Source organism: Pinus tabuliformis, chromosome 5_1 (genome assembly GCF_031772625.1).
Source record: "Pinus tabuliformis cultivar Carrire ecotype Pingquan chromosome 5_1, CPIR1, whole genome shotgun sequence".
NCBI lineage: Eukaryota > Viridiplantae > Streptophyta > Pinopsida > Pinales > Pinaceae > Pinus > Pinus tabuliformis.
Genome location: NC_142305.1, coordinates 187,025,497 through 187,097,585, shown reverse-complemented (window position 1 = coordinate 187,097,585; position 72,089 = coordinate 187,025,497). Strand labels below are relative to the sequence as shown.

The 72,089-nt window shown below is 37.7% G+C and overlaps 3 protein-coding genes across 9 annotated transcripts; all 3 read left to right on the top strand.

Annotated features, from left to right (window-relative positions):
• Window positions 1–24,640: 24,640 nt before the first annotated feature.
• Window positions 24,641–53,187, top strand: LOC149164034 (serine carboxypeptidase 24-like). The gene is made up of 10 exons (XM_089429345.1): window positions 24,641–24,878; window positions 26,475–26,582; window positions 26,729–26,824; window positions 27,115–27,207; window positions 27,400–27,485; window positions 27,745–27,993; window positions 52,318–52,448; window positions 52,547–52,642; window positions 52,817–52,922; window positions 53,026–53,187. Exons 1-10 carry the CDS (start codon window positions 24,641–24,643, stop codon window positions 53,185–53,187), a joined length of 1,365 nt encoding a protein of 454 aa, XP_089285471.1.
• Window positions 53,188–63,089: 9,902 nt separating this feature from the next.
• LOC149164033 (putative cytokinin riboside 5'-monophosphate phosphoribohydrolase LOGL1) lies at window positions 63,090–64,646 on the top strand. Of its 3 annotated transcripts, none has more exons than XR_016260657.1 (4): window positions 63,090–63,186; window positions 63,356–63,426; window positions 63,588–63,939; window positions 64,556–64,582. XR_016260657.1 is itself a non-coding variant. In XM_089431936.1 (4 exons), the coding sequence occupies exons 1-4, from the start codon at window positions 63,129–63,131 to the stop codon at window positions 64,615–64,617; spliced, it is 312 nt and encodes a 103-aa protein (XP_089288062.1). In that variant the 5' UTR covers window positions 63,090–63,128; the 3' UTR covers window positions 64,618–64,646. The 3 variants fall into 3 exon arrangements, 2 of the variants coding, with proteins under 2 accessions (XP_089288062.1, XP_089288063.1); XM_089431936.1 differs by having other exon boundaries at window positions 63,819–63,939; window positions 64,556–64,646; XM_089431937.1 differs by lacking the exon at window positions 64,556–64,582 and having other exon boundaries at window positions 63,588–63,961.
• Window positions 64,647–64,900: 254 nt separating this feature from the next.
• On the top strand, window positions 64,901–70,849 carry LOC149164032 (rac-like GTP-binding protein RAC2). 5 transcript variants are annotated; one of them, XR_016260656.1, is made up of 5 exons: window positions 64,901–65,034; window positions 67,030–67,114; window positions 67,549–68,322; window positions 68,739–68,804; window positions 69,583–69,924. XR_016260656.1 is itself a non-coding variant. In XM_089431935.1 (4 exons), exons 2-4 carry the CDS (start codon window positions 68,212–68,214, stop codon window positions 70,438–70,440), a joined length of 222 nt encoding a protein of 73 aa, XP_089288061.1. In that variant the 5' UTR covers window positions 66,658–67,114; window positions 67,549–68,211; the 3' UTR covers window positions 70,441–70,849. The 5 variants fall into 5 exon arrangements, 3 of the variants coding, with proteins under 3 accessions (XP_089288061.1, XP_089288059.1, XP_089288060.1); XR_016260655.1 differs by lacking the exon at window positions 64,901–65,034 and having other exon boundaries at window positions 66,658–67,114; window positions 67,549–67,735; window positions 67,929–68,322; window positions 69,583–69,941; XM_089431935.1 differs by lacking the exons at window positions 64,901–65,034; window positions 69,583–69,924 and adding an exon at window positions 70,396–70,849 and having other exon boundaries at window positions 66,658–67,114.
• Window positions 70,850–72,089: the final 1,240 nt, after the last annotated feature.

Sequence of the window (72,089 nt, the reverse complement as noted above, 5' to 3'; positions counted from 1 at the left end):
AGTAAACATGAAGGAGTATGTAAGTTCCAGAATTGCAGAAATATTGTTTTCCTATTAGGTAGTAGAAGCCCCGTGCAATGGTCATGGGGCACGAAGCTTGCAATTTGGGTAAAGCAAGGGTAAATATTCTGCGAGGATCACGGAGCGCGAATGGTAAGATGTCAAAGTCAAAGGGTAGTCCGCCCAAAAATAATGTAAAGAAATGAAAGATGAGTCAGCACGCCCATGGATTGCAGTCCATGGAAAGGTATAAATAGAGCAACGCTTTATGGGTAGAGTAGCTAAGTTTTGTTGTATGTTGTTGGATCTGGCATGTAATGCGTTTCTAAGAGAAGCAGTTTGAAAGCGTCTATAAGTTCGAGACGGGGATTTGGGTAGTGGATAGAGGCTTTGCAGCTGTGTGCACAGAGGCCTGGAAGAGTCTGCAGCTGTGTGTGCGGACCCCTGCAGCTGAGTGTGTAGGGCGGATCTGGTGGTATGGGTGAGAAGTGGAAATAAAAGTTCATGCTAAGAATTATTCGTGATCTCTAAATTATCAGGAATCTGCCATTTTGTATGGTCAATATGATTGTTTGATTTATGTGCACTGCTCATTGAATACTTGTGAATATGGGTTTAAATATTAATATGCGAATTGAATAAATGTGATAAATGTTTACTTAAAGACCATGTTAGAGTAGATCTGGGTTGCAATACTTCTGGATTAGATTTGTAGATTGTGCATTAATAGACAGTAAAAGGTATTTCGGATTTGCGCGAATACAACACAACGTGAGGCTACTGAAAGGGGCGTGAAGCCTCCAAACCACATATAGACATCCCAAGAGTGAGAAAACCTGGTTCCACCACCCTCCCCTTCTACCTCGGGTGAGACCTCAGCCCGCCCTTCACAGGCTGTTGCCTAAAGGGCCGGTAGCTATGGGATTTGCTTGGCTAAATAATTCTTCCGAACCTGGGTCAATCCCATATAAGCCAACAAATGGTTCCATTGCCGGGATAGGGATCTAGCTAAGGGGTGTCTGATGTTGGAACACTAGAACCCGACAAAGAAAGAGATTGAAGAGTGGTGGGATTTGAAGCTCCACGAATTCGTAGTTCAAGAGAACAAAAACCTGTTCATTTCAGAGGAAGATTGGCTAGACCAGTATATATTCATAGACATTCATGAAATATTCTTTGCGACATTTCCAGTAGAGTTGTGCAAGTGGATCGCGAGGCTAGCTGACAACGTGGGAAGGTGTAGATTCGACCAACTTATTGAGTGGATCCCAGAACTGGTGCATAGGCTAGAAGCCATCGAGGATAAAATTGCACGCACAGTAGATCACTCGCTGGATCAGGTAATAGGAGGATTTATCGCTGAGTTTGCGATAGATACTACTGTGAGATATAGCGAAGTGAAAAGGCGGTTTCTTTAAGGACCTCAGGGTAGGTATATCAAAATATTGAATACTTGGGTTCAGATGTTGTTGTGTGAAAAACAGATTATGCACGTTTATTGATGTCTAGAGTAACATGAAGCGGAAGATGCTACTGTGAAACGTGAGGAATAGAGAACAATCCTTTAGCTTCTATTTCCCAGGAAAGTGAGGAGGAGCTCGCGAGGTTCTCACCAGGGAGTGCAGTCTGGTTGATTAGGGAACGCTTCCCACTGATACCACCTCCACCCATGCCACCACCCGCGTCACCTACATCGAATCCATCCACCCCAACACCGACCCCACCCCCAACCCCACCACCACCAAAAGTTGGGATGGTGAGCACAGTCTAGGTGCCAACATTTAAGGGGATAGGAAATGAGGAGTCGAGCCAGTTCTGGTTTGTGATAAAGTCCGTATGGGATGCTCAGGGCATCACAGATGATAACATCAAGAAGTCTACCTTAGTTAGCGCACTGCAGGACCGCACACTAACTTGGTACATGAAATATTCAAGTGATCATCCCAATTAAGGACTGGCAGTCATTCAAGAGGCACTAAACAAGGAATTTGGGAGACCAAAGTTGGAATCACAGTCAGTTATTGGGTTCAAGGAAATTGTAATGTTGCCTGGTGAAACCCTATGGGATTTAGACCAGAGGTTGAAAAGCACCATCCGCGAGGCCAACATGACTCCGACAGATGAACAACCTCGCGCTTGGTTTATCACATCATTAATGCCATATCTGAGATCAGATCTGTCACAACAAAAGATCTCAACCCAAGTCGAAGCACTAGAGGCAGCGATGTGATAGCACGAAACCCTAATATAGGACCCAGGGTTGGGAGTATAGCAAATCCAAGTGCAAATACAAAACTTATGTCTCAAGATGCGAAGCTTAAAACAAGGACATGATCCTAGGACCAAGATACGGGAAGAAGTGTGGTGTATCAAATGCAAGGGACCCAGCCACGATAAGGACCACTGTCCAATCTTTGCGAACCCTGTGATAGGAGGGGGCCCATAACATTGCAACCAGAGGTATAGGTTGGGCCAATCATACCACCCGCACTCTAGTGCGCAATCTGTGAAGTAGGAGGAAAGCATGACACAGACAATTGTCACCTATTTCCAAGCTTACGACAACCCCCTCCTCAACACTTATTTTGTAACTTCTGCAAAATGGTGGGCCATGAGGAAAGAAATTGCCGCAGTTATCGAATGTTGATGGATTGAACACCTACGTATAGAATACAAACAAAGGCTTGCGCGTAGGATCCCACTGCACCATTCGTACAGGGAGGGTACCAAGGGTGCGAATGGGGCCATGGAGGCATGGGACCTAGACGGGGACGAGGGCAATTAATTTTCTACAATTGTGGAGGGTTGGGGCATTATTCGCGGGATTGCACGAACCCAACCAAATCTTGTTGTCCTTACTGCTACCAATTTGACCATGAAGCAATCTATTGCCCCACATTGATCGCTCAGATGCATGAAAAGGGGGTTCTCCCGACCCACTCAGAACGTCGAGATGATGAAGGTTGAACCCCGTGCACAGGAACTGAACATAAATATGATGCTTCAGAGTGGCACAACCATTGGAGAAGATAAGGGGAACCCGCCAAAGATGGATGCATGGGTCCGTAATGTCACCCTAAAATAGCCAGACTTTGATTTAGAATGTTTGAAGGAAACTTTTATGGAAGCCAAGAAGAGCTTAGTGGAAGCTTCAACATCAGGGAGTAAGGATTAATTCGGATCAGAGAAGGATACATCTGTACTAACTACCTTCTTCGAAACTTGCATGAACTTACTAATGGATTCCAAAGAGGTAAGGGGGCTGCAGGAATTGATAACTTGGTGTGCAGGAGCAGATGAACCGCAAATGATGCAAAAATTAGGAAAACATGCTTTGCGCACTGGGCAGGAAATGCGACTAACAGTCGAGATCAGGTACTATGAGATGGATGAGGTCGTTTTAGATTTAGGGTCTGACCCCAATGCCTTACCAAAGTAGACTTGGGAACGCATGGGCAGGCACCCACTGCAATGGGCGCTGATCCAACTAAGGATGGCTAACCAGCAAAAGATTCTGCCTATAGGATGCCTACACGAAGTTATAGTAGACATCGTTGGAGCCAGCACCCAAACCGATTTTGAGATTATCGAAATTGTGGATGATAGTAACCCATACCCAGCACTGTTAGGGATAGATTGGGCGACAGATATGAATGGAGTCTGTTAGTGTCAGTCTTTCCAGCTTTCCTCCAGTGATCAAATGTGCTCTTACAAAGTGATTTTGAAGTGTCAAGGTCAAATTTTGTCATTTCAAAGAGTTTTCAAGCAAAATTTGGTCACTAAGCATTAGGTCTAGGGTTTGCTTTCACTCTGTTCAAAGTTGCCCAAATGTCAGTCTATGTCATCATTCAGCTGAGTGTATTATCATTCATAGGGTTGTCATTATCATCTCAGTGTCTAATGAGTCATTTGATACCTTGTTCATGCTTCAGTTGCGCCCAGGCAAGGTCATTTCCCTCTCTTAGGGTTTTGAAGGCAGTTTCTCTTGGGCGGACAAATCATCGGCAAAACTTGTTTCCTGATGTTCATACACCTTCCCCTACCCTTCACCTACCTTATCAAACACTTCCCAAATTTTGCAAAAATGAGAGAGGTTTTTGTCCACAACATGCCAAGGAAGAAAAACCTCTTTCACTTTTTACACAGGTGTCATGGTTTGAGAGAAATGTCAAAAGTACCGGCGAGAACGAAGGTGCTCCAAGGACGGTTGGCCAAAGCACAAAAACGAAGGAAAACGCCCGATCCACTCCAAACTTTGGCCAAAGCCTCTTTGACTGAGCATGGTACTTGATTGGGGACTCCCAGCCCAAATTTCAAGAAATTTGGAGAAAATTTTGTCATTTGTGAATTTTTTGTGCAATTTACAGGTTTTTCCCGTGGAATGGTCTCACCCCGGGTGAGACCATTTTGGAGGACTGCTCGGAATTTTGAAAACTTGGCATTTTTGGAAAGGGCATGCAAAGAGAAAAATTACCAATACTTGGGAGAAGCCTGATTTTGAGATTTGAGCCTCCAAAAGCTCAAAATACATCAAAAAAATGACTTTCTGCCCACTTTTTGAGTTGCAGAAAGTAACCTTGGGAGAAATGGTGTTTGAGGGGGCAAAACAACTCAAAATTCAGAAATTCCACTTGGGATGGAAAGTAGACAGACCAAGCTTTCCAATGAGCCATCTTGCACCTGATTTGGATCAGTGGAACCCACCAAAAAGTAGCTGCAAAGGGGCGCGACCATTTGAACAGGGGGCGCGACCATTCGAGCCAGCTTTACCAGAATTGACCTTTTTTGTCAAAAAACACTATTTTGACTATGGTTGACCATTTTTACTTGTAGATGATGGATAAATGTAAAATTTTCATGGCACATTGATAGATTTAATCTCTCTTTACCCTTCTAGAAGCTTCCATGATGTAAAAAGTGAAAAATTAATGCATGGATGAGTTAGCTAAGTAATAGAGGCAAGTTGTTTGGCTGCCTATTTTCTAGTTCTTCGTTTAGAATTAGTTCAAACTGCTCCTAGGAAGCTGAGCTCGACCCCTAGAGGTGGGGAAAGGAGTTAGATGGTCTATATGGTCTATATTATGCTCTCTCCTTCTCATTTTCATGGTTGGACTCTTGTGGGAGAAAGTTTTTATTGTGTATTGTACATCTATTTCTGCAATTTAAGGAAAGGAAGGCCAGGGTTTTGCAGATTTCATTGTGGATTCTTGTGGATCATTGTGTTGATTGGTGTGTCTTCTAATTGTTACTGTAAGTTTGTTTATGTGTTACATCTCTCTTTCTTTGCTGCTATTTGAACAAGATGAAGTGATAAAGTTTGAATTCATGCATGCCATGCTCAGCTTTTAATTCTGTTCAATATCTATGTTTTCCACTGTTTAAAGAGGATTCAAAGTCCTTGTTTGCCCTCTTTAACCTCCTCTCTTTCTTCCCTGATCACTCATCCAAGCCAAAGGCATCAGCACAAGTTCCTACCTTGCCCCAAAGAACCCCCTGCAAAAACTGAGCCCAATCCCCGCACCCTGAATTGCACTCCCTCCAATTGCCACCAAAAACCCCAAAAATCATTAAATCCAACCCCCCTATCAATTTACTAGCATAAAATCTTTATTCTTAATTGATCAGCCTAATCATATTGAAAGATCTATCAAATCTGACCCGAGAGAGCCTTCTCATACCTCGTAGGGCTAGCTACGAGGTGAAATGGTTTGATGTAGCCTTGAGAGTTTGTCTATCTCAGCCTAGGTGAATTCCAAGCGCTAACATATTGGCGACCATACTGGGGAGAACAAACTTGTTTGTGGGTTGATGTGTTTGTTTCATAAGTCTTAGACGGAGCCTGAAGTTACGCCAGAAGCCTTCGAAAACGCTCTTGTTTTACATCAGCGTTAGTAGATAAACGCTGCTTCAGTCAATCTCCGTGAGCTTGTGAAAACAACACTTCGATTGCATTTTACCCCAGTACATGTATCAAGTTCAGATCTGATTGTTGATAGTGGACAACGATCAGACACTTGAAAGGCTGAATCATTCACTTGGCGACTCCTTTCACTGAAGAATCCAGCAACCTATGCTTCATGGTGACTTCACTGCAGGAAGATCAGTAGCTGTGAGATTTTCATGATGGACCTAATCGCAAGAAGATATGCTCCCTTGAGCCGAGATCACATTCCAGGTTTTCCGAATAAAATTCCAAAGGTAGATTGGTCAAGGAATTTGCCTACATTTAATGATGATGGTAAGAAAGATGCTGCCTTACATTTGGTTAGATTTCATATGCATATTCGCAAGTTGAAGGTTGATTTTCCTGAAGATTGCTTGATGAAGATATTCTTGGCCACTCTGGAAGGTAAAGCCCAATCATGGTATGAAAGTTTGCCGCCTGCTTGTATTTACTGTTTAAAGGATTTTCATGCTATGTTCATTAAAAGATATCAAGCATCTTATCCATCATTGAATTTAGTTCAAGACTGTTGCAAGAATGCCTATAGTTTTATTGAAAGCCTTGAGAAGTTTTATGAAGATGATAATTTCATGGATGAAGAGATCATGGAAGCTCTGTATGAGAATCCATTTCAGCAACACACCGAAATCTTAGAGGATACTTGCCAAGATCATCAGGCTGAAGATTTCAATATGGTTGAAAATGAGGAAAGAGCAAACATTGTTTCAGATCTGCCCACAGAAGACAGCAGCATGCAACCCATCAAAGAAATCTCTACTGTTGAGATCATAGACAGAGTTTTGGATTCAGATGTTCATGAACAGCAAGGTGAGATCTTTGTGCAAGTAAGTGATGAATCTCCTTTCAATAGCTCAGTACTAAATGATAGTTTGAATGCCTTGTCATATGAAGATAATTATTGTTTAAGCAAAAGAAAACAAAAGGCATTGTCTCCTTTGTCTGAAGAGGAGATAGATCAGCTTTTGAAAGGTCTTGTTACAGCCCAAGCTACAGCAGATTCGGAGTGCGCACACAGTCAGGAAAGTGTTGGGAAAACTTTTTCCTCTGTTGAAAAAGATGATTGTCTTGTAGATCAGCAAATAGATAATGTTTTCTTTCACAAAGATGATAATCCGGCTGTCATATCATTTGAAGATGACCTACCATACTGTCAAACTACCGCAGATCATAGCATTCAGGATTCCATTTCAGATTCTTCCTCATATGTTTCATGTGCTGAAATGTTTTTCCAAGAAGAGATCTGCTCATCTACTTGTTCAGAATTTTTTGAAGCCCATGAGCATACTTTTATCGAAGCACATGATGAAGGAAGATCAGAGTTTGAAGCAAAGGACACCTTGATCTTTCAGCAGGAGGTGGCAGTGGCAAATCTTCATGTTTTTCACGATCCTCTAGCAAGTTTGTTGCAGCCAGCAGTGATAGTGTTTATTGCAATGTTCAGTGATGAAGGAGATCATGGTCAGCTATGTTGTTGCATGCCCGGTTACCAGTATCTATTGTTGATCATGAGATCTGATTGGGAGAATCAGTCAAGAAGGCATTTGCTTGATTGGTTACATTGGCATTATGATATAGTTTGATGTATATTGTCTTGTAAGCAACACAGGTGGTTGTCATCATGATTTCAAATCTTGATGGACTGCTGCCCTTCAAAAAGCTTTGTAAGTTCTTGTTTTAGTTAAGTCAGTCATGAGTCATTTGTGTTTGGTCTGTTGAGTGAGTTTTTCAAGTTATTTCAGTTTGTCATCGAGTCGGTTTGAGTCAAGCTTCAGTTAAGTTTCAGTCAGTTTTCAGTCAAGTTTTCATTCAATAAATGTGTCAAAAGTTTTGTGTCAAAGGTGTACATAATGACTCCATCGCCCAATGGTTGAAAGCACTGGTCTGCTCTCCCAGATGTCTAAGGTTCTTGGCACCTCCAAGGAGCTACCATCCCCATTGGAGCCAATGTTAGTGTCAGTCTTTCCAGCCTTCCTCCAGTGATCAAATGTGCTCTTACAAAGTGATTTTGAAGTGTCAAGGTCAAATTTTGTCATTTCAAAGAGTTTTCAAGTAAAATTTGGTCACTAAGCATTAGGTCTAGGGTTTGCTTTCACTCTGTTCAAAGTTGCCCAAATGTCAGTCTATGTCATCATTCAGCTGAGTGTATTATCATTCATAGGGTTGTCATTATCATCTCAGTGTCTAATGAGTCATTTGATACCTTGTTCATGCTTCAGTTGCGCCCAGGCAAGGTCATTTCCCTCTCTTAGGGTTTTGAAGGCAGTTTCTCTTGGGCGGACAAATCATCGGCAAAACTTGTTTCCTGATGTTCATACACCTTCCCCTACCCTTCACCTACCTTATCAAACACTTCCCAACACTCAGATCCCCCAAATTCCTCATTTTTGCACAAACCCTAGTTTCTAGCTACAACCTGGCAATTTTCTAGGTTGGGTCTGTGTTTCGTCCTTTTCGACCCCTTCCCCTCACTCAATCTCTGAGATTCCACTTTCCCCTGCTTCCTAACATCCTTCCCACTCCCAAAAATTTCCCCAAGAATTTAGAAGCCCTCTATCCCCTTCATTTCGCTCCATTTCGACAAGATCCCTTGTTTCACACATCGGGACAAGTTTCACTCAAAAGCTGTTTCTGAGCAATCAAAGATGAATTTTGCAAAAATGAGAGAGGTTTTTGTCCACAACATGCCAAGGAAGAAACACCTCTTTCACTTTTTACACAGGTGTCATGGTTTGAGAGAAATGTCAAAAGTACCGGCGAGAACGAAGGTGCTCCAAGGACGGTTGGCCAAAGCACAAAAACGAAGGAAAACGCCCGATCCACTCCAAACTTTGGCCAAAGCCTCTTTGACTGAGCATGGTACTTTATTGGGGACTCCCAGCCCAAATTTCAAGAAATTTGGAGAAAATTTTGTCATTTGTGAATTTTTTGTGCAATTTACAGGTTTTTCCCGTGGAATGGTCTCACCCCGGGTGAGACCATTTTGGAGGACTGCTCGGAATTTTGAAAACTTGGCATTTTTGGAAAGGGAATGCAAAGAGAAAAATTACCAATACTTGGGAGAAGCCTGATTTTGAGATTTGAGCCTCCAAAAGCTCAAAATACATCAAAAAAATGACTTTCTGCCCACTTTTTGAGTTGCAGAAAGTGACCTTGGGAGAAATGGTTTTTGAGGGGGCAAAACAACTCCAAATTCAGAAATTCCACTTGGGATGGAAAGTAGACAGACCAAGCTTTCCAATGAGCCATCTTGCACCTGATTTGGATCAGTGGAACCCACTCAAAAGTAGCTGCAAAGGGGCGCGACCATTTGAACAGGGGGCGCGACCATTCGAGCCAGCTTTACCAGAATTGACCTTTTTTGTCAAAAAACACTGTTTTGACTATGGTTGACCATTTTTACTTGTAGATGACGGATAAATGTAAAATTTTCATGGCACATTGATAGATTTAATCTCTCTTTACCCTTCTAGAAGCTTCCATGATGTAAAAAGTGAAAAATTAATGCATGGATGAGTTAGCTAAGTAATAGAGGCAAGTTGTTTGGCTGCCTATTTTCTAGTTCTTAGTTTAGAATTAGTTCAAATTGCTCCTAGGAAGCTGAGCTCGACCCCTAGAGGTGGGGAAAGGAGTTAGATGGTCTAGATGGTCTATATTATGCTCTCTCCTTCTCATTTTCATGGTTGGACTCTTGTGGGAGAAAGTTTTTATTGTGTATTGTACATCTATTTCTGCAATTTAAGGAAAGGAAGGCCAGGGTTTTGCAGATTTCATTGTGGATTCTTGTGGATCATTGTGTTGATGGTGTGTCTTCTAATTGTTACTGTAAGTTTGTTTATGTGTTACATCTCTCTTTCTTTGCTGCTATTTGAACAAGATGAAGTGATAAAGTTTGAATTCATGCATGCCATGCTCAGCTTTTAATTATGTTCAATATCTATGTTTTCCACTGTTTAAAGAGGATTCAAAGTCCTTGTTTGCCCTCTTTAACCTCCTCTCTTTCTTCCCTGATCACTCATCCAAGCCAAAGGCATCAGCACAAGTTCCTACCTTGCCCCAAAGAACCCCCTGCAAAAACTGAGCCCAATCCCCGCACCCTGAATTGCACTCCCTCCAATTGCCACCAAAAACCCCAAAAATCATTAAATCCAACCCCCCTATCAATTTACTAGCCTAAAATCTTTATTCTTAATTGGTCAGCCTAATCATATTGAAATATCTATCAAATCTGACCCGAGAGAGCCTTCTCATACCTCGTAGGGCTAGCTACGAGGTGAAATGGTTTGATGTAGCCTTGAGAGTTTGTCTATCTCAGCCTAGGTGAATTCCAAGCGCTAACAGAGTCATCGATCTCTAAAAATGCAAAATGATCTTCGAAAAGAAATCTCTCCGTGTGGTGGTCCCGTTGGACCCAGTAGAATGACTGTTATATACCAAGCCCGTGCACAACATAGATAGCGATGGCGAGCTGGACTGTATCTACCAAATTACTGCGCAGGATCAGGACAGGGTCAATTCGGCAGTAGATGGTCGACTCTCATGGGATCGCGATAGCTCTTGCACATCAGACTTAGATGAAGAGGTGGAACGATGGCAGAACCGACTACATGAAGTAACCAGGCTCAATTGTAATCAGATGGTGATAGTGGGGGTAGAGGAACCACCGAAGAGATTCACAAAATAATCCATGTATCTGCTCCGAAGATGTGAACGACAGGGTGCAAAGGTCGAAGGAAGGCGCACGCACAGTTGGAAGCACAAAACAAAGTACGCTTTCCTCACCAGCCGAGGCTACCAGTGTCTGAGGTGCCGACATCTACCCAGCTTGAAAGTAGTAGCCCGAAGCCCCCTTAACAGACCAGCGCCAAGGTTAGCAGAGGCTCATGGAAGTTGCAGATACCACGGGTATACTGGGCCTACAATAGATGACAGAAGGAAGCTCAGAAAGGACTGAGTGGTCGTGGATCCTCCAACACCAATAAACATGGGTTCCGGCCAAAGAAGAAAAATGCACTGCGAAGCAGAGGGGCCCCGGAACGCACTGCGACATTGCTACCATGGCTGCGCCCTCACTCACGAAAGAGAATAAACCCTAACTGATTACCCAAATGATTCAGAAGTGCTCATAGCCCGAGCTAGCAGGGACAAGCCGAACTCGTACCAAGGGTGCGAACACCTGACTAGCAGTGGAAACTACAGTCTCAGCATCTCGAGCAGTTGAAAGGTGTAGGACTATAAACCAGCCTGCAGAAGACCAATGGGGAAAAGGAGTTGCCACCAAGCTAAGTAGTTCCCAAGTCCACAACTGCGCCTCAAGGATAGCACTACCATGAGGAAAAGTCAAAAGATAACCATTAGCCACATGGGCTGTGACGGGCTAGTCAAATCATGTCAGACAGGAGCGGGCAGTTGGACATTAAGGCGAAAGTTCTGAATGAGATACGTAGAGATTTGCCGACTTGAATTGCAAATGGGAGGAAGAGATTTTTTCAAATCTCATAGCGTTTGGCCGGTACTAGATTCTTGGTGCTTTGAGCTAACAAAAAATAGCAAGTATGCGGCTACCAGGCACTCCATGAGCACTATGGCAAGAACCCAAGCACAAGTCGCTAAAGAAATTCAGTTGAATCAAGAAGAACCCTCTCAAGTTCCTGAAGTTTCTAAATCCCCATGCACCCCGCGACCTAGGAAGAATAAGCAGAAGATGGGTCCAGTGCGGGCCTCCCCAAGATTTAATAAACGCTTAGCAGTCGAAAAAGGAAAAACAGTGATCGACGAACCCGGTGAGGAGGAAGATGACCTGCAAGACCTGATCGATCAAATTGACACACAGGTGGAGAAAGAAGAACTTGCGTTCTAGTTCCCATTGTTACCCCTGTATCTTTCTCCATGGACCAGGACGACCAAGCTAGCGAAGGACATAGACACTGCAAAAACTACACTCTAGATCCCACTTCTTCCAGATGATATGAGGTTCGAAGTGTTACCAATGGGGTGCGTTCCAAGCACCAAGTTCGAAGATTAGGACCTGGTAGACAGCGACAAGTTACCGAACTAGTCGAAGGCACAATATTGCCATAGAAATGGTTACTAGGCGTGGCAAGGGCCAGACTACTGAACCTCAGGTGGATCCGTCACTCTCACCGCATGACAATCACCATATTTGTGATTTGACAGTTTCTAGGTCTCATTCATGATGGATATCTCTAGTTGGAAGAACCGATCTCGATCACAACTGACCTAATCCACCAGACTACGCACCTACCATATAAAGGGAATAACCCCACAGACATTGCCGGAACCAATAGCAAGGGAGGCCTCGCCGAACTAGTTAAGGCAAAGTACCATTTGGAAAAAGGGAAGTGGGGATATGTCATAGCAAGCATCAACGACTGCGTAGTACGAGTTGCCACTTAAATCCTAGACAGAAAACTTATGAGAAATTGTCATGCAGATGAAGTGCCCACCACTACCATCGCATTGGCAGGACAATGTGCCGAGGGGGTTCAGTTCAATTAGGCATAGTTCTTATGCGACAAATTTCTGACCAATTGTCAAGAAGCACAGGGCAAAGGTAAGGCCTTTCATTATGCATGGTTGCTCTTATCAATCTTTCTTGTTACAGGTGACTTGCCGCCAAAGAGCCAGTTTCCTAGCATTGACGGTAGTCTACCCGAGGCAGTACGGTATATTCCACATTGGGCTACAAAGGATGCAGCAAGGGATTCTGTGATCTGGGCATTTTGGACCTCCATCAAAGGCAAGATACGGACGCAGATTACTCGCAGATCGCGCATGTCCTGCACAATTTACAACAATTTTCAAAGCATGGCCGATTTCAAGGCAAACATGCATCACGTGTATATCCGTGTGCGAAAGGATCCAGAGAAATCTTGGGTCACACTTTCGTTCCTTGCAAAGGATGATGCCATTTACACTATATTAGCAGCATGGTCCTTGGAATGGCATGCCCCAGACAAGGCCATTAGTGACCAAATGGCTGCATAGCAGCAGAAGAAGGAATGCCAACAACGCCTCACTCAACTGGGAGAGAAGGCATGCCAGGAATAACAAGCCATTGGGCAGCAAGCAGCTCCCACGAGCTCGACCATAGAAGGGAACCAGGCAGATCAGGGAATAGACTTGGAACAGGACCCACAATAGGAATCGTAGACGCAGGACCACCTCAAGCGATCTGACGCCAAAGAATCACCGACCACCGAAAAAGGTCCAAAACAGCAAAGGCATTGGAAAAAGAATTCATGGACAATAGCCAGCCAGCCAACCATGTTACCACCAATGCATTGCCCGAAAAAATCACCGAACAAAAACTGTGTTGGCGGAGATCAGAGCGCAGTTGCAGGCATTACAAGAATGACCCCTCGACTGGGTCACCCGACCGATAGTAGAGGATACAGCCGCCACCGAACAAATGATTAGCACGCACATGCCACACACCCTACCATTGCCAGCAAGTGCTGTCTGAGCCACAATTGTAGGCAAAGAATGCGGTTGGGAATTAAATCTAGCCCCCTATCTAGAGAAGTACTATACCTACTCCGAGAGGGAGTAACTCAAGAGTTGTGAGCCCGAGAAGGTCGCACTTTCCACATATTGTCAAAGCAGAAGGCAAAATTAGAACAAGTCACTCTCCAGAACGAGGACCTGGCCACCCAATACCGGGAAGTAGAACATGTTGTGGCAGAGGCATGTAGCATGGTACTAGAGCTAGCCATCCCCAGGTACCTTCCACCAGCTACCAAGCTTCAGCACATGGCAGTCGGTTTTCGCACAACCCAAGCTAAGGACGCAAGAAACCAGGAGGAACTAACATTACAGGTTGCAGAGCTCCATATCAAGGCTCGACCTCCCACACCTCCAGCCGAATGGGAACGGCACCACGGCGAAGTTGTAGTTGGACTAGAAATGATGAATAGCATTGTTCGCGAATGCTTGGGACTCCTCAGTCAGTCGCTCGGGATACCCACCTCCCTCCAAGAGGACCCCACCATTCAACAACTAGAAACCAAGGTGCACAAATTATAGCTGGCCTATGACACCACCCACGGGGCTGCACAGACGGTCACTATCACATAGCGGTTGGCCAAAATTAAGGAGGCCTAGGCTCTCAAATCCCAAGTTGACATAGTGCGGCAACGGGAGAGTGTATTGAAAAAACATATCTAGCCCTGGCTCAATGAAGTGTTCAGCGTGTCTACAACCATTGAAGGCAAGGTCACACAGATCCAGGAAGTTGTGCGATGGAGCAAGCAGCTACAAGTGATAAGGATGCCTCAGCGCCTCACTTGGAAAAGGTACAGAGGCTTGTAGCTGAATTTGTTGCAGAGACTGGTGACATGCAGAAGTTTCTAACTGGCCTCAATGCAAAGATTCATGCACCCACTAAGTGAATCGGGACAAGTCACGATGATTGTGTTGGGGGACTGTTGGGTAGCGGAAGCCCCGCGCAACGGTCATGGGGCACGAAGCCTGCAATTTTGGGTAAAGCAACGATAAAGATTCCATGAGGAGCACGAAGCGCAAATGGTAATAAGTCAAATTCAAAGGGTAGTTCGCCCAAAAATAATGTAAAGAAATCAAAGATGAGTCGGCTTGCCCATGGATCGCAGTCCATGGAAAGGTATAAATAGAGAAAGGCTCTATGGGCAAAGTAGCTAAGTTTTGTTGTATGTTGTTGGATCTGGCATCTAATGGGTTTCTAAGAGAAGCAGTTTGAAAGCGTCTGTAAGTCCGAGTCGAGGATTTTGGTAGTGGATAGAGGCTCTGCAGTTGTGTGCGTAGAGGCCTGGAAGAGTCCAAAGCTATGTGCGCGGACCCCTGCTGCTGAGTGCCCAGGGTGGATATGGTGGTACGAGTGAGAAGTGGAAATAAAATTTCATGCGAAGAATTATTTGTGATCTCTGAATTATCGCGAATTTGGCATTTTGTATGGTTAATAAGACTGTTCGATTTATGCGCACTGCTCATTGAATACTTGTGAATCTGGGTTTAAATCTTAATATGCAAATTGAATAAATGTGATAAATGTTTGCTTAAAGACCACGTTAGGGTAGATCTGGGTTGCAATACTTCTAGATTAGATCTGTAGATTGCGCATTAATAGACATCAAAAGGTATTTTGGATTTACGCGAATACACCGCAGCATGAGGCTGCTGAAAGGGGCGCGAAGCCTCCAAACCACATCTAGACATACCAAGCGTGAGAAAACCTGGTTCCAGCACCCTCCCCTGCTACCTCGGGTGAGACCTCAGCCCACGCTTCATGGGCTATTGCCAAAAGGGCTCGTAGCTACGGGATTTGCTTGGCTAAATAATTCTTCCGAACCTCGGTCAGGCCCATATAAGCCAACATTTCCTTATGGAAACAAAATATGAGAGTAAGCAACTAGTTAACTTAGAAGTTCGGGATGAAGGAAGGAGAGTTGGCATAACTCTAATAAAATTCATTGCAGAAGAGAAAGAAAATTGCAGAGGATGTAAAAGTACAGTCCATGAACAAATTTTGTTTTTGATACAAAGAAGATTTGAATATCGAGAGTTTATTTTGAATTTGGAAATGAAAATTGGGATGAACAATTCAGTTAAATTTAATATGAATATGGAGACAATTGAACAAGGTTATATAACTAAAATGTTTGCAACTGATGGATAGTATGTGGTTTGAAAGGTTATATGTTCTTGTATTAAACAAGAGACAATCTTCTTTTGAGATAGAGATAATTCTACCCAATATATTGGATAGGTGGATGATGAAAACTACAAAGGTTATGAACATGAGAAATTTTCAAAGTCAACAAGTCAAGGAAAGATGGAACGATATATAGGACAGCATAAAGGAAATGGTTTATACAAAGAATAAGATGTTGGTGATTGAGTTAGAAATCAGAATGGACAGTCAAGTACAATATAGTGGAAAATACATAAAGTTGGAGCTCAATTCTATTGAGATGATGACAAGGCAGCAGTAGATAGAGGAGAAGAAATTTATGTTGTTTGAGGAGTTGTTTATGCAAGATATCAGCACCAAAACATTATGTAAAGGAGAAGCTTCTGAAAGAAGAGAAAAATGACATCCACAACACAGAGTTTGGCATCTAGGAGAAAGAGAGAAGGCAGTAAATGCACCTGCAATTGAAAAAGGTTAGACAACTAGTTGGAAGATGAAATCTGATGAAGTTCGCAACAGAGGAAGTAGGAAGACTCATGAACAGGAGTCTATGAATTATTTCAACCTGGGGAGTCTAATGCAAGAGAATTCTTTAAAGCTTATAAGACCCATAAGTCTTATTTCACATTTACTAAAGGGAGTGGGTTCCCTTAATCATTTCATTTATTGTCCTAAGTTTAGTTGAGTTTTGAAGAGATTGGAATGTAATTTTATTAATGGAGAATACGTCGACAATGTAGAGATCTTAAAGACAATTGAGTAATCCTAGGAAGAGTGGGGATTTGAGGGATTTAAATGATTGATTTTGGATTCTGTTTGAGAAAAGAGTGGAGTTGGAAAGATACTTTAGGAGAGAGTGAGAGATTGTTGTATCTGAAATAAATTGGTTCATGAATCTGTTTTTGTATAAATTGTGTTCTTTTGAATAATTTGAGAGGTTATCTAGAGCTTAGCTAGAGGCTAGCTATGGGTTAGAGAGCTATAGAATAGTAAGAGCAAGAGAGAGTAGTTAGGAAGGACAGTAGAGGGATTTTATGGAAACGAACTGAAACAGTCGAATGTGACTATTTCCCTTCTAAATATTTTACAAAAATACCAAAACAGTGTGGATTGTATATATCTCTTGTGGGAATTTGTGTCTGTATGTGTCTTAATAGCCTTATGATGCAATGACTGTGAATTGAGAAATACTGTGGAATTTTGTGTTGAATAGCATGAATGACTGACGAAATTTCCTTTACGAGATTAGTATTTAACTGTCTAATAAAACTTGTGTATAGGCATGTAGAGATCGAGATTTCCCTTTTAAATGGACAGAGGGATTAGCTAGAAGTGAGCGTAATTGGTTTTCACAGTAGACAGAGGAATATTGAGAACTATCTTCTATAGAGGAAGACACAGGTTTTTTCTCAAATTCCTAAAGGACTGTAAAGGGACAGTGAAGAGCGAAAGAACGGTGGGGATTAAGTCACATCGTTGAAATAGAAGATCGATGACGTAGAAAGAATTAAAACGACAAAGAACGAGAACCGTCGAACTAGCCAAATTGATGGATAATAACGATGGAAGAGGAATGGAAGAGGAAACATCATAACCGTCCGATGGAAGAAGATCAACGGTGATTGCGTGGAAACTTGCAAGCAAGTTACCTCGGCTAATGGACCCGAGAAAATCATCAAAAGGATTTTAAGTTTTAGGATGATCGAACCATCCGTTAATGGGTGATCGGATGCATATCACGTACCAACAAGCACGGCTGTTAATTCCAAAAATAGACGCTATAAGGTTTTATACAACGAGATTAAAACCTTGTTGAGTTCCGGCCATCCAGACCGCTCGTTGGTGGATTGATCGCACAGTAATTGTGCTCGAATGTGTGCATGGGTTAACATTTCTGGAGGACCCAATATGGTATGAATTGGGATTTGTTTCCTTTTGGGTCCGGTCATAAACATTCAAAGGACCGTTGGGTGATTGGTCGGGTTTTCTTTGTGATTCCACCAATTAGAATGCTTCTGATATATATGTGGGCCCATAAACCATAGCTCCACGCACGCTAATTTTGTAAAGATGGAGCTTTTCTGTATGAAAGCAGCTTAGCTGTCATCATTGGCCAAAAGTTTCTGCAGCTTATCCATAATTTTTATTATTTTTTTATTATTTAAAATTATTTATTTGTAAAGTGATTGATCGAGGTCTTATTAATTACTAATTTATTGTTTTTTGTTCTATTTTTTTGTTATATTTAAAACATATTTTAATAGATTTAATTATAAAAAGTTAGATATATTTTTGAATTCAGTTCTATGAATTATATATATTAATAAAATATAAAACACAGACAGATATGTTGAATTGAGGTTTCTGTGATCCATATCAAGTTTATGAGAGGAGTCTTCAGTGAAAATCACATCATAATTCATTTGTCGACGCATTTCGAGCCAACGAGTGTGGTCCTGACGATGAGCCACACTCATTGGTTTAAAACGCGTGGACAAATGAATTATGATGTGATTTAATGAATTATGAGGTGATTTTCGCCTAAGACTCCTCACACACACACAAACAATATTAATTAATTATATTTTTAAATTAATGATAATGATAGAAATCTTATTTTATTAGTGGACACTTTTAAATTCTACTTTCTCAAGTCCAAATGAAGTTGAAGACGGATACAAAATTCCTTTCTATGAAGCTTTTTCTAAGTCACAGTCACCAAACCGAAAACATGATGAAAGACCACTATTTATGGATTCATTTGTGCATTTTGTATACATGCACCATGCATGGTATTACACATCCAATTTTCCTTTGAGTGCCTATTAGTTTATATTTTACCAAAACAATTATGCCTCTTATCCATGGTTTGACATTGGCAATTCAATTTTTCCTATTTGCATTATTATTTAAATTTATTTATTTGTAAAGTAATTGGTTGAGGTCTTGTTATGGTTGGTTTAGTAACTTCGATTTCTATTAGTTATTAATTTGTTATTTTTCATTTTATTCCATTTTAATCACTTTTTTATTTGATTTTTTCCTTTTTCTATTATTTCTATTTTCGTTTTTCTATTATTAGTGTTTTCTCCATATTTTGAGTTTAAAATAACACATTGTTATATTTAAAACATATTTTAGTAAATTTAATTATAAAAATTATATTTATTAATCAAATATAAAACACACACATATCTAAACATATATTCAAAATATGACAAAGATTTTCAAAAATTTTGGTTTAAACTATTTAATCTACTTAATTGAAGTGACCTGGGGTTTTCAAACTGAATCAATTTATGCATTCAAAAATGTATTTTAGAGAACAAAAAATATTGAAATTGTATTGCAAGATTTTACTGAATTCCATTGAAAAAGTTTTAAAGTGTGTGTGTGTGTGTGTGTGTATATATATATATATATATATATATATATTATAGTACAAACAATATTAGTTAATCATTTCTTAATTTTTTTATTAATCTAACCCGTAAGTACTAACTACTATGTAACTTGTGTTTCATATCTTCTTTGCTACCCAAAATTAATTTAATTTAACAACGTTTGACTTTGATTTACAACATGTGGCATTGTCAAATCTCATACTTCTAGTTTATTGTGGTGTTGGATTAGAATTTATTTTTATGTTGCATCATGATTTAAAATTAAACTGTGAAAATATATAATATAATTAAAGTTTATTGAGGAAAATGATTGAATCAAATCGTTCAAGAATAAAAATCAACAAAAGAAAATAAAAAATATTGTTTTTTCTTTTTAAATGAGCAAGTTTCTACTATTTTTTTTTAATATCAGTTATGGAAAAATTCATATATTTAGAATTTTTTTTTTTAATTAATTTATAAAAACACTTGGCAATTAAAAATTCTTTCTTATTTTTTTATTTTTTAAACAATTTTTAATTATAAACAATTAATTTTAAACCACCTAAAATTATTCATCTACCATTTAAAAAATACAAATTTAAACCACCTAAAATTATTCATCTACCATTTAAAAAATACAAATTTAAATTTTAAGAATTCAAAAAAAATTTTTAATTTAAAAATAAATAACTTTAATATTTAATTTTACAATAGCTTTAATACATTTTAAAAATAATTTCTTAAAAATTATAAATTAATTAAAAGCTTTGAACCAAACCCATTATAATAAAGTCTAGTTTTGAGAAATATAAAAATGAATAACTTGTAAATCTTAAAAAAATTCTATTGGATATAAAAGCCGTAGTCTAATTAGCCAGAGGAATTGCACGGAAACTTATGGAAATTCCGGTCATATTTAGAGAAAATTCAGCAAGGATTTTTGTAAATCCAAATTATAGTTATTAAAGTTAAAAATTTTAGGTGTCATAGACATTTTTTATGGTGCTGAATCCATTTCCACCATCAAAAACACGATTCAAACAGTCTTTACAAAAAATTTTGAAATTGTTTTGCCCAGATTCCAACCACTTTTCGTGATCCTGACAATTCCTCGACCTCATTAGACAACTCACATATAAAATAGACATTCAAATTTTATATACCATAGTCAACGCAATATTATAGCTACCGGAGCAAGTAGTTATTAAACCAAACACTTCATCTCGTCCATAAATATACCATAGTCAACACAATATTATAGCTACCGGAGCAAGTAGTTATTAAACCAAACACTTCATCTCGTCCATATCTTCAATCGCTTCAATTCTTCATAATGAGCACCATTCTCGTCGATGGCACCATGCATGGCATGCACGAAGATCGAGCATACAGCCTCCCTCCCCCCGAGGGTGAAGTGACTTATGCGCCCGGAACTACAGCATTCGCTCAACCGGGAAGACAGATCTCTGGGTGGCCTTAACTCGAGCGGGTGGCATCTGATGGAGGAGCTAAGGTGACCTTTACTCAGTGGGTGGCATCTCACGAAAGCTCTATTATAATTGTAACTAACTCTCCCAAGGAGTCTTCAGTCAAGAAAAATTTTGTATTATATTTTATTTATGTTACACATTCTATGTATTAATGTTATATGAAAGTAGAAAATATATATTTATAATTTTTCCTTTTTATATAATTATTTTTTGTGGTATATTTTTTTTAAGTGTACATAAAGATTTTATAGTAAAAAATAATAAATTACCAATCTTCTTAAAATGAATAACAATCTCTTTTCTCCCTTTATATATAAAATACATATTCAAACATTATGATTTTGTTTTTACAGTTTCGAAGTTATATTTTCATTATTCATTTTTGTGATATATTTTTTTTTGTAAATAAGGTAGTACTTTTTATATTTATTTTTTTCAAAATTTACATTCCCAAACCATCAATTAATCAGCCACTTGCTTAAAGGAAATCAAGTGGTCATTGGTCAGCATTGTATCTATTCCAAAACTTAAATAAGTTCATCATCAATATCTATATCTCCCAAGTACCTCTTTCTAGTCTTTTAGACAAAAACATTCAAAAACTATAAACAAAATACTAAAAACCAACTACTCTTCATCTAAGGAGGCTATCTGAAAAGTTGCCTGTTGTTCCGGGGTCATCATCTGCTTACCTATGCTCTGTGGCTTTACCCCTGGGCCTGGGAGTTCTTGTCCCTGGTGAAACAGTTTCCACTTTAGCTCAGATAGAGTTTGCTCAATGCGACCCAAAGTAAGGTTGTTCCTGTAAGTTTGGATCTAGATGGTTGCCAAATCCTTCATTATCTCTCGGCTGACATGTTCTGGTTCTTTGTTTCGCTCTTGTCGGTTCTCCACTTCTCTTTCCATGTGTTCCTGATGGAGGGTCATTGTGCAAGTGACTATGTGTTTCATGATCCAATATAGTTCCAGAGTTCTGGTATAGAGAGATTGTCTCCCATTTGTAGTGCCTGGATCATGTATCATTTCTTCCCACTCATGCAGGGGAAGGTTTCTACCTTGAAGATTTTGTCTTAATTCGCGTTCCCAACTCCAAATATGTTCCTGAATTTCTTGCGCATTTTCTTTCATGTAGGCGTCCACAAGTTCCTTTACATGTTCACTTGTTGATTTTTTGCCTTTTTTCTGGCCCATGCTTCTTGTTTCAGCTTCCTGCTTGACATTCCTTTGGCTTCTTCTGGGTGCCATGTTTTTGCTGGGCAGCTTCCTGATGCTCTGGTCCTTCAAGTTGGCTTGTTGGGTTTCAGTTGACCCTTCACTATAGTTTAGACCTATCACAGTATAAACACAATGGTCAATTTTATCCGTTGGGGACATGTGCTTTAAGGGGATAGCGCTACCACCCTTCTTCCTAGGTCCTTTCGAGTTGTGTCTAACTCGTGAATACATATCCAATGCCTCTCTGGAGCTCTCCTGATCCAAGTTTTCTTTGATGAGGGTTACTCTATGATAGTTGGTGTAGTTTATCTAGGCCGCGCAGACCGTCTTGTGTTCCATACCCCTCCCATCTCTCCTAGGTTTTCCTAACCCCCTTCCTGTTTTGATTTCCTCTGCTTCAGGGTCCCCCTCCCGCTTTTTCCTCAATTCTTTGGATCCTGTGGGAAGTATCTGCTTCCTCACACGGGTGTTCCAGGTTCACCTTACCGAGGGCATAATCTCAGGGTTTGGCATTCCAGGGCCTTCCCATCTGTTGCAGGGGTCAAGCAAAATTGGGGCCTTCTTTTCCTGTGAACCCTTCGCATTACTACTATAATCTTCCTTCCTAGCCATGGAGTCGCAAGGCTTTCTCCTAACCCAAACTATCTTAACTTGATAACTGAATCTGGGGAGATGCAGACTATTCCTATCTATCTGCATGCCTACGTTTTGCTTCATGCAAGAACTTTTATCCAAGTGAGGGGGAGAAGTTTTCACATACCCGTCAGTCTGGAGCTGTTGTTCTCTCTTCTGCAACTGTCTTTGGCCATCGACGTGTTCTCGCTCACCACCTTCCTTCTCCCGCGTCCACATGCAACATGCATGGACTCTCTCATACTTTATTCTTTTAACATTCCTCTGCCTTAACCTTACCTCCAGCTGTTAACACATATGGAAGCCGGCCCTTGCTTGGAGAAGCCGACGGTGCATTTGCGATGAAGTAAGGGTGTGCGAAAGGCGTTGGGCAAGTCGGCTGGGTAGCCAGACTTAGCCCCACGCTTGTGTATATATTGCCATACGATGGAGGCATTTGAACAACAATCAACCAACGCATAATCATCTTCGCTAAGGAAAGAAGTGCACAGTTCTAAGTGCGCAAAAGACAAGAGGTGAAGGCGCAGATTCATGCGCCCATTCTTGGGCTAGCCGCACGGAAGGAAGGTTGCACTTGGTGTTGGGTGAAGGTGCAGGCAAGGTGCGCCCGGTGGTTGGGTGAGGCGTGCACGGTGAACGTGTGGCGCCCGGTTTGTGCGAAGGCTTGGCGTGGGTGTTTTGGCGACTCGGGTGAGCGCCCGCCCATCGTGCAAGTGTGCACGAAGACTTGTTGGTGTGTTGGGTTGTGAACGGAGGTGTGTCTCGGGCAGAGGCGCTCGTGTGTGGCGACTTGAAGGCGCGCCCAAGTTGGACAAACGACACGATTGTGCGATGAGGTGAACAAAGGGTTGGAGAGTCGTGCGGCGACCATGCGGAGGTGCCGACGAGTTGGGCAACCGAGTTTGCCGAAGTTGTGAAAATTGACTAAGTGTAAATTTGTAGTTTCCCAAGATTTAACTTGTACATTGTAAAAGTGAAAATTGTATAATATATTGATTCGGGCAGACTCATATTGCAGGGAGTTTCCCCTCCCTTTATACTGTAGTGCATTTCTCTTGTATAATGCTGTTGATAATGAATGTGTATGGGTATTCATTGGTATAAATGAACACATTAATAATACTTGGTTGCGAAACAAAAACTAAGTAGGATAAGTGGAATGTTAGGTGTAGTCCACGAACATAAGTATTGGTGAAAAAAAAGTGTTCGGTGGTGCCGCACCTCACTATAAGTGGTTGAAAGACTACCACAGGTGTAGGGGCGTGACACCTCGACTCTCGACATAATACAACATATTCTAGACACCTCGAGAGGAAATAATATTGAGAACGAGATTGGGTTGAGAACGTGGCGAGGGCAGATTAAGTATATCATTTAATATTTAATTAATAAAATAATAAACCTATCATAAATAATAAACCTATCATCTCTATTATATCGTTTAATATTTAATTAATAAAATAATAAACCTATCTCTATCATATAAATGTAAAAAACGAAGAGAAAAAACCTATTATTTATAGGAGTCTACCAAGGAGGAGGAATTGCCCGGACGGCTAAAAGTGGTTAGGCAAAATTTTTTCAAAAAATCTTGTAGACAGACTGTTTGAATCGTGTTTTTGATGGTGAAAATAGATTCAGCACCATCAAAAACGTCTAGGACATCTAAAAATTTGAAGTTTAACAACTATAACTTGAATTTACAAAAATTCTTACCAGATTTTCTCTAAATATAACCAGAATTTCCATAACTTTCCTCCCAATTTCTCTTCCAGTTAGACCACGCTTTATTTATATCATATCAACGTAGATCCTAGAATTTAATAATATTTAAAGAAAATTATGTCAGCTTCCATCATAGATCAATTCTCAACAAAATTTACTTCATGAAAGTGACCGGAAATCCATCATTGACTCCATTCACATGCAGATGGTGCTAAATAAGACTAGTTTTTATTCAGGATGTGACACCCATGGGCTGTATTTTGTTCAGGAATAAACAGGAAATTTATCGCTGACTTTCTTTTCAGTAAGTTATCGCTAACTTTATTCACACGCAACGTTCATCTGTGAATAGATAGATTTGCTGAAAGCCCAGCCACGCACGCCACATGGCTGAATTTTGCATTCACCTCTATATATATAATTGCAGTCGGATGGTACGCAGATCTATCGTTCACATTCTAAAAAGTTTTTTATTTTCAGGGATCCATCGAAGAATCGCTTCTGTTTGTGAGCCCCAGTACCCTATTCTGATCAAATAGCGATGTGGACCTCGTTATGGATGCTGACGATTTTGCTACTTTCGGTGCCGCACGTGTCCAGAAGCGACCAGGCCGCAGACAAAATAACTAGTCTCCCAGGCCAGCCCCCTGTCTCATTCGATCAATACGCCGGCTATGTTACAGTCAATCAGACGGAAGGCCGAGCTCTCTTCTATTGGTTAACTGAGGCCAATCGTAAAATATCTTCGAAGCTGCCTCTGGTATTGTGGCTTAATGGAGGTCTGTACAATTTTCAGATCTACATATTTTGTTAAGGCTTTTCCCGTAAATTTTGTATTAAGAATTTTTCTGTAAAATTTGTATTAGAATAGATTTATTTTAAATATCGATTTAATATTAGTGTAGGATATTAAGAATTTGTCTGTAAAATGTATATTAACATAAATTTATTTTAAATATTAATTTAATATTAATGTAGAATCTAATTTCTTTAAGTGTATTTTTTTTATAAGTTGATATTGTTTAAATATTTTGTATAATTATTTAATTGTTTTTAGACGTTTTAAATTTTTTATTTTAACTAATATAAACAAAATTGTAATATTAATAATTGAAAAACACTCTTATACATCCTATTAAACTGTAAAATAATTTGTATTTAAAAAATTAACAACTTTAAAATATAAATTCTACGTACATGTTATTATAAGTTAGATCTATTTTTTTTTCATATTCTATGTACAGGCCAAACCTTTATTACATATGAGATCCTGCACTTTGATATATTGAACAGGCTTATCGATAAAATGGAATGCACTTGCACTTTTCATTTTCTTGATATATGAAGTATATTAATTTATTATACTGCGTTTGTATTTTCCTTTTCCATGGTATGATACGTTGAATAAATATATTAATAAACTAGAACGTATTTGTATTTTTTTTTATTATATAAGTGTAAAATATACTTGAGTATATTATTTTAATCAAATTTTTAGGGAGCAAGATGTATTTTATTTTTAATCTCAAACTGCAATCAATATGTAGCTGTTTATGTCTTCAAAAATTTAATTAATTGGTAAGATTTGTAGGATAATGGACACATACTCATCACCAGCCTGAAATGACCTAATATAGTTGATTATGTATTATTTGAGAATTTATTTTAAGTAATTTATGTGGATATCAGCTATATATATATGAAAATTTAAATTTTTATGGTCAATTTTTTATTTAATCTTATATATACTTTATTTAACATTAAAAAATACAATGAAAAATAACCTATTGGATTTTGCACTCTAAAAAAGTTTGAATTTGATCTCTCTCCGCTCATATTAGATCTTTATATAAGATAGATTTATGCTAGTGTTGTTTATCATATTTAGTTCTCACCTATATATAATTTTATTTAAAATTACACCTCATTGACTAAACCTCCCCACCTAATTTTTAGAAGACATTCTAAAAACTTTATATATTAATTATAAAGTTAAAATTAATAATACAATTGAGCAATTAATTAAAAAAAAGAATTTCTTTTTGGAAAACTCTTCATTTTATATATTGAATAGTATATATAACTATCCATATTTTCCAATTAATAAAAATAAATAATATATTTCACATTATTAAATCTAAATCATTTATAATTTTTTATTTTTAGATAACTGAAGATTCTGGAAACATATTCCTTAATAAATTAAGTCAAGCTTTTCCTCTTATAAAATAAACTGCACTCTTAATTTTAGTTGTCATCTCATCTCATCTCATATTATATTATAAATATATATATCTATATCTATTTATATATATAATTTTCATTTCGTGTGCCTGATTTCTAAGTTGATTATTGTTTAATACATGGGATTACAGGTCCAGAAGCTTCATCAATAGCATATGGAGCCTCAGAGGAAATCGGGCCTTTGCGCATACATAAAAACGCTTCCTCATTGTATCTGAATAAGTATGCTTGGAACAAATGTAAGTGAAAAAATGTCGAAAACAGTATGTCATGTTTCAATCATATCATGGTTAACTCATATCATGGCATCAATTTGAATATCCAATTTCTATATTGATTACTGAATAATAATTAGTACCGTTGCCTCTCATGATCACGAGCGCAGTTGCAAACTTACTTTTTCTGGAATCACCTGTGGGAGTGGGATTCTCATATACAAATACTACCTCCAACTTGTACGATAATGGGGACAAACGCACTGGTACATATCTGTTATTTTATCTCACTACCGGAACGTCTATTCATTATAATGATGATTAGTTTTTATATGCAAGTTGTTAGGTACGATTTTTCATGATCATGGTTGTAGTAAAAGTATGTCAAGAGAAGCTCATACTCATGGAACTTCGACATACCATCAAAGTAGGTCAAGAATTCCTTATATGAAGCTGATACTGCTAGAACCTTGACATACCTTTAATGAAACCATGAAAAGCGAAACTGATATATTAATAGTACTACAATACTGACACTCTTTGTCGGACACGGTAGCTGAGGATGCGTTGGCCTTTCTTATCAACTGGTTCCAGAGAATTCCTCAATACAAGTATCGAGAATTTTACATATGCGGGGAGAGCTACGCAGGTCAGTATATATAGAGCTCGAAATATCAGAATTTAATTATATTGTGGAATTTTAATATTCTAAACTTCTAACGCTTTGATGGACAAAGCTAAATCAAAATTTCAAAATATTAAAAAATTTACAATCAGGACAAAATTAAGCTTTTAGAAACTCCACACTAAACCGTAATTAAAATACAATTTGTGAACCCAGGGCACTTTGCTCCTCAGCTTGCGAAGAAAGTGTACGAATACAACAAAGGGAATTCTAATCCCTTCATAAATCTCAAGGGTTTTATGGTATGCATCGGTATTTTAAACTTGTATTACTTAATTTTTTCGCCAAAGTATACAGCCCGAGTGGGATGAGATTTTATTAATGTACCTCTCTCTTCACTTTGGATGAGATTCTTAATTTACTGCGCTCTCTATATAATCCTCGTGTCAATAGCGATTATTATTATTATTCAATATATATGTTGTTCAGTTTATTGGTTCAATTTTGAGTATGGTGAGTAATAGATATTCAAAGGCAATAGAATTGACTTTCGTGTACCAGGTGGGAAATCCAATCATAGACGATTACTATGACAGCATTGGCCGTATTCAATACTGGTGGACTGCTGCTTTGATATCGGATGCCACGTACAATAACATTATGAAAAACTGCAATTTTAAGCAACAGAATTTTTCGACAGCCTGTCAAAATTACCTTGGCTATGCCATAAATACTGAATTCGGCAACATAGATCAATGTGATATTTATACCCCAGTATGCACGCAACCGATTGCCAGATTGACAAAATGGGTACGAATCATCCAATCCTGAAACTATTAGTCTAGGCCTTTTGAATTGAAGTAATGAGGTCTCAAATTATGTTGGTTATTTTTCAATGGTAAAATATCAAAACCAGACAAACAAACACCACAGAGCAATGCTCTGTTTCCACTGTTCCAGGATCTTTTTCACAAGAAGCTTTAAAAGGAAATTATCTCAGAACAAACCATTACACAGCATAAAAACATTTCTATTGCTTAAAATATAAAGCCTGATACAAACATTCATCCTCTTTGCTGAGAGGGATTCACCAAAATTACTTTCACCGATCAAAAACAAAAACACTGTCTGTTCACTGTGTTGGGTTTACTGCTGTAAAACCCCTTTTCCATTCATTGCTGTGAAAAACATTTTACACACATACTACTGTAAAGTAAATTTACATTTACATCTGAGTGAAATCCTTTTTTTTTACATTCCTGGATTTTCACATTACAAAAAAAACTTATGCATTCTTTTCTTTTGCATTTCAATGCAAATCCAATTCATTAATAAAATCTATGCACTACTGTGCAATGTCTTCACCTGCTTCATGTGCGCTCCCATGTTCTCTTCACTCACACTGCTGTGCATAAACTTCCATTTCATTTTTGCTCCACACCGGGCTCTCACACTACATACATACCTTTTCATTACAATGAGATAACTGGATTATTTGTGCACTGCTGTGAAACAATACATATAGTTTTTCCGCTGCTGCTACGTTTCTCCCATGCCCAATAACAACTCCATAATACTCCTCGCTGCTGCGAACACATATGTATTTGTTCTACTCCCGTGTGCGATAATACAATGCCATACAAAGTCAACGTTTTACAAAAAAAATATATTTATGTGTCAACAAAACTAAATGTCATATTATGTGCCGTATGGACAAAATTTAAAAGTTTACCAACGCATATGACATTGCATTAAAATAGGTATGGTCAGCCAGACTTAGTTTTTACTCCACGCAAACCTTGATTTGATGCGGGCGGGCTGCATCTTCGGAGATCGACGGCTGACTACACGCAACCAGATCGGACGACTGTGATGAATATCGGAAGCCACTTTAATGCTGAGCTTTAGCACCCGAGAAAGTGACTTTGGCTGATGTCAGGTGAGAAACACGTGGCGCCACCATATTCCATCGGGTTCGTTTGCCGGATTATTCCTTCGCCGGAAAGCTGGTCCGAGAAGTTCCAGGCGGGTATGCTGAACGGTTTCTGGCGATGTTGCCGCTGCGTTGAAATTACGATTTCAACACTCCCCTTTAATTTCAACAGCTGGGCATTCGGTCATACCCAGACTCTTCCTCTCGTAGAGGGATTCCTTAGTAGTGCTGTTACAAAGATATCTTCCTCACATAGAGGGATTCACCAACTGCTTCTGATGCAGTTCACAAACAAACAAAGTTGTCTTCCTCTTAATAGAGGGATTAACCTGAAACTGTGCTTAAGAGCACCTTCCTCATGACAGAGGGATTCACCATAACAATGTGCTGAAGAGCACCTTCCTCTTTAACAGAGGGATTCACCTGTGACTATGCTGAAAAGTATCATCCTCTTGATAGAGGGATTTACCATGCGTATGCTAAAAAGCATCTTCCTCTCAACTGAGGGATTCACTAATGACAATGTGCTGAAAAGCACCTTCCTCTTTAACAGAGGGTTTCACCAAATGACTGCTTCAAATGCAGTTCCAAAACAAACAATCATTGCACTGCTGTGTGTGCAAACTCATTACATTGTTCTTTTATGCTGCTGCATATTCTCTGCTGCACTGTTGTGCCATCTTCTTTACTGTGTCTATCCCACACTGCTGTGTTTACACTTGCACTGCTTCTGCACTTTTCAAAGACAAAATACTCTGTCTTTTCTGGAACAATTACACTGTCCCAATTTACAAATTTACACTGTTGTGTGTAAACATTTCTTACACTCACTGCTGTTGCATATATTGCATTTCAATTCAATGAACAACAAATTCATTACATTTACCTTTACTGCTGTAAGGAAAATTTCTTTTGCATGTGCTGCTGTTCAAAACTTCTTGCTGCTGCATTTTTCACATTCACTGCTGTCCATACCCATAACCATAGACTGTCATCCCTGGGTTTTTATTTGCTGCTGCGTTGCCTCTGCAATTTGCACTGTGGCTGCCTTTTGTTTCATCATACTGCTGTGTGCCCATACACTAACTCTTTACTCTCCATTACTTGCACATAGAGAGAAATCATCCTCACGCTGTTTTGCGCTGCATTCTCCAAACAACAAAAAAAAATTAACACGGGCTGCTGCCTTTTCTTTTTACACCCTTGCTTCACACAATCTTAGTCTTCATTCATCATTTTTTTTACACAATGCACTGCTGTGCAGTTCCTTTCATTTTTCTGCTGCCACACATTATCATTCACCCATGTGCATTAAAAATATGTTGTCCCTGTTTTTCTTTATGCATTTCTTTGCATGCTGCATTGCATATGAAGAAAAACATTACATTTTTTTGCTGCTGTGTATTGTACTCACTCTGCTGTGAGTATGTTCTCTCACATTTCATAAAAGAAAACTACATTCCATTGCTATGCATTTCAATGCATGTACTCCATAAAAAAAAAATCAAACTGTTGTTTTATGTTTTGTCCTCCCACTGCTATGAGGGTCTCCATGCTCTGCATACTCCTTATTGCGCTGCTGCACTTTACATTTGAGCGTTGTCCCCTTTTCTTCTCTGCTCTTATGGCAGATTTGATTTCATGTCTTTCCTTTATAAAAAGAAGTCTTCATTAAAGAATGACTGTTAAGACAGTTCAGCAACAAAAATTACAAGCTCCCCTTTAATGTATGCTTGTCTTCTTTTGGCAGACTCTTCTCAAAACAAATTTAGATCCACTGGGGAGTTCAAGGGGTTTTCAGGTTGCCTTTCCTTCCTTCTCCATACTTGTGTAACTTTCTTCTTTTGCATGGGTCTAGCTTGCATAGCAGCCCATCTTAAGTTACAATCTCGTGCCATATGCCCAATGTTATGACACTTGAAACATTCAACATTGTTCATGAATAACATTTCATGATTTCTTCTAAAATTGTTTCTTGGAGGTTGTCGAAGACCACAACATCTATCTTTATGAAATGCTCTACAGTCTTTTGCCATATGACCAAAGTTTGAGCAAGCATAACAATAACCAAAAAAGAACTTTGGTACCTGGGAGATGGAGGTTTTCTTGATGCACTTCTGAAGCCTTGCTGCCTTGAGATCCTTTGATGATCACCATTGCCTCTTGCCTCTTTGACATCAGCTACATTTCCTCTTGGAGCTGGTTTACTGCTTGGAGCAGGATTTCTTCTATTGCAGCCTTCATTTTTCTCCTTGCCTTTGCTGGAACTAGGAGCATCACCATCTCTTTCTGGCTTCTTCACATCTCCTTTGCTTAAAGCATCCTCATCCTTGTTTGGGGGTTCACCTACATACCCAAGTCCTGATTTATCAGATGGAGATCTGTGATAGCTGAGCATGTCATCCAATAGCTTGAGAGCTCTTCATGATCTTGTTCATCCCTTCAACCATTCTTCCTGAGGAGGACAATCTCTTCTTCTAACTTCTTCACATAGCATTATTTTTCTATCAGATGGAGATCTGTGATAGCTGAGCATGTCATCCAAAGCTTGAGAGCTCTCATGATCTTGTTCATCCCTTCAACCTTCTTCCTGAGGAGGCATTATTTTTCTTTGCTAGTTGTAGTTTCTTCCTTGCTTCAGCTGCTACTATTTTGAAGGAGATAATATCTGTCTTCATTTTGGAGATTTCTTCTTGACTGCTCTCCATTTTCTTTTTAGCTCCTTGTGCCTGCTTCCTGGCTTCTTGTAGATCAGACTTAAGGGAGGAGACCTCTACCTTGTACTGTCCAATCTCTTCTACAAGCTTATTCACTCTCATGTGCCTTTCTTCAAGTTGACTTGTCAAGGCATCTTCCTGCTTCTTTGCTTCATTCAGCTGATTTGTCATGGATATGACTTCTTCATGGTGTTTCTTCTTGCATTGGTCAAGCTCCTTCTTCAGCTTGGTAAGCTCTTCATCCCTTTCTTTTACCTGAAGCTTGATGAGGTCAAGCTTCTCATCCTCAGCTTCTATGATGGGTTCAAAATTTTCTTCTTGACTCATTGTCATGGTCAGTGCTCCCTTTGCATGAAGGTCATGCAGTCTGTCCCATATATCCTTTGCTGATGTATATTTTCCTAGATTTTTCTTCACTGAATCAGGGAGACCATCCAAAATAGTCTTTGTTGCTTGTGCATCATACTCCATGGATTCTTTATCCATCTTGCTGTCATCAATCACTGACTCCCAAACTTCAATCCCCTCAGACATTAGGAAATCCCTCATCATTATTTCCCATACATCAAAGTTTCCATCAAACTTTGGGGTTTCAAATAGAATGTATTCTAATGGATTGCCTTCTAGTTTAGTAGAGGGGGGAGACACATTTTTAACAGGCCTGGAGGCTTTCTTCTTTGACCTTGCCATTCTTATCTAGGCTTTAAATACTTGACTGTGTTTTCTTTTAAATCACTGACTGTTCCTTTAACAGTAACACAAAAACTTAAGAAATACCTGAATCCCTTTGGCTGAAACTTCACACTGCTGGAGAGGTTTGACTGCAGCAACAACACCTTCCTTCAGCTTCTTTGAATCTTCAAAGAACCTGGACTAGCTCTGATACCACTGTTGGGTATTTTTGAATGGGGAAATACCAAAACCAGACAAACAAACACCACAGAGGCAATGCTCTGTTTCCACTGTTCCAGGATCTTTTGCACAAGAAGCTTTAAAAGGAAATTATCTCAGAACAAACCATTACACAGCATAAAAACATTTCTATTGCTTAAAATATAAAGCCTGATACAAACATTCATCCTCTTTGCTGAGAGGGATTCACCAAAATTACTTTCACCCATCAAAAACAAAAACACTGTCTTTTCTCTCCACCTGAGAGTTCACTGTGCTGGGTTTACTGCTGTAAAACCCCTTTTCCATTCATTGCTGTGAAAAACATTTTACACACATACTACTGTAAAGTAAATTTACATTTACATCTGAGTGAAATCCTTTTTTTTTACATTCCTGGATTTTCACATTACAAAAAAAACTTATGCATTCTTTTCTTTTGCATTTCAATGCAAATCCAATTCATTAATAAAATCTATGCACTACTGTGCAATGTCTTCACCTGCTTCATGTGCGCTCCCCTGTTCTCTTCACTCACACTGCTGTGCATAAACTTCCATTTCATTTTTGCTCCACACCGGGCTCTCACACTACATACATACCTTTTTATTACAATGAGAAAACTGGATTATTTGTGCACTGCTGTGCAACAATACATATAGTTTTTCCGCTGCTGCTACGTTTCTCCCATGCCCAATAACAACTCCATAATACTCCTCGCTGCTGCGAACACATATGTATTTGTTCTACTCCCGTGTGCGATAATACAATGCCATACAAAGTCAACGTTTTACAAAAAAAATATTTTTATGTGTCAACAAAACTAAATGTCATATTATGTGCCGTATGGACAAAACTTAAAAGTTTACCAACGCATATGACATTGCATTAAAACAGGTATGGTCAGCCAGACTTAGTTTTTACTCCACGCAAACCTTGATTTGATGCGGGCGGGCTGCATCTTCGGAGATCGACGGCTGACTACACGCAACCAGATCGGACGACTGTGATGAATATCGGAAGCCACTTTAATGCTGAGCTTTAGCACCCGAGAAAGTGACTTTGGCTGATGTCAGGTGAGAAACACGTGGCGCCACCATATTCCATCGGGTTCGTTTGCCGGATTATTCCTTCGCCGGAAAGCTGGTCCGAGAAGTTCCAGGCGGGTATGCTGAACGGTTTCTGGCGATGTTGCCGCTGCGTTGAAATTACGATTTCAACACTCCCCTTTAATTTCAACAGCTGGGCATTCGGTCATACCCAGACTCTTCCTCTCGTAGAGGGATTCCTTAGTAGTGCTGTTACAAAGATATCTTCCTCACATAGAGGGATTCACCAACTGCTTCTGATGCAGTTCACAAACAAACAAAGTTGTCTTCCTCTTAATAGAGGGATTAACCTGAAACTGTGCTTAAGAGCACCTTCCTCATGACAGAGGGATTCACCATAACAATGTGCTGAAGAGCACCTTCCTCTTTAACAGAGGGATTCACCTGTGACTATGCTGAAAAGTATCATCCTCTTGATAGAGGGATTTACCATGCGTATGCTAAAAAGCATCTTCCTCTCAACTGAGGGATTCACTAATGACAATGTGCTGAAAAGCACCTTCCTCTTTAACAGAGGGTTTCACCAAATGACTGCTTCAAATGCAGTTCCAAAACAAACAATCATTGCACTGCTGTGTGTGCAAACTCATTACATTGTTCTTTTATGCTGCTGCATATTCTCTGCTGCACTGTTGTGCCATCTTCTTTACTGTGTCTATCCCACACTGCTGTGTTTACACTTGCACTGCTTCTGCACTTTTCAAAGACAAAATACTCTGTCTTTTCTGGAACAATTACACTGTCCCAATTTACAAATTTACACTGTTGTGTGTAAACATTTCTTACACTCACTGCTGTTGCATATATTGCATTTCAATTCAATGAACAACAAATTCATTACATTTACCTTTACTGCTGTAAGGAAAATTTCTTTTGCATGTGCTGCTGTTCAAAACTTCTTGCTGCTGCATTTTTCACATTCACTGCTGTCCATACCCATAACCATAGACTGTCATCCCTGGGTTTTTATTTGCTGCTGCGTTGCCTCTGCAATTTGCACTGTGGCTGCCTTTTGTTTCATCATACTGCTGTGTGCCCATACACTAACTCTTTACTCTCCATTACTTGCACATAGAGAGAAATCATCCTCACGCTGTTTTGCGCTGCATTCTCCAAACAACAAAAAAAAAATTAACACGGGCTGCTGCCTTTTCTTTTTACACCCTTGCTTCACACAATCTTAGTCTTCATTCATCATTTTTTTTACACAATGCACTGCTGTGCAGTTCCTTTCATTTTTCTGCTGCCACACATTATCATTCACCCATGTGCATTAAAAATCTGTTGTCCCTGTTTTTCTTTATGCATTTCTTTGCATGCTGCATTGCATATGAAGAAAAACATTACATTTTTTTACTGCTGTGTATTGTACTCACTCTGCTGTGAGTATGTTCTCTCACATTTCATAAAAGAAAACTACATTCCATTGCTATGCATTTCAATGCATGTACTCCATAAAAAAAAATTCAAACTGTTGTTTTATGTTTTGTCCTCCCACTGCTGTGAGGGTCTCCATGCTCTGCATACTCCTTATTGCGCTGCTGCACTTTACATTTGAGCGTTGTCCCCTTTTCTTCTCTGCTCTTATGGCAGATTTGATTTCATGTCTTTCCTTTATAAAAAGAAGTCTTCATTAAAGAATGACTGTTAAGACAGTTCAGCAACAAAAATTACAAGCTCCCCTTTAATGTATGCTTGTCTTCTTTTGGCAGACTCTTCTCAAAACAAATTTAGATCCACTGGGGAGTTCAAGGGGTTTTCAGGTTGCCTTTCCTTCCTTCTCCATACTTGTGTAACTTTCTTCTTTTGCATGGGTCTAGCTTGCATAGCAGCCCATCTTAAGTTACAATCTCGTGCCATATGCCCAATGTTATGACACTTGAAACATTCAACATTGTTCATGAATAACATTTCATGATTTCTTCTAAAATTGTTTCTTGGAGGTTGTCGAAGACCACAACATCTATCTTTATGAAATGCTCTACAGTCTTTTGCCATATGACCAAAGTTTGAGCAAGCATAACAATAACCAAAAAAGAACTTTGGTACCTGGGAGATGGAGGTTTTCTTGATGCACTTCTGAAGCCTTGCTGCCTTGAGATCCTTTGATGATCACCATTGCCTCTTGCCTCTTTGACATCAGCTACATTTCCTCTTGGAGCTGGTTTACTGCTTGGAGCAGGATTTCTTCTATTGCAGCCTTCATTTTTCTCCTTGCCTTTGCTGGAACTAGGAGCATCACCATCTCTTTCTGGCTTCTTCACATCTCCTTTGCTTAAAGCATCCTCATCCTTGTTTGGGGGTTCACCTACATACCCAAGCCCTGATTTATCAGATGGAGATCTGTGATAGCTGAGCATGTCATCCAAAGCTTGAGAGCTCTTCATGATCTTGTTCATCCCTTCAACCTTCTTCCTGAGGAGGACAATCTCTTCTTCTAACTTTTCACATACATTATTTTTCTTTGCTAGTTGTCCCTCAGTTTCTTCCTTGCTACGAGTAGCTTCAGCTGCTACTATTTTGAAGGAGATAATATCTGTCTTCATTTTGGAGATTTCTTCTTGACTGCTCTCCATTTTCTTTTTAGCTCCTTGTGCCTGCTTCCTGGCTTCTTGTAGATCAGACTTAAGGGAGGAGACCTCTACCTTGTACTGTCCAATCTCTTCTACAAGCTTATTCACTCTCATGTGCCTTTCTTCAAGTTGACTTGTCAAGGCATCTTCCTGCTTCTTTGCTTCATTCAGCTGATTTGTCATGGATATGACTTCTTCATGGTGTTTCTTCTTGCATTGGTCAAGCTCCTTCTTCAGCTTGGTAAGCTCTTCATCCCTTTCTTTTACCTGAAGCTTGATGAGGTCAAGCTTCTCATCCTCAGCTTCTATGATGGGTTCAAAATTTTCTTCTTGACTCATTGTCATGGTCAGTGCTCCCTTTGCATGAAGGTCATGCAGTCTGTCCCATATATCCTTTGCTGATGTATATTTTCCTAGATTTTTCTTCACTGAATCAGGGAGACCATCCAAAATAGTCTTTGTTGCTTGTGCATCATACTCCATGGATTCTTTATCCATCTTGCTGTCATCAATCACTGACTCCCAAACTTCAATCCCCTCAGACATTAGGAAATCCCTCATCATTATTTCCCATACATCAAAGTTTCCATCAAACTTTGGGGTTTCAAATAGAATGTATTCTAATGGATTGCCTTCTAGTTTAGTAGAGGGGGGAGACACATTTTTAACAGGCCTGGAGGCTTTCTTCTTTGACCTTGCCATTCTTATCTAGGCTTTAAATACTTGACTGTGTTTTCTTTTAAATCACTGACTGTTCCTTTAACAGTAACACAAAAACTTAAGAAATACCTGAATCCCTTTGGCTGAAACTTCACACTGCTGGAGAGGTTTGACTGCAGCAACAACACCTTCCTTCAGCTTCTTTGAATCTTCAAAGAACCTGGACTAGCTCTGATACCACTGTTGGGTATTTTTGAATGGGGAAATACCAAAACCAGACAAACAAACACCACAGAGGCAATGCTCTGTTTCCACTGTTCCAGGATCTTTTGCACAAGAAGCTTTAAAAGGAAATTATCTCAGAACAAACCATTACACAGCATAAAAACATTTCTATTGCTTAAAATATAAAGCCTGATACAAACATTCATCCTCTTTGCTGAGAGGGATTCACCAAAATTACTTTCACCCATCAAAAACAAAAACACTGTCTTTTCTCTCCACCTGAGAGTTCACTGTGCTGGGTTTACTGCTGTAAAACCCCTTTTCCATTCATTGCTGTGAAAAACATTTTACACACATACTACTGTAAAGTAAATTTACATTTACATCTGAGTGAAATCCTTTTTTTTTACATTCCTGGATTTTCACATTACAAAAAAAACTTATGCATTCTTTTCTTTTGCATTTCAATGCAAATCCAATTCATTAATAAAATCTATGCACTACTGTGCAATGTCTTCACCTGCTTCATGTGCGCTCCCCTGTTCTCTTCACTCACACTGCTGTGCATAAACTTCCATTTCATTTTTGCTCCACACCGGGCTCTCACACTACATACATACCTTTTTATTACAATGAGAAAACTGGATTATTTGTGCACTGCTGTGCAACAATACATATAGTTTTTCCGCTGCTGCTACGTTTCTCCCATGCCCAATAACAACTCCATAATACTCCTCGCTGCTGCGAACACATATGTATTTGTTCTACTCCCGTGTGCGATAATACAATGCCATACAAAGTCAACGTTTTACAAAAAAAATATTTTTATGTGTCAACAAAACTAAATGTCATATTATGTGCCGTATGGACAAAACTTAAAAGTTTACCAACGCATATGACATTGCATTAAAACAGGTATGGTCAGCCAGACTTAGTTTTTACTCCACGCAAACCTTGATTTGATGCGGGCGGGCTGCATCTTCGGAGATCGACGGCTGACTACACGCAACCAGATCGGACGACTGTGATGAATATCGGAAGCCACTTTAATGCTGAGCTTTAGCACCCGAGAAAGTGACTTTGGCTGATGTCAGGTGAGAAACACGTGGCGCCACCATATTCCATCGGGTTCGTTTGCCGGATTATTCCTTCGCCGGAAAGCTGGTCCGAGAAGTTCCAGGCGGGTATGCTGAACGGTTTCTGGCGATGTTGCCGCTGCGTTGAAATTACGATTTCAACACTCCCCTTTAATTTCAACAGCTGGGCATTCGGTCATACCCAGACTCTTCCTCTCGTAGAGGGATTCCTTAGTAGTGCTGTTACAAAGATATCTTCCTCACATAGAGGGATTCACCAACTGCTTCTGATGCAGTTCACAAACAAACAAAGTTGTCTTCCTCTTAATAGAGGGATTAACCTGAAACTGTGCTTAAGAGCACCTTCCTCATGACAGAGGGATTCACCATAACAATGTGCTGAAGAGCACCTTCCTCTTTAACAGAGGGATTCACCTGTGACTATGCTGAAAAGTATCATCCTCTTGATAGAGGGATTTACCATGCGTATGCTAAAAAGCATCTTCCTCTCAACTGAGGGATTCACTAATGACAATGTGCTGAAAAGCACCTTCCTCTTTAACAGAGGGTTTCACCAAATGACTGCTTCAAATGCAGTTCCAAAACAAACAATCATTGCACTGCTGTGTGTGCAAACTCATTACATTGTTCTTTTATGCTGCTGCATATTCTCTGCTGCACTGTTGTGCCATCTTCTTTACTGTGTCTATCCCACACTGCTGTGTTTACACTTGCACTGCTTCTGCACTTTTCAAAGACAAAATACTCTGTCTTTTCTGGAACAATTACACTGTCCCAATTTACAAATTTACACTGTTGTGTGTAAACATTTCTTACACTCACTGCTGTTGCATATATTGCATTTCAATTCAATGAACAACAAATTCATTACATTTACCTTTACTGCTGTAAGGAAAATTTCTTTTGCATGTGCTGCTGTTCAAAACTTCTTGCTGCTGCATTTTTCACATTCACTGCTGTCCATACCCATAACCATAGACTGTCATCCCTGGGTTTTTATTTGCTGCTGCGTTGCCTCTGCAATTTGCACTGTGGCTGCCTTTTGTTTCATCATACTGCTGTGTGCCCATACACTAACTCTTTACTCTCCATTACTTGCACATAGAGAGAAATCATCCTCACGCTGTTTTGCGCTGCATTCTCCAAACAACAAAAAAAAATTAACACGGGCTGCTGCCTTTTCTTTTTACACCCTTGCTTCACACAATCTTAGTCTTCATTCATCATTTTTTTTACACAATGCACTGCTGTGCAGTTCCTTTCATTTTTCTGCTGCCACACATTATCATTCACCCATGTGCATTAAAAATCTGTTGTCCCTGTTTTTCTTTATGCATTTCTTTGCATGCTGCATTGCATATGAAGAAAAACATTACATTTTTTTGCTGCTGTGTATTGTACTCACTCTGCTGTGAGTATGTTCTCTCACATTTCATAAAAGAAAACTACATTCCATTGCTATGCATTTCAATGCATGTACTCCATAAAAAAAAATTCAAACTGCTGTTTTATGTTTTGTCCTCCCACTGCTGTGAGGGTCTCCATGCTCTGCATACTCCTTATTGCGCTGCTGCACTTTACATTTGAGCGTTGTCCCCTTTTCTTCTCTGCTCTTATGGCAGATTTGATTTCATGTCTTTCCTTTATAAAAAGAAGTCTTCATTAAAGAATGACTGTTAAGACAGTTCAGCAACAAAAATTACAAGCTCCCCTTTAATGTATGCTTGTCTTCTTTTGGCAGACTCTTCTCAAAACAAATTTAGATCCACTGGGGAGTTCAAGGGGTTTTCAGGTTGCCTTTCCTTCCTTCTCCATACTTGTGTAACTTTCTTCTTTTGCATGGGTCTAGCTTGCATAGCAGCCCATCTTAAGTTACAATCTTGTGCCATATGCCCAATGTTATGACACTTGAAACATTCAACATTGTTCATGAATAACATTTCATGATTTCTTCTAAAATTGTTTCTTGGAGGTTGTCGAAGACCACAACATCTATCTTTATGAAATGCTCTACAGTCTTTTGCCATATGACCAAAGTTTGAGCAAGCATAACAATAACCAAAAAAGAACTTTGGTACCTGGGAGATGGAGGTTTTCTTGATGCACTTCTGAAGCCTTGCTGCCTTGAGATCCTTTGATGATCACCATTGCCTCTTGCCTCTTTGACATCAGCTACATTTCCTCTTGGAGCTGGTTTACTGCTTGGAGCAGGATTTCTTCTATTGCAGCCTTCATTTTTCTCCTTGCCTTTGCTGGAACTAGGAGCATCGCCATCTCTTTCTGGCTTCTTCACATCTCCTTTGCTTAAAGCATCCTCATCCTTGTTTGGGGGTTCACCTACATACCCAAGCCCTGATTTATCAGATGGAGATCTGTGATAGCTGAGCATGTCATCCAAAGCTTGAGAGCTCTTCATGATCTTGTTCATCCCTTCAACCTTCTTCCTGAGGAGGACAATCTCTTCTTCTAACTTTTCACATACATTATTTTTCTTTGCTAGTTGTCCCTCAGTTTCTTCCTTGCTACGAGTAGCTTCAGCTGCTACTATTTTGAAGGAGATAATATCTGTCTTCATTTTGGAGATTTCTTCTTGACTGCTCTCCATTTTCTTTTTAGCTCCTTGTGCCTGCTTCCTGGCTTCTTGTAGATCAGACTTAAGGGAGGAGACCTCTACCTTGTACTGTCCAATCTCTTCTACAAGCTTATTCACTCTCATGTGCCTTTCTTCAAGTTGACTTGTCAAGGCATCTTCCTGCTTCTTTGCTTCATTCAGCTGATTTGTCATGGATATGACTTCTTCATGGTGTTTCTTCTTGCATTGGTCAAGCTCCTTCTTCAGCTTGGTAAGCTCTTCATCCCTTTCTTTTACCTGAAGCTTGATGAGGTCAAGCTTCTCATCCTCAGCTTCTATGATGGGTTCAAAATTTTCTTCTTGACTCATTGTCATGGTCAGTGCTCCCTTTGCATGAAGGTCATGCAGTCTGTCCCATATATCCTTTGCTGATGTATATTTTCCTAGATTTTTCTTCACTGAATCAGGGAGACCATCCAAAATAGTCTTTGTTGCTTGTGCATCATACTCCATGGATTCTTTATCCATCTTGCTGTCATCAATCACTGACTCCCAAACTTCAATCCCCTCAGACATTAGGAAATCCCTCATCATTATTTCCCATACATCAAAGTTTCCATCAAACTTTGGGGTTTCAAATAGAATGTATTCTAATGGATTGCCTTCTAGTTTAGTAGAGGGGGGAGACACATTTTTAACAGGCCTGGAGGCTTTCTTCTTTGACCTTGCCATTCTTATCTAGGCTTTAAATACTTGACTGTGTTTTCTTTTAAATCACTGACTGTTCCTTTAAAAGTAACACAAAAACTTAAGAAATACCTGAATCCCTTTGGCTGAAACTTCACACTGCTGGAGAGGTTTGACTGCAGCAACAACACCTTCCTTCAGCTTCTTTGAATCTTCAAAGAACCTGGACTAGCTCTGATACCACTGTTGGGTATTTTTGAATGGGGAAATACCAAAACCAGACAAACAAACACCACAGAGGCAATGCTCTGTTTCCACTGTTCCAGGATCTTTTGCACAAGAAGCTTTAAAAGGAAATTATCTCAGAACAAACCATTACACAGCATAAAAACATTTCTATTGCTTAAAATATAAAGCCTGATACAAACATTCATCCTCTTTGCTGAGAGGGATTCACCAAAATTACTTTCACCCATCAAAAACAAAAACACTGTCTTTTCTCTCCACCTGAGAGTTCACTGTGCTGGGTTTACTGCTGTAAAACCCCTTTTCCATTCATTGCTGTGAAAAACATTTTACACACATACTACTGTAAAGTAAATTTACATTTACATCTGAGTGAAATCCTTTTTTTTTACATTCCTGGATTTTCACATTACAAAAAAAACTTATGCATTCTTTTCTTTTGCATTTCAATGCAAATCCAATTCATTAATAAAATCTATGCACTACTGTGCAATGTCTTCACCTGCTTCATGTGCGCTCCCCTGTTCTCTTCACTCACACTGCTGTGCATAAACTTCCATTTCATTTTTGCTCCACACCGGGCTCTCACACTACATACATACCTTTTTATTACAATGAGAAAACTGGATTATTTGTGCACTGCTGTGCAACAATACATATAGTTTTTCCGCTGCTGCTACGTTTCTCCCATGCCCAATAACAACTCCATAATACTCCTCGCTGCTGCGAACACATATGTATTTGTTCTACTCCCGTGTGCGATAATACAATGCCATACAAAGTCAACGTTTTACAAAAAAAATATTTTTATGTGTCAACAAAACTAAATGTCATATTATGTGCCGTATGGACAAAACTTAAAAGTTTACCAACGCATATGACATTGCATTAAAACAGGTATGGTCAGCCAGACTTAGTTTTTACTCCACGCAAACCTTGATTTGATGCGGGCGGGCTGCATCTTCGGAGATCGACGGCTGACTACACGCAACCAGATCGGACGACTGTGATGAATATCGGAAGCCACTTTAATGCTGAGCTTTAGCACCCGAGAAAGTGACTTTGGCTGATGTCAGGTGAGAAACACGTGGCGCCACCATATTCCATCGGGTTCGTTTGCCGGATTATTCCTTCGCCGGAAAGCTGGTCCGAGAAGTTCCAGGCGGGTATGCTGAACGGTTTCTGGCGATGTTGCCGCTGCGTTGAAATTACGATTTCAACACTCCCCTTTAATTTCAACAGCTGGGCATTCGGTCATACCCAGACTCTTCCTCTCGTAGAGGGATTCCTTAGTAGTGCTGTTACAAAGATATCTTCCTCACATAGAGGGATTCACCAACTGCTTCTGATGCAGTTCACAAACAAACAAAGTTGTCTTCCTCTTAATAGAGGGATTAACCTGAAACTGTGCTTAAGAGCACCTTCCTCATGACAGAGGGATTCACCATAACAATGTGCTGAAGAGCACCTTCCTCTTTAACAGAGGGATTCACCTGTGACTATGCTGAAAAGTATCATCCTCTTGATAGAGGGATTTACCATGCGTATGCTAAAAAGCATCTTCCTCTCAACTGAGGGATTCACTAATGACAATGTGCTGAAAAGCACCTTCCTCTTTAACAGAGGGTTTCACCAAATGACTGCTTCAAATGCAGTTCCAAAACAAACAATCATTGCACTGCTGTGTGTGCAAACTCATTACATTGTTCTTTTATGCTGCTGCATATTCTCTGCTGCACTGTTGTGCCATCTTCTTTACTGTGTCTATCCCACACTGCTGTGTTTACACTTGCACTGCTTCTGCACTTTTCAAAGACAAAATACTCTGTCTTTTCTGGAACAATTACACTGTCCCAATTTACAAATTTACACTGTTGTGTGTAAACATTTCTTACACTCACTGCTGTTGCATATATTGCATTTCAATTCAATGAACAACAAATTCATTACATTTACCTTTACTGCTGTAAGGAAAATTTCTTTTGCATGTGCTGCTGTTCAAAACTTCTTGCTGCTGCATTTTTCACATTCACTGCTGTCCATACCCATAACCATAGACTGTCATCCCTGGGTTTTTATTTGCTGCTGCGTTGCCTCTGCAATTTGCACTGTGGCTGCCTTTTGTTTCATCATACTGTTGTGTGCCCATACACTAACTCTTTACTCTCCATTACTTGCACATAGAGAGAAATCATCCTCACGCTGTTTTGCGCTGCATTCTCCAAACAACAAAAAAAATTTAACACGGGCTGCTGCCTTTTCTTTTTACACCCTTGCTTCACACAATCTTAGTCTTCATTCATCATTTTTTTTACACAATGCACTGCTGTGCAGTTCCTTTCATTTTTCTGCTGCCACACATTATCATTCACCCATGTGCATTAAAAATCTGTTGTCCCTGTTTTTCTTTATGCATTTCTTTGCATGCTGCATTGCATATGAAGAAAAACATTACATTTTTTTGCTGCTGTGTATTGTACTCACTCTGCTGTGAGTATGTTCTCTCACATTTCATAAAAGAAAACTACATTCCATTGCTATGCATTTCAATGCATGTACTCCATAAAAAAAAATTCAAACTGCTGTTTTATGTTTTGTCCTCCCACTGCTGTGAGGGTCTCCATGCTCTGCATACTCCTTATTGCGTTGCTGCACTTTACATTTGAGCGTTGTCCCCTTTTCTTCTCTGCTCTTATGGCAGATTTGATTTCATGTCTTTCCTTTATAAAAAGAAGTCTTCATTAAAGAATGACTGTTAAGACAGTTCAGCAACAAAAATTACAAGCTCCCCTTTAATGTATGCTTGTCTTCTTTTGGCAGACTCTTCTCAAAACAAATTTAGATCCACTGGGGAGTTCAAGGGGTTTTCAGGTTGCCTTTCCTTCCTTCTCCATACTTGTGTAACTTTCTTCTTTTGCATGGGTCTAGCTTGCATAGCAGCCCATCTTAAGTTACAATCTCGTGCCATATGCCCAATGTTATGACACTTGAAACATTCAACATTGTTCATGAATAACATTTCATGATTTCTTCTAAAATTGTTTCTTGGAGGTTGTCGAAGACCACAACATCTATCTTTATGAAATGCTCTACAGTCTTTTGCCATATGACCAAAGTTTGAGCAAGCATAACAATAACCAAAAAAGAACTTTGGTACCTGGGAGATGGAGGTTTTCTTGATGCACTTCTGAAGCCTTGCTGCCTTGAGATCCTTTGATGATCACCATTGCCTCTTGCCTCTTTGACATCAGCTACATTTCCTCTTGGAGCTGGTTTACTGCTTGGAGCAGGATTTCTTCTATTGCAGCCTTCATTTTTCTCCTTGCCTTTGCTGGAACTAGGAGCATCACCATCTCTTTCTGGCTTCTTCACATCTCCTTTGCTTAAAGCATCCTCATCCTTGTTTGGGGGTTCACCTACATACCCAAGCCCTGATTTATCAGATGGAGATCTGTGATAGCTGAGCATGTCATCCAAAGCTTGAGAGCTCTTCATGATCTTGTTCATCCCTTCAACCTTCTTCCTGAGGAGGACAATCTCTTCTTCTAACTTTTCACATACATTATTTTTCTTTGCTAGTTGTCCCTCAGTTTCTTCCTTGCTACGAGTAGCTTCAGCTGCTACTATTTTGAAGGAGATAATATCTGTCTTCATTTTGGAGATTTCTTCTTGACTGCTCTCCATTTTCTTTTTAGCTCCTTGTGCCTGCTTCCTGGCTTCTTGTAGATCAGACTTAAGGGAGGAGACCTCTACCTTGTACTGTCCAATCTCTTCTACAAGCTTATTCACTCTCATGTGCCTTTCTTCAAGTTGACTTGTCAAGGCATCTTCCTGCTTCTTTGCTTCATTCAGCTGATTTGTCATGGATATGACTTCTTCATGGTGTTTCTTCTTGCATTGGTCAAGCTCCTTCTTCAGCTTGGTAAGCTCTTCATCCCTTTCTTTTACCTGAAGCTTGATGAGGTCAAGCTTCTCATCCTCAGCTTCTATGATGGGTTCAAAATTTTCTTCTTGACTCATTGTCATGGTCAGTGCTCCCTTTGCATGAAGGTCATGCAGTCTGTCCCATATATCCTTTGCTGATGTATATTTTCCTAGATTTTTCTTCACTGAATCAGGGAGACCATCCAAAATAGTCTTTGTTGCTTGTGCATCATACTCCATGGATTCTTTATCCATCTTGCTGTCATCAATCACTGACTCCCAAACTTCAATCCCCTCAGACATTAGGAAATCCCTCATCATTATTTCCCATACATCAAAGTTTCCATCAAACTTTGGGGTTTCAAATAGAATGTATTCTAATGGATTGCCTTCTAGTTTAGTAGAGGGGGGAGACACATTTTTAACAGGCCTGGAGGCTTTCTTCTTTGACCTTGCCATTCTTATCTAGGCTTTAAATACTTGACTGTGTTTTCTTTTAAATCACTGACTGTTCCTTTAACAGTAACACAAAAACTTAAGAAATACCTGAATCCCTTTGGCTGAAACTTCACACTGCTGGAGAGGTTTGACTGCAGCAACAACACCTTCCTTCAGCTTCTTTGAATCTTCAAAGAACCTGGACTAGCTCTGATACCACTGTTGGGTATTTTTGAATGGGGAAATACCAAAACCAGACAAACAAACACCACAGAGGCAATGCTCTGTTTCCACTGTTCCAGGATCTTTTGCACAAGAAGCTTTAAAAGGAAATTATCTCAGAACAAACCATTACACAGCATAAAAACATTTCTATTGCTTAAAATATAAAGCCTGATACAAACATTCATCCTCTTTGCTGAGAGGGATTCACCAAAATTACTTTCACCCATCAAAAACAAAAACACTGTCTTTTCTCTCCACCTGAGAGTTCACTGTGCTGGGTTTACTGCTGTAAAACCCCTTTTCCATTCATTGCTGTGAAAAACATTTTACACACATACTACTGTAAAGTAAATTTACATTTACATCTGAGTGAAATCCTTTTTTTTTACATTCCTGGATTTTCACATTACAAAAAAAAACTTATGCATTCTTTTCTTTTGCATTTCAATGCAAATCCAATTCATTAATAAAATCTATGCACCACTGTGCAATGTCTTCACCTGCTTCATGTGCGCTCCCCTGTTCTCTTCACTCACACTGCTGTGCATAAACTTCCATTTCATTTTTGCTCCACACCGGGCTTTCACACTACATACATACCTTTTTATTACAATGAGAAAACTGGATTATTTGTGCACTGCCGTGCAACAATACATATAGTTTTTCCGCTGCTGCTACGTTTCTCCCATGCCCAATAACAACTCCATAATACTCCTCGCTGCTGCGAACACATATGTATTTGTTCTACTCCCGTGTGCGATAATACAATGCCATACAAAGTCAACGTTTTACAAAAAAAATATTTTTATGTGTCAACAAAACTAAATGTCATATTATGTGCCGTATGGACAAAACTTAAAAGTTTACCAACGCATATGACATTGCATTAAAACAGGTATGGTCAGCCAGACTTAGTGTTTACTCCACGCAAACCTTGATTTGATGCGGGCGGGCTGCATCTTCAGAGATCGACGGCTGACTACATGCAACCAGATCGGACGACTGTGATGAATATCGGAAGCCACTTTAATGCTGAGCTTTAGCACCCGAGAAAGTGACTTTGGCTGATGTCAGGTGAGAAACACGTGGCGCCACCATATTCCATCGGGTTCGTTTGCCGGATTATTCCTTCGCCGGAAAGCTGGTCCGAGAAGTTCCAGGCGGGTATGCTGAACGGTTTCTGGCGATGTTGCCGCTGCGTTGAAATTACGATTTCAACACTCCCCTTTAATTTCAATAGCTGGGCATTCGGTCATACCCAGACTCTTCCTCTCGTAGAGGGATTCCTTAGTAGTGTTGTTACAAAGATATCTTCCTCACATAGAGGGATTCATCAACTGCTTCTGATGCAGTTCACAAACAAACAAAGTTGTCTTCCTCTTAATAGAGGGATTAACCTGAAACTGTGCTTAAGAGCACCTTCCTCATGACAGATGGATTCACCATAACAATGTGATGAAGAGCACCTTCCTCTTTAACAGAGGGATTCACCTGTGACTATGCTGAAAAGCATCATCCTCTTGATAGAGGGATTTACCATGCGTATGCTAAAAAGCATCTTCCTCTCAACTGAGGTATTCACTAATGACAATGTGCTGAAAAGAACCTTCCTCTTTAACAGAGGGTTTCACCAAATGACTGCTTCAAATGCAGTTCCAAAACAAACAATCATTGCACTGCTGTGTGTGCAAACTCATTACATTGTTCTTTTATGCTGCTGCATATTCTCTGCTGCACTGTTGTGCCATCTTCTTTACTGTGTCTATCCCACACTGTTGTGTTTACACTTGCACTGCTTCTGCACTTTTCAAAGACAAAATACTCTGTCTTTTCTGGAACAATTACACTGTCCCAATTTACAAATTTACACTATTGTGTGTAAACATTTCTTACACTCACTGTTGTTGCATATATTGCATTTCAATTCAATGAACAACAAATTCATTACATTTACCTTTACTGCTATAAGGAAAATTTCTTTTGCATGTGCTGCTGTTCAAAACTTCTTGCTGCTGCATTTTTCACATTCACTGCTGTCCATACCCATAACCATAGACTGTCATCCCTGGGTTTTTATTTGCTGCTGCGTTGCCTCTGCAATTTCCACTGTGGCTGCCTTTTGTTTCATCATACTGTTGTGTGCCCATACACTAACTCTTTACTCTCCATTACTTGCACATAGAGAGAAATCATCCTCACGCTGTTTTGCGCTGCATTCTCCAAACAACAAAAAAAAATTAACACGGGCTGCTGCCTTTTCTTTTTACACCCTTGCTTCACACAATTTTAGTCTTCATTCATCATTTTTTTTACACAATGCACTGCTGTGCAGTTCCTTTCATTTTTCTGCTGCCACACATTATCATTCACCCATGTGCATTAAAAATATGTTGTCCCTGTTTTTCTTTATGCATTTCTTTGCATGCTGCATTGCATATGAAGAAAAACATTACATTTTTTTGCTGCTGTGTATTGTACTCACTCTGCTGTGAGTATGTTCTCTCACATTTCATAAAAGAAAACTACATTCCATTGCTATGCATTTCAATGCATGTACTCCATAAAAAGAAATTCAAACTGTTGTTTTATGTTTTGTCCTCCCACTGCTGTGAGGGTCTCCATGCTCTGCATACTCCTTATTGCGCTGCTGCACTTTACATTTGAGCGTTGTCCCATTTTCTTCTCTGCTCTTATGGCAGATTTGATTTCATGTCTTTCCTTTATAAAAAGAAGTCTTCATTAAAGAATGACTGTTAAGACAGTTCAGCAACAAAAATTACAAGCTCCCCTTTAATGTATGCTTGTCTTCTTTTGGCAGACTCTTCTCAAAACAAATTTAGATCCACTGGGGAGTTCAAGGGGTTTTCAGGTTGCCTTTCCTTCCTTCTCCATACTTGTGTAACTTTCTTCTTTTGCATGGGTCTAGCTTGCATAGCAGCCCATCTTAAGTTACAATCTCGTGCCATATGCCCAATGTTATGACACTTGAAACATTCAACATTGTTCATGAATAACATTTCATGATTTCTTCTAAAATTGTTTCTTGGAGGTTGTCGAAGACCACAACATCTATCTTTATGAAATGCTCTACAGTCTTTTGCCATATGACCAAAGTTTGAGCAAGCATAACAATAACCAAAAAATGAACTTTGGTACCTGGGAGATGGAGGTTTTCTTGATGCACTTCTGAAGCCTTGCTGCCTTGAGATCCTTTGATGATCACCATTGCCTCTTGCCTCTTTGACATCAGCTACATTTCCTCTTGGAGCTGGTTTACTGCTTGGAGCAGGATTTCTTCTATTGCAGCCTTCATTTTTCTCCTTGCCTTTGCTGGAACTAGGAGCATTACCATCTCTTTCTGGCTTCTTCACATCTCCTTTGCTTAAAGCATCCTCATCCTTGTTTGGGGGTTCACCTACATACCCAAGTCCTGATTTATTAGATGGAGATCTGTGATAGCTGAGCATGTCATCCAAAGCTTGAGAGCTCTTCATGATCTTGTTCATCCCTTCAACATTCTTCCTGAGGAGGACAATCTCTTCTTCTAACTTTTCACATACAATATTTTTCTTTGCTAGTTGTCCCTCAGTTTCTTCCTTGCTACGAGTAGCTTCAGCTGCTACTATTTTGAAGGAGATAATATCTGTCTTCATTTTGGAGATTTCTTCTTGACTGCTCTCCATTTTCTTTTTAGCTCCTTGTGCCTTCTTCCTGGCTTCTTGTAGATCAGACTTAAGGGAGGAGACCTCTACCTTGTACTGTCCAATCTCTTCTACAAGCTTATTCACTCTCATGTGCCTTTCTTCAAGTTGACTTGTCAAGGCATCTTCCTGCTTCTTTGCTTCATTCAGCTGATTTGTCATGGATATGACTTCTTCATGGTGTTTCTTCTTGCATTGGTCAAGCTCCTTCTTCAGCTTGGTAAGCTCTTCATCCCTTTCTTTTACCTGAAGCTTGATGAGGTCAAGCTTCTCATCCTCAGCTTCTATGATGGGTTGAAAATTTTCTTCTTGACTCATTGTCATGGTCAGTGCTCCCTTTGCATGAAGGTCATGCAGTCTGTCCCATATATCCTTTGCTGATGTATATTTTCCTAGATTTTTCTTCACTGAATCAGGGAGACCATCCAAAATAGTCTTTGTTGCTTGTGCATCATACTCCATGGATTCTTTATCCATCTTGCTGTCATCAATCACTGACTCCCAAACTTCAATCCCCTCAGACATTAGGAAATCCCTCATCATTATTTCCCATACATCAAAGTTTCCATCAAACTTTGGGGTTTCAAATAGAATGTATTCTAATGGATTGCCTTCTAGTTTAGTAGAGGGGGGAGACACATTTTTAACAGGCCTGGAGGCTTTCTTCTTTGACCTTGCCATTCTTATTTAGGCTTTAAATACTTGACTGTGTTTTCTTTTAAATCACTGACTGTTCCTTTAACAGTAACACAAAAACTTAAGAAATACCTGAATCCCTTTGGCTGAAACTTCACACTGCTGGAGAGGTTTGACTGCAGCAACAACACCTTCCTTCAGCTTCTTTGAATCTTCAAAGAACCTGGACTAGCTCTGATACCACTGTTGGGTATTTTTGAATGGGGAAATACCAAAACCAGACAAACAAACACCACAGAGGCAATGCTCTGTTTCCACTGTTCCAGGATCTTTTGCACAGAAAGCTTTAAAAGGAAATTATCTCAGAACAAACCATTACACAGCATAAAAACATTTCTATTGCTTAAAATATAAAGCCTGATACAAACATTCATCCTCTTTGCTGAGAGGGATTCACCAAAATTACTTTCACCCATCAAAAACAAAAACACTGTCTTTTCTCTCCACCTGAGAGTTCACTGTGCTGGGTTTACTGCTGTAAAACCCCTTTTCCATTCATTGCTGTGAAAAACATTTTACACACATACTACTGTAAAGTAAATTTACATTTACATCTGAGTGAAATCCTTTTTTTTTACATTCCTGGATTTTCACATTACAAAAAAAACTTATGCATTCTTTTCTTTTGCATTTCAATGCAAATCCAATTCATTAATAAAATCTATGCACTACTGTGCAATGTCTTCACCTGCTTCATGTGCGCTCCCCTGTTCTCTTCACTCACACTGCTGTGCATAAACTTCCATTTCATTTTTGCTCCACAGTGGGCTCTCACACTACATACATACCTTTTTATTACAATGAGAAAACTGGATTATTTGTGCACTGCTGTGCAATAATACATATAGTTTTTCCGCTGCTGCTACGTTTCTCCCATGCCCAATAACAACTCCATAATACTCCTCGCTGCTGCGAACACATATGTATTTGTTCTACTCCCGTGTGCGATAATACAATGCCATACAAAGTCAACGTTTTACAAAAAAAATATTTTTATGTGTCAACAAAACTAAATGTCATATTATGTGCCGTATGGACAAAACTTAAAAGTTTACCAACGCATATGACATTGCATTAAAACAGGTATGGTCAGCCAGACTTAGTTTTTACTCCAGGCAAACTTTGACTTGATGCGGGCGGGCTGCATCTTCGGAGATCGACGGCTGACTACACGCAACCAGATCGGACGACTGTGATGAATATCGCAAGCCACTTTAATGCTGAGCTTTAGCACCCGAGCAAGTGACTTTGGCTGATGTCAGGTGAGAAACACGTGGCGCCACCATATTCCATCGGGTTCGTTTGCCGGATTATTCTTTCGCCGGAAAGCTGGTCCGAAAAGTTCAAGGCAGGTACGCTGAACGGTTTCTGGCGATGTTGCTGCTGCGTTGAAATTACGATTTCAACAAATTATATGACTTTTATCTGCTTCTTTGACAGTTCCCGAGAAGGACTGCCGGCTACGACCCCTGCATTGAAAACTATGCGGAGATATATTATAATCGCCCTGATGTGCAAACAGCACTTCACGCTAACACTACGCATATCCCTTACAATTGGACTGGGCTCAGGTGTGTAACTTTTCAGACAAGTCCGGTATCTAACTTTTCATTTTGATATGAATGATCCTTCAACAAATCCATAGTTAAGTTTCCATCTTTAATGGCAGTGAGACCTTTAATATTAATTGGACGGATTCAGAATTCTCCATTCTTCCTATCTACACAGAGCTTATTGCGGCAGGGCTTAAAATTTGGGTTTACAGGTATTTCCTCCTCCAATCAAATTATTTCAGTCTAGAATACTATTTCATTTTCACTGTAAATCTCTGAAACTATTTGGTACCCTTTTGGAGAGAATGCACTTTTGCATCTATAATTTAGCTCGTAATAAGTTGTTTTTTCATTTGTTAATGGAAATATTGGTACTTTATGTCCAGCGGCGACGTTGACACTAAAGTTCCAGTAACTTCAACAAGGTTATCACTTAAGCAACTCAGTCTTCCCGTTAAAATTCCATGGTATCCATGGTATCTCAATAATCAGGTGGGTGTGTTCATCAAATATGTAACAATGAATTGTTCTTTCCACTTTCACTTTCACTGTGATATAAAATTTCACTAATCAGTTCTTGGCAATTGATTAACAGACAGTTGGAGGATGGACTGAAGTATATAAAGGTCTTACCTTCGCAACAGTAAGGGGAGCTGGCCATGAAGTTCCACATTTCCAACCTGAAAGGGCGTTAAAACTTTTTCAATCATTCATAATGGGTCACAGCTTACCAGGGACCGTCCCAGCCCACACCTGACTCCATCAAAGCTCGTCATTGCGCTTTGCCGATAGGTTAGCTCAGCTTACTTTTAATAAAATTTCGTTATTGAAACCTTCCGGCACACTGGGGCCGGGGCTATGACTATAATTTCCGTTAACTTTCCACGTGTCTATTCCAGAGTATAATAATAATGCCATACTATAAACGATATAGACAAAACACAAAAAAAAATTAATAATGTTTCTCTTACTCTCATAGGAGAGATGATATGTTGTATGTGCTAGTGTGTTTTCGATGAAAGTTGACTTTTTTGGGGTGGTACATGGTTACTAGTAAAGTTTTTATTAATAAGCTAGTCAATTTAAAAGTGGTTTATAAAGAGTTTATGAATAGATAGATGGTATGATTGTTAGATTATGTGTTGGTTAACCCATGAATAAGTGTTTTGATGAAAGTTTATATTTTTGGTGTGTTACGTGATTATCAGTAAAGTTTTTATTAATAAGTTTGTCAATTTAAAAGTAGTTTATCAAGAGTTTATGAATATAAAAGTGGTTTATAAAGATTTTATGAATAGATAGGTGATATAGTTGTTAGATTATGTGTTTGTTAATACATGAATAGTTGATATTAGAGATATGGATAAAGCTAGTTTTTTATTAAGTATTTGTTTACTAGAATTTATTGAAAAACTCTCGGTGACATCGCTATAGATATATGGAAATTAAAACATACCGTAGTGGTTCAATACACTCAATTTTGTAGAGTATGCATGGGGATTTACAATGCTACTTCAATGTCTCAATTTGTAAGAAAGTATGTATAGGGATCCATAATGCTACACCAATGTTTGAATTTGTAAGCAATTATGGTGGGCTATCAAGGATGATGGCCCATGGACTCAAGAGAGGGGGATCACATGGGTTATGTGCTCTCATCATGAATTTCTCCACTCAAGCGCAAGGTCTTGAAGTAGTTTGAATAGAAAAGGTTGGTATCCCAAAAGAATGCTTCTTATGATTTGTCAAGTTAAGTCCTAAGATCTACAATTATACTCAAATTATTTACTATATAATTAAATATAAATTTTAATTAGTAAGAAAGTTATATAATTTCCTTACTATAAATATGTGGTGACAATTTAAAGGAGTTTATTTTGTTTCAGGTAGAATGTAAATGGCCATATTATAGTACATCATTTTGATACATTAAGATGATATACATATTAAATAATATGCAACATGTAAGAGTAACCTTTTTATTTGTATATATTCAAATTGTATAACAACAAATTAATTAGCGTTTAAAGTCAAGGTTCTCTTACAATGACATGAAATGCCTTATTTAATGATTAAAAGAGTGTTAATGTGAAGATCTTTCTTTGATGAACCCTTTGTAATTAACATTTAAGAGCCAAAATTTGTTTTCTACTTATATAAATAATTACGCCTTATTTTGGTGATGCGATACCCCATATCCCATATTTTTCATATAATCAAATATGTCAAAAATCAAACTTCATGAAATCTAATTATCCTAGCAAGTACATCAACATTTTTAAAATATCTTTATTGTTATGTTTTGTCATTGAATTAAAAATATATTGTAAAGAAATGGTTATGAAATAAGAATTAATTCTAAGGTATTTATTTTAATCAAATTCAAGTGAATTTATACATTACAACGATAGCAAAAAAATAAAGATATTATTGATAATGTTTAATTTCATTTATGATTCTTTGTCATGCCTTTATAACAAATTTTCTAGAATCGATTTATAAGACTTGGTCATAACATTGTGATGAATATGGTGTTTGAAAATAATGGTAAATTTGGACAATTATATATATATATATAGATATATGATCTAGATTACATAATATGAAAATCGTTTGAGACTAGAAACCATAATAAGAGGAAAATTTAATGTGTTTTGTCTATATGTAATCTATATAAGACAAAACACATTAAATTTTCCTCTTATTATGGTTTCTAGCCTCACAAGATTTTCATATTATGTGATCTATATCAATTTAATTCTTTTATATATATATATATATATATAATTATAATTATAATTATAATTATAATTATAATTATAATGTAATCTATATCAATTATAGAAAGAATATATATATATATATATATATATATAATATGTAATCTATATCAATTTAGTTGAAATAATATATATATATATATATATATATATATATATATATATTCTTTCAATTAAATTGATATAGATTACATAATATGAAAATCTTGTGAGACTAAAAACCATAATAAGAGGAAAATTTAATGTGTTTTGTCTCATATATATACAAAAATGTCAAGTAACCAAGACTTCATTATGCAAGGCATTATGCAACAATACTTGTAAATTCCAATTGAATTAGAAAAGCCATAAATTAACTAAAGTTATCAAGAGGAGTTACACATATCCATGGTGCTTGGAATGACTAGATTGACTAGAGGTGTGGGAATTGATTTGTTGCAGAGTTATTTCTTAATGCAAGATAGTTCTTCATATTCTTCCACCCCTAGCATGGTATTTTTGACAACATACTTACATACAACAAATTGTGATGAATGTTATTTGTTTGAAAATAACATTAAACTTTGATAATATCTAGAGGGATATAAGATACCTATAAAGGTACCCAAGTAAATAATAATAGATAAGTATTATTGTAGACACAATGTAATTTTCTTAAAAGGTAAATGGAATTACTATGAGGTTACATCTACTAGAATATTTCTTGTCTAAAATATTCTTAGGAGATATAGAACACTATTATAAAGTAGTGTAATAGTGTAAGTATTTTAATGGAGCATGGTAAAAATATCGTAATTGCATCAAGCATTTCTTGAGGAATGCATTAGGCATTTCTTGAGGAATGCATTCCTTCATTAAGTAATAATATATGGCATTCCCTTATCTCAAGTCTTTTGCCTATTATTCTTTTGTATTCAATATTTTTGGAGTGATTTAAGTGATATGTTAAGGGTTTATTTCATTGTATATTTTCATATCCTTTGAGGTACATAAACATTTGGGATTAAAGCACTATTTAAGGCCATAGAAATAGAATATATATTTTTTTTCTTTTTGTATATATTTTTAAGTAAAAAAAGAGGGTGGCAGACTTATAACTTACTCTTCAAACGTCCCAAACATGATTTTTGATACATTGTTTAAAATGGAGTCCAAGAAGTGAAGAGATCATTAATTTAAAATCAATATTTCAGTGTTTTAAAAAATTTGACGGTGATTTGAAAGTCATATATATTTAGAGGGAGAAATCAAATTTTAGTCAAACTAGATTCATTAGATATAGAGTGGGTGTACCATTTCATAATTTTGTTCATAATATCAAATTAGACAAATTTAGTCTTAATTATGTAGATTTTCATTTAGGTGCCTCAAAGAGCCTCATTGAAAACTAACTTATTTTTTCTACAAATCCTAGTTCTAATTTGATTATGACCAACAATAACTATTTTACAGGAAAAAAGAATGTTGATAATATTAAAGAATTATTACAAAACCATAATTCGTTATGGAAAGAGGAGCAAATTTATTTTACACATAAGATTTAGAGAAGATGTTTCCATATGGGGGAAAGCATTCAAGTATTTTAAGATGATGATGCTTTTTGATGAAAAATATGAAAAAATACTTTTATAAAAATGGTTTGATGCTAATAAGATTTACAATGAAATCACAAAGGGTTTATTTTCATGTGCAAAATTTATATTACAAGTTTATGGATGTATTCAAAAAGAGAAGGTGATTGTCTCTATAAACCCTAGTAGCCATATAAGATAAAAAATCTAAATAGTAGCTAATAATATTCATAGTACACAGGTTTATAGTGTAAATGTTCATATTTTTAAGTTTTGAAGATTTACATGGATAAATATGTGTTGCATTTAGATTTTTATGCTATAGATATACATGATGTGCCTTATATTCTTTCATATCCTTAGATGCAATCAACATGTATAGCTAAAATGGGAATATATCCTCATTCCTCATCTCCACAAGCTTCTCAATTGGGTTGTACAACATGGCTTCTCTCATATTTGAACACAAAGCCTTATTATGCCTATCTTAAAAATGGGGACAAAAGCATTCCCTGTAACTACAGGACCATTATGATTAACCACATCCTAGCCAAGCTATATGGGCTCATTCTGGAAAAGAAGCTTAGCTTTTGGCTTGTAAATCATGGTAAAAGAGCTAAAGGTAAATCTTATTTTAGGAGACATCAATCGAATATCGACCATGTTGTCACTCTCACGATCATTGTAGAGGAATTCTACAATAGTAAAGACGATCTATTTTGTTGTTTTGTGGACTTTAGAAAATCTTTCGACACTATTCCTCGAGATAAGCTCTGGGAGAGACTTGAAGAGATCATGGTTCCTCTTGAACTGAGGATCGTTGTGATGCACCTCTATAGTATTTTCATTGCCAAGCTTAATACCAATGAAGGATACTCTAAAGATATTAAATGCATTATCGAATTTAAGCAAGGGTGTCCCCTATCCCCTACCCTTTTTGGCATATACGTTGATAAGCTAGAGGAGTGTATGGATATTGTAGGTTGCAAGGGCACCGAGCTTGCTGGTATAATGATTACTCTTCTCCTTTATGTTGATGATATCATTCTTCTTTCCAAAATCCACGATGACCTAGACAATCAACTTAAGACTCTTCATGTTTATTGCTCAAAGATGGGTATGGCAATTAACACTAGCAAGACTAAAGTCATGATCATTAAATACAAAAAGGTCACCCATGGTATTTTCGTTTACGATAACCATTGCTTAGAGAAGGTTTCTTCTTATAAATATTTGGGTATTGACTTTCCTTATCAGCTCAACTTGAATTATATCATCGAGAAAAGGTTTATTGGAGGCTAGAAAGATTATTATGAGTTTGAAAATAATTGTAAGCTGTTCGATCTTTGCATTTGGAGTAAAAAGAGGTTCTTGTTTGAGACTCTCGTCACCGTTGTTGTCTTATATGGATGTGAATTTTGGGGTTATAGTATATCCAGAGAGTCATGGAGAATGATTGAGTTGATTCAAAAGCAATTCATAACATACAATTTAAATATTGAGGGAAATACTCCCTATCCTATCCTCTTGATCGAAGTTGGCCTATCCCCTATTGAAAGTATGGTTATGTTTAGATATCTGATGTATAAGAAGAATCTTTACAACATGGACCCTAAGAGACTCCCGAAAATTGGTTCTAACTCTAGTAGAAACCCCCACCTTTGCCTCAAACATGGGTGGCATAAGGATGCCCATTCGTGGCTCAACTATTCGTGGATTAACGAGAAGATCATCATGGGAAGCAAGGATAGTTTCAAAGATGCTATTACCTCCAATTTTAAGGACAAGCTATGGAATGATAAGGAGTTGGAGGGTAAAAGGAAGTTAACATACTATAAGGAGGTGATCAACCCCACCCTTGGAAACCATAATTATTTCTCTGTGTTAGCTAGCCCTAAGAAAAAAATGAACATCACTAGGATAACAAATAATTGTCATGAGCTTCGAAGTGAAACCGGGTGGTGGTCTACTCCCAAGGCTCCCTAAGAAGATTGAAGCTATCAGATTTGCGATACTAAGATGGTGGAAGATGAAAAATGCTTCCTTTTAGACTGCATGACTATTACTCACATCCACTCTCAATTCCCTAACATCTACCACACTTCCAATCTTCTTGACTTATTAAGTCAACCCAACTATAGAGGTCTTGGATCACTTCTTTCCCTTCTCTTTGATAATAGAAACATGATTTTGAACAATCGCAATTAGATTATTTTTCTTTTCTTGAGGTCCGATAGGACGCAATGGTCTTAGTAGATGTTAATCATCATCATCACCATCATCATCACCACCACCATTAATATTTAAAATGTTATATGTCATTTCCATATTTAACAAGTGTAATATGCAGCGTTGCTGCCTAGTACCCACCTTTTATACAAAAAATAATTGATACAAATTATTGAATCCATGAACAAATTCATAAATCTAATAATGAAACCCATTTGAATATGAAGAAGGGAAGTAACGAAAGAAATTAATGGATTAACTAACCTGGGAGAAAAATAGAGATAGGTGCATATATAATTTTGGATGAAACATTAGCTCCAATGTTATCGTTTTTTACAAAAGTTAAGCATTTATTAAAATGTGATTGTGCGCATTTTATTCCACCTTTACCTTATGGGACCAAATAGGGAGGAGAAAATATAGTGTCTAGTATATTTATATGAAATAATGTATATATATTATATAAATAAAATAATTAATTTCTTGTCTATGGGGTGTTCGATAGACGGTGATTAGGTGCTCTATTAAGGCACTCCTTGATGTGAAGTCACCGGTCCAATTCCCTGCCTCGAGGATGTAGTACTGCCAAGCTTACAAAAAAAATATTAAAACACTAATTATTTAACTTTAAATTTATACTCATCTTAATTCAACTAAAAATAAATAATCTAGTAGAACTTTTATTTCAAAAAAATGAAATTGATATGAAGTATGTGGCAAAAAGTCCATATGTAATAAAATATCTAATATATAAAATTACAATGTCAAGTATAGTAAAATAAGAAATTTAGTTATACAAAGGCTTAAGTGTGAGTCTAAAAAATTGCTAAATTATTATTTTGTTTTTCTATATTTTTAAATAATAACTGAAATTGTGAAGACTCTCAGTCATGGTATTACCACATTCAATTTTCTTTTTGAGTGCCTATTAGTTTGTATTTGACCAAAAATTTATGCCACTTATCCATAATTTAACATGGGAATTCCATTTTTATTATTATTTAAATTTATTTATTTGTAAAGTGGTTGATTGGGGTCTTTATTTTTGTTTTTAGTTTAATTTCCTTCAATTTTTTTATATTTAAAACATATTTTAATAAATTTGATTATAAAAATATATATTAATAAAATATAAAACACACAAACACACACACACATATATATATATATCTATATATATATATATATATATATATATATATATATATACAATATTAATTAATCATATTTCTTAATTTTTGGTCATGGAAGATAGCCTATTTTATTGGTGGGCCTTCTTAAATTCTACTTTCCCAAGTCCAAAATAACTTGAAGGTCCATAAAAAAAATTCCATTCCATGGAGCTTTTTCTAGGTCACCTTTCACACGGAAAAACATGATGAACATCACTATTTATGGTTTCATTTATGCATTTTCTATACGTGCCCCATGCATGGTATTGCGCATTCAATTTTCCTTTAACTACATATTAGTTTGTATTTCACCAAAAAATTATGCCTCTTATCCATGTTTTAACATTGGGAATTCAATTTTTGTTATTTTTATTATTATTTAAATTTATTTATTTGTAAAGCCATTGGTTGAGGTCTTGTTATGGACAATTTAGTAACTTCCATTTCTATTAGTTACTATTTTTTATTTTTAGTTTTATTTCCTTTTTATTCAATCTTTTTGTTTTGATTTTTTTTCATTTTTCTATTATTAGTTTAAAATAACTTATTATTGTATTTAAAACATATTTTAATAAATTTAATTATAAAAAATTATATATATTAATAAAATATAAAACACACACACACACATATATATATATATATATATTCAACTGTAGGCTTAGTCAAAATTTTAAATGAAATGAAATTTGTCACAACCATTTTTCTTGTTCATTTTAATCAAAAACTGACACATATTTTAAAAAACTTGAGTTTAAATGTTTTAATCTGCATAATTCGAGTGCCCTCGGGATTTCAAGAGTGTTGAATCCATTTATGCATTCATACACATATTTTAAACAAAAAAAAACCCTTGAAATTTGTATTGTGGATTTTTATGAATTCCAGTGAAAAAATATTAAAGTGTATATATATGTTAATATACAGAATATTAGTTAATTATATTTATTTATTTTTGATAATGACAAACACTGTATTTTATTTTTGTGATGAAATATTTATACCTGTATTTTTTTAATTAATTAAGCTATATTTAATCTAATCCGTAAGTACTAACCACTATGTAATACTCGTGGTGTTGAATTAGATTTTATTTGTATATTGGATCATGAATTAGAATTGAATTGTGAAAAATATACTATATAGGTAAGATTTATTGAGAAAAATGATTAAGTCAACTCAATTCAATAATAAAAATCAGCCAAGGAAAAAAGAAGAAAATCAGCAAGGGGAAATTGTTTCTTTTGTTTTCTTTTGTTTTTTAAATGGACCAGTTTCTATGGTTAGTAAAAGATAGAAACATAATGACAACTATTCTTTTTCAAGAAAATATTAATTATGGAAAAATCCATAAATTTAGATTTTATTTTAAAATTAATTTAGGAAAACGGTTGACAATTAGATATTTTCTCTTTTTAAACAATTTTTAATTATAATAAATTGATTTTAAACCACCTAAAATTATTCATTCACTATTAAAAATTACAATTTCAAATTTTAAAAATTCAAAAAATAATTTTCAATTTAAAAAAAATAAATTTAATATTTAATTTTACAAAAACTTTAATACACTTTAAAAATAAATTACTAAAAATTATAAATTAATTAAGGAGGTTTTCCTTAATATTACAATTAATTAAAAACTTTGACCGAAACCCATTACAATATACTTTTCTTTTGAAAAATAAAATAATGAATAACTTATAGATCTTAAAAATAAAACCTATATATCTATTTTATATACCATAGTAAGCACATTAGTATAGCTACCAGAGCAAGGAGTTATTAAACCAAACACTTCACCTTGTCCATAAATAAATAACCATATACCGGTCGCTTAAATATCTCCAATTCTTACTAATGAGTGCGATTTTCATAGGAAGCATAGTAGTTAATTATATAATTTTCCGTAGTTAAGGAAATGGAGTTGGTTTTAGTATTATTTTTTTGGAGTTTTGCTGTAGGAATTACATTTCCTTGTAGTCTTTCTGCCCTTATGAATGTTATGTTTTTAGGATTGCAAAAGGCCGAGAGTCTAACAATCTGGAGGCTATACTCTTTACGTTTGCCTGGGTTATGGTTTAATTAAAAGTGAAAACACAGGAAATGCGGGTTGGTTAGGGGTTTCAGAAACTTGGTGGCACATTAAGGTTTTTGAGGAATAAAAAGTCAATGCAACTTCCACGTTGAAGTCCAGTGTAGATGCAGTAATAACAAAGAGCCTCTTAGGACCTCTCAAGATGGGATGCAGAGGAAATACTTCAAATCAAAATCAGATATCTAATCCTTATTCGGGCCCAAGTTTACTCTCATTCGGTAACTAAAATAGTTATAGAAGCTTAGTAATTCGTCTTGAAAATTATAATTCTGCATTTAGATAGCATTACGACGAAGCCCAAGGTCTTAAAAATCTAACCCCGATGTTCATTAAGGAGTTCAGAAAGAAAGTGCCACAGCGTTTGCAGAACGTCCATCGACACTGGTTATGCCGAGATAGAGATGCGGAAGGGGTTTCTTCATACCAGCGTTTTATTCCATATCCATTCAACCTGTAGCCTGATTTGTATAAAATTGAGAGTATAAACTCTGTCATGCATACACTGATGCCAATTATTGCAAATATATAGTGATGAAGTTGCTGTAAAAGTTCATAAATATTGATACACTTTTGGCAAGTTTGGCTCCGTATTTTAGCAGGGTGTGCTTATAATTATGATTCCTCTTTCGTCTGGATCTCACTTGAAGTGCCATCTGGTGGTCTGTTTTTGTAACAGATATCTGGGGAGACAGTTCGTGAAGTGAAAACTGTGGCTTCGTATTTTAGCAGGGTGTGCTTATAATTATGATTCCTCTTTCGTCTGGATCTCACTTGAAGTGCCATCTGGTGGTCTGTTTTTGTAACAGATATCTGGGGAGACAGTTGGTGAAGTGAAAACTGTTGTAGACATGCACGAGAGGAAGGCAGAAATGGCACGTCAAGCAGATGCTTTCATTGCTCTACCAGGTGTGTGTTTTTAATATAAGTCTTAAGGAATTTTCAATGAACAATTATCGATAGCACATGTGGAATTTTACGAATTCCATCCAAGATTCTTGAAGTTCAGATTAGTCCTGGTTTAATCACAGAGAGTTGTTAATAAGGTAGTGCTGTTTCAACCTACTGCTGATTGTAGGTGGTTATGGAACAATAGAAGAGCTCTTAGAGATGATCACATGGTCACAGCTTGGCATTCATGAGAAGCCGGTATCTATCCATAATAATAATCGAATCTTCCCTAATTTGCTTGCATGAATTTGCCATTGTAGGCAGTGGAATAAAGGGTTAGATGGTTTGAAATATTAAAGTACATAAGTTTTCACAGCTGTATATAATATATATAATATATGAACTGTGTGAATTTGCAGGAAATGTCCAACGTTTTGGTTAGGTGGTCACTTCACCATCATCAGGGACTTAAGAAGCTGTATAATGACGTTGGACGTTTCCTGCAAATTCACACAATTCATATCGGAAATAATATTCCATAATCAAAGGCTAATTCCAAGCTGAATACCTATTGCATGCTTAAAGGAACTTATAAGCAGAATGGCATCCTATGTACTTGATGAAAATAGTAGCTTGGATTTGTTTTCTAGGTAGGTCTCCTGAATGTTGATGGATGCTACAATTCCTTGCTTGCCTTGTTCGATAAAGGTGTGGAAGAAGGATTTATCAAGCCCGCGGCGCGGCATATTGTTGTTTCTGCAAAGAATGGAAGTAAGGCCTTATACCAGTTTCGTCATTGTTCAAATGATCTGATATTAAAGAATTTTCTCTCTGTTTTTTATTTTCGAGTTCTAGATTGATGAGGCTAAGCTCTAATAATAAAACTGGATCAACTCTCAGAGAGGGTTTATAGTTTTGTTGTTGCTGCTTTATATTTTGAGAGAAAAATTTCGGGTTAATAATGATCTGTGATTCCATTGATGAGCAACAACAACGGTTGCAACATTATAATCGACTGGTGGCAGGAAGAAGCCTGCAGCCATCTGCTGTCACTGTTTCTGCTGGTTTTCCAATTATTGGCTTACCCAATTCAAATGATTGTGCAGTGCCAACTGCAGGAAATGGCACTGGAATGATGTGTGGACTTGGCAGAGGAATGGCATTGCCAAGGCCAGGATTTATAACTACAATTTCTGATGGGCACAATGTTGTTACCATTTAGCTGTAACTTAAGCAGATAATACCTTTAAAGTTAAAGTGGAATCTATAAGTGCTGCTGTCTTTGATATCTCTAGAACTTGCCTTCCATTTCTGTAGGTTGAAGTTTAATATTGTAGGCAGACTTGTGATAATTCACAATTGTTTCTGTGTATGCTTGGGTTTACAGACCAGTCAAGAGCAGTTGCAGATGCTTATGCAAGAGCTTCCACTTCAGGCCAGCCAGAATAATGGTCAGACAGCCTCTTCATTCAATGGCTTCCACAGCTTCCACTTCAGGCCAGCCAGAATAATGGTCAGACAGCCTCTTCATTCAATGGCGTGAACACTGCCTACTCTAATCAGATGGTTTCTTCAACAAATCAGAGATCAGAGTTTTTCTAGTCAACATCATCTTCAGAAGCCTCAGCAGCAGCAAGGGCATAGTAACCAGCAGTATCCTCAACCTCAAAGTCAAAACCATAATCAAGCTTATGTGCATGTAGTTTGCCAACTGCGTCAGCAGCACCACCAACAGCATCAACAGCAGCAACATCAACAGTAGCAACAGCAACAGAACCGTTATCTTCAATCACAACAACAATTTCCTGCAAGCAGTTCTCAGTTATCTCCATTGACACAGTCACAGCCATATCCTTTTTCAACTACGTATTAAGCAATGCTCCTCGAATATTTATCATGTTATAGATTATAATTTATGCCCCATCTTGCATATGTGAAGCTATCTGAAATGCATTTCTATTTGTTGCATGTATATGAATGGATCCCAGACCTGAAGTACTGCAATCGACTCTAGTGCAGGGAATACGCCACAAAGCCAAAATCAATATCTATCTACTACATAAACAACCTCTTGTACTCCAGTCAATGTTTTCGCATTGACAAGGAAAGGCATCTACAAATTTATATAAACAAAGTCAAGGATTCACTGAATATCTTAGACATATTATAAGACTAGACCAAGGCAGGAGATATATTTGCCAAAATGAATTCGGTGTGGAAGAGAAGGATTCTATGGGTATTGATTAGCCGATAATAGAATAGAAGCTAAATTAGAACAAATCTTGGCTGCTGGTAATTTCCAAACAACTCAAAAGAGAAATATTTGTTTGATACCATAGAACTGCAGGCTTGAGATTAAAAAAATTCAAAAATTTACTTGTTTGACACAAGTCAGGCTGTGATTATGTGGCGAAACAGAACTGATTTGACCCAACTTCTACAACATTCAGTAGCCATATTTTATCAACGAGTTACTGAAATGCATAATTTCATGAATGGTCCAGTCTCTGTATTTAATGGGAATTAGGTTCCTATGTGGGTATTGAAAAAACACAGATGAATATTATCTGAACTCTGACATCAGTCTGAAAACCATTCCAATCAAAATGCAGAATGCTACAACTGGAATTTACCCTTCTAAGTCCAACAAAAGACTCTGACATCAGTCTGAAAACCATTCCAATCAAAATGCAGAATGCTACAACTGGAAGTTACCCTTCTAAGTCCAACAAAAGTTGGCAGATGTTTTATTGCAAACAAAATATTAAACTGCAATGTAAAGAGAACTGTAAAGTTTAAACATTCTGCGATCCTTATTCAAAACCATTATTTTGTAAAGCAGATGCTATCTACCACATATGCTTCTGAACAGTGCTCCCATCCTAATACATATGCAGTAAGGAAATGCTTGTTCAGATCTACGCTGCAAGTGTAGTATACATTGCCCTTCTCTTTTAATCTCATTCAACTTTTTTTCACCCCTTACTTTTCCTTTTAACATTAAAAACTTACCTTCTAAACATTGGCTTTTTACTTCTTTTCATTTAATTTCTATTTGGTTACCCATCCACTTTATTTTCTTTTCTACTTTATTACTCAACCTCTTATTTTCAGGTTGCAATAATAAGCCTTTCTTTTTCTGTAACTCGAATTTTTTAAACAGATTTCTAATCTTTAGCCGACCCTTTAACCCTCATATTCACACTTTTACCTATGAAACCCATAGATCTAAGCTGATATTTCCATTTATTTGATTGTACCTGTTCCTCTGCATATTTTGATATCTTTAACTGTACTGTATCGACACACAAGTTTATTCCTGTTTTTATGATGATGGATGATGGGTTACACCTGAAACATCAGTGTTCATGATTACACACTGTTTCTTCCTTGAAATCTGTTCATGTTATACTCTATAGTATAGATGTGAAGTACACCTGATAAATATCAAATGTAGTCTATATTATTACAGGGATGGTGGATTAAATAACAAATGTAGTCTATATTATTACAGGGATGGTGGATTAAATGTAGAGCAATACTCAGCTAATGTACCAAATAACTGTCAAACACAACCTTTGTTATTAGAACGACTGTAGTTCAGATGGGAACTTGGATAGTAATTTTTGCACATTGCAGTCATCTCTCGATTTTTATAAGATCTTATTTCAAAAGTTCCATGGACACTTTCTTGTGCTGAGATATGTCTTTATATGAAGTTTTTTCATGTTAGCGTTTCAAACCTCTGTAAGAAGGATTTTGTCTTTGGCGTATTGTTTTTTGATAAATATGGAGTCTCTTTATTCTTTGTAAGACTAATTTCTCCATATTTTAATATTGACTTTCCATTTTGTTTTCCAGTACTGGATTCTTCTTTGCAGTTAAGGAGGTTTCTCTTGTAGAGCAAGGTCTTGGTGCAAAACAGTGCATTTCTCAGCTGGAACAGGTAAGGCACAGCTAAGTAATTGAACATAATAAAGGAAGTCAATATTGATATTAATTTCCTAATTGATTCAAGAGAGGAAGCTTCTTGTGATTATGTATGTCATGGCAACCTTTATTCATGTACGATGGCATACATTTCCAGTTTTGGTTTATCAATATCCACTTTTACATTATTTAGGCAACATGAGTTTTTTCTCAGTGGAAGTTTCCAATGGCAAGGCCATCTGAGTTGCAAATACTATATATTTTGAAGTCTGTCTATGCTTCATCATTATCGAAGTAGTTCCTACGATTATCTGACAATGCTTTTTTGGGTTGTGCTTGATGATCTGCTTTGTCTATCTCAAAATTCAAGGTTTAAGATGCTTTAAATATTGCAGGCAGTGGGGATCTTTGATAAGTATTCACATGTACACTTCATTGTGTTTCATGCAGGAATCTGGTGTTACATTGATATTGTCCTTCGTTTTGGAGTTTTCATATCCTTTGCTGGGATAGGAGCATCTTCAGGGATATAGCCTATGTCAGCTGGACTTACTCTGTTGCAGGGGACGAACAGTGTGCAGTTGGGTTCTGGTTTGGTAGCTCCATCGGTAGGTCCGAACGTTGGAGCCACTGCAAGGTAATGTATCATTATGTGCCTAATATGGCTAGATTATGTATCTCTGTCTCCATTGATGAGCAACAACAATGGTTGCAACATTATAATCGACTGGTGGCAGGAAGAAGCCTGCAACCATCTGCTGTCACTGTTTCTGCTGGTTTTCCAATCATTGGCTTACCCAATTCAAATGATTTTGTAGTGCCAACCGCAGGAAATGGCACTGGAATGATGTGTGGACTTCGCAGAGGAATGGCATTGCCAGGATTAGGATCAGCAAGAATTCCTGGGATGGTTTCTTCAGGAATTAGTAACATGCTTTCTTCTAATGGTCTTGAGTTGCTTGTCAGTGGTCCAGGAAATGGCACTGGAATGATGTGTGGACTTCGCAGAGGAATGGCATTGCCAGGATTAGGATCAGCAAGAATTCCTGGGATGGTTTCTTCAGGAATTAGTAACATGCTTTCTTCTAATGGTCTTGAGTTGCTTGTCAGTACATGCTTTCTTCTAATGGTCTTGAGTTGCTTGTCAGTGGTCCAGCTCCTTCTGGAACCATGCATGTTCCAGGAATTATGATTCGAAGGCCAAGAGATGTGCAGATGTTGCAGGTAACCTCCTATATTTCACTAGTCTTTCCTTGACAAAAAAATCTTTATAATGTTTTCTCAGCCCTATAACGTATTGTCTACCATCATGAGCATGCTACTGTAATTTTAATGGAGACTGGGTACTTGAGTTCCTTGCTCAGCTGTTATGTCGTTCAAGTTTGCCAGTAAGAAAAGTGAGTTACATGGGTTCTAGCATTATTTTTTCCTATGTAGAATATGGCCATGTTGATTGTTTTGTGCATCTATCATTCATTATACTGTTGTCATACTTTATCCAATTACTTCCCTATAAGTTTTGATATTCTGGGAGCCTAGTGAGAACAATCACATTGGCATTTGACAATAGCATTTACATTTTCTGTACCTTATTATTTCCGAGGAATAACTTACACCAATGTACATCTCTGTCTTGGCAGGGTGAAGATTTGAAGAAGCAAATCGGGGCTGCAGCATACATTGAATGCAGTTCTAAAACACAACAGGTATGCCCATGGAGAGAGATTTTGCAGGTATATCAAGGGAAAAACGCATTAATTTTAAATGACAAATACATATAAACTTGCAACATCATTACAAAGAATGGGGATAGTGGTATTTTTCCTAAGGTAATTGACCTCATATGTCTCAAAGCTTGAGGTACTAAGTTGGTCAGAGGGGAAGTTATAGTTTCTTTTGTAGAACTTTTCTGACAGCTGATTTAGTGGGAATCACAACCTTCTTAGCACAGATCAGATATACTAAGTTGGTCAGAGGGGAAGTTATAGTTTCTTTTGTAGAACTTTTCTGACAGCTGATTTAGTGGGAATCACAACCTTCTTAGCACAGATCAGATAGACCAAATAGTCCTGTCAATCTAATAGTACCAAAAAGAATTCAGATCATGCTCTGTGTTTGTTGTGGGCCTAGTGGGTCATCTTTAGGTGCATGTAATCATTATCTGCAGGCCTATTTTGAAATCAAGCTCTAGGATTGTATTGAAGTGCATGCAACTACTCGCTGAACGCAATGTAGAAAATTGTTATTCTCTCCCTTTCTGTTACAGATTAGCCTGGGGTGTTTAGTTGAATGCCATTTTCTATGGCTGTCTCGAAGTTGTTCCTTTCCTGTAATCTAATTACATGTGCCTTGTTGTTTGTATTAAATTCTCGTTGACAACCTTTTTATCAGTTTCTGTCCATTCGAGTACACTCCTAGATCAGATTGGCATTGGTTTCTATTTTCAAATCTCCTGAAGATATTCTGGCTTTACCTTTATTGCAGAATGTTAAGGTTGTTTTTGATGCCGCAATTAAGGTGGTTCTTCAACCACCAAAGCAAAAGAAACGCAGAAAGAAGCAAAGAACATGCTTTATTCTTTAAGGGCTTTATCTATCTTTAGCATCTCCAGAACTTTAAAGTGCATTATTTAATCAAAGGCTGGCATAATATTTCCCACGTACTTATGATTTGTTACTCTATGTTCAGTATATTGAATTTATTGTAAAGCCAGATGCTCTGGCAAAAGGTCCTGGTTTTTTTCATTTTATATCATTGCCTGCTGTGGTAATGGAGGACTGTTTTGAAATGTAATGAAAGTTGGGTGTTGAATGAATGAAAGGCACGAGTGCCCAAAATGTTTGTTTGTTTTTTAAACAAGTGCTCCTAGATTTGCATGTATTCATCTAAAATACAACACACAAATTCAAAATAGTGCCCAGAATGTTTCTTTGTTTTTTAAACAAGTGCTCCTAGATTTGCATGTATTCATCTAAAATACAACACACAAATTCAAAATATTAGCCAACTAAAAGCTTAAAAGCTAAGCTTTTACAACATAGAAAATGTTGGCCAACTTATGCTTGTGTTCATTGACACTGTAAAATACATTTTACTGCTTTTACCTAAGCCTTCATAGTTTCTATGAATTTTTTTTATAGTTTTAAAATGATATATTATTAAAAAAACGGATGGAAAGTGTTATCCTACAAGCTGATGGTGAAGATGACCAGGGAGCAAAAGAATAAGTCTAAATAAAAACTTGCTATAAATAAAGACATAGCCCATTTGCTCACATAGCCCATTTGCTCATTGCAGGCCTTTGCCCACAAGGGCTTTACAAATCCCAGAGAATCTCTTTGAAGCTCCAAGCTGCTACGTATTGCAGTGTAGGGACTGAGCGCGCTGTAGAGACTGAGCGCCCAAATCCCAGAGAATCTCTTTGAAGCTCCAGGCTGCTACGTATTGCGTTGTAGGGACTGAGCGCGCTGTAGAGACTGAGCGCCCAAATCCCAGAGAATCTCTTTGAAGCTCCAGGCTGCTACGTATTGCGCTGTAGGGACTGAGCGCGCTGTAAAGACTGAGCTTCCCTGGTATTGCCATAATGACTTTCCCATGCTGTATGCCATTAGACATCCAATTTTCCAGGCACCATATATTCCTGGAGCACATCCGCAGGTGTGCAAGCTGTTATAATTTCATCCAGTACAAGTGCAATCTAGTGCCATGGGCTCTACCCAATACATTGAAGGTTTTATTTATACATGTTTTGCTTTGAGTCGCATTTAACTCCTTTGCATATTTTTTGATTTGTTTTTACGTAACTCCAGGTCAAAAGAAAGCTCTCTGTGCACTCGCACTTGCATATATTTTGATTTGTTTTTACATAACTCCGGGTCAAAAGAAAGCTCTCTGTGCACTCCCACTGGCTCCGTCGCGCCAGGCAAAAAGAATCCTACACCACTCAACGCAGGGACTTGCTGCCTCGCAGCTTCCCTTGTTTATTTAAGTGGAAGTTGAATAACATCAAGGTACTTTAGTGAAGCGAAATGTTTTTAATGTTACATATTTTCCCAACTTAATGCATCTATTTTATTTATTTTATATATTGAAAACATTTTATATCAATAAAAAAATATTTTAAATATATATATTTAAATAGTTATATATTAGAGTTCAAAATCAAAATGTGGTGAACAAGATTGAGCCTCTTAGGAGAAGAGTATAGTGTCAATTGGCAAATTATTAACCATTAATAGAGTTTCTCAAATTCCTTTTTTTTGTTTTGGTAGGCCATAATTTTGCGGATAGTTGATTTTCTCTAGGAATTTAGTGTTTTTTTTAATCTCTGGTAACTAGAGCGTTTAAATCAATCTACACCTGACTATTGAATGAAAATTGACACCTGACTATTGAATGAAAATTGAATATCACAACTGTAATAATTTACAAATTCTCAATATAAATTTATTTTAATTTTCTTATATTAAAAAGTATATTATAACAACTAAACTATCAACTTCTTGTAAAGTTAAATTAATTTATTACATGTTATTAGGGGCATTAACTTATGTAAATCACACAACATGTCATATTTTCCTCATCTATGTTATTCTTCCCTATGTTATTACCTTAGGGCGTATACAACATGTTATTCTTCCCTATGTTATTACCTTAGGGCGTATACAACATGTTATTCTTCCCTATGTTATTACCTTAGGGTGTATACAACATGTGATACAATTGCTAATTATAATTGCAATCTAAATTTTTAAATATAAAATAAAATACTAACCTAACCATCAAATACAATATATACAAGAAAAACGTTGACAAATACGTGGGTCCAATACAATGAAAGTCTCCGGGCCATCCATATACAACATCACACACATGGACCTTAAAAACACTTAATCTGAGTGATTGTATATAGTATCAGAAATCCAATTTCAATATTTACAAACTATTGCAGTGTAGTTCAAAATTGGATGAGAATGCTCTACAAAAGCCAA

What these genes read in the sequence shown, in the direction of transcription:
- LOC149164034 (XM_089429345.1), top strand. Translation starts at nt 24,641, where the DNA reads ATGTGGACCTCGTTATGGATGCTGACGATTTTGCTACTTTCGGTGCCG. An exon ending in TAAATCTCAAGGGTTTTATG is followed by an intron (nt 27,486 to 27,744) that starts GTATGCATCGGT and finishes TTCGTGTACCAG; the next exon opens with GTGGGAAATCCAATCATAGA. An exon ending in CATGGTATCTCAATAATCAG is followed by an intron (nt 52,923 to 53,025) that starts GTGGGTGTGTTC and finishes ATTGATTAACAG; the next exon opens with ACAGTTGGAGGATGGACTGA.
- LOC149164033 (XM_089431936.1), top strand. Translation starts at nt 63,129, where the DNA reads ATGCACGAGAGGAAGGCAGAAATGGCACGTCAAGCAGATGCTTTCATT. An exon ending in TGCTTTCATTGCTCTACCAG is followed by an intron (nt 63,187 to 63,355) that starts GTGTGTGTTTTT and finishes TGCTGATTGTAG; the next exon opens with GTGGTTATGGAACAATAGAA. An exon ending in TTGGCATTCATGAGAAGCCG is followed by an intron (nt 63,427 to 63,818) that starts GTATCTATCCAT and finishes TTTGTTTTCTAG; the next exon opens with GTAGGTCTCCTGAATGTTGA.
- LOC149164032 (XM_089431933.1), top strand. Translation starts at nt 68,212, where the DNA reads ATGCTTTCTTCTAATGGTCTTGAGTTGCTTGTCAGTGGTCCAGCTCCT. An exon ending in GAGATGTGCAGATGTTGCAG is followed by an intron (nt 68,323 to 68,738) that starts GTAACCTCCTAT and finishes CTGTCTTGGCAG; the next exon opens with GGTGAAGATTTGAAGAAGCA. An exon ending in GCAGTTCTAAAACACAACAG is followed by an intron (nt 68,805 to 69,582) that starts GTATGCCCATGG and finishes CCTTTATTGCAG; the next exon opens with AATGTTAAGGTTGTTTTTGA.